General features: G+C 46.3%; 4 non-coding genes across 4 annotated transcripts; all 4 read right to left on the bottom strand.

Moving 5' to 3' along the window:
* Positions 1 to 869: 869 nt before the first annotated feature.
* trnak-cuu (transfer RNA lysine (anticodon CUU)) lies at positions 870 to 942 on the bottom strand. Its single transcript has one exon. It is a non-coding gene; the product is annotated as a tRNA-Lys (tRNA).
* A 13670-nt stretch (positions 943 to 14612) lies between these two features.
* On the bottom strand, positions 14613 to 14685 carry trnav-uac (transfer RNA valine (anticodon UAC)). Its single transcript has one exon. It is a non-coding gene; the product is annotated as a tRNA-Val (tRNA).
* A 24555-nt stretch (positions 14686 to 39240) lies between these two features.
* On the bottom strand, positions 39241 to 39313 carry trnak-cuu (transfer RNA lysine (anticodon CUU)). The gene has a single exon. It is a non-coding gene; the product is annotated as a tRNA-Lys (tRNA).
* A 9568-nt stretch (positions 39314 to 48881) lies between these two features.
* trnav-aac (transfer RNA valine (anticodon AAC)) lies at positions 48882 to 48954 on the bottom strand. Its single transcript has one exon. It is a non-coding gene; the product is annotated as a tRNA-Val (tRNA).
* Between the last annotated feature and the right edge of the window lie 23135 nt (positions 48955 to 72089).

Here is a 72089-nt window from a genome sequence, read left to right as displayed (position 1 = left end):
GCTAGTGAGGGACAGTGGAAACTTCAATAACTGAACTTTAATTATTTAAGGATTTTGAATAATTGATGAAGTTTTCTCCCCTATCTTATTTTACTCACTCTGTATGTTGGAGACTGGTTTAAAATGTTCAGTGCTCATGCGACAAGGAACCTGGGGCGACTTTTGTTCAATTTATTTCACAGCAAAAACAGTCTCCAAAATAATGTTTCCACCCGTGCTCGAACCAGAGACCTTTCGCGTGTAAGGCTAACGTGATAACCACTACACTGCAGTTAAAGTAATCTAAAGTATAAAACGAGAGCTTTAACCTACAGAGCTGGCCGATACTTCAGGAGCTGGTTTAACGAGAATAGAATGATGGTGCTATATTTCGGAAGGCTGTGAGTTTGGCAGGAATTGATCTCGTGTTTCACAGACTTTACATATCGGAACAGGAGATGACCATTTAGCAGCGAGTGGTGAGGATCTGGAATGCACGGCTTGAAAGGGCGGTGGAGGCAGACTCAATTTTATCTTTCAGACGGGAGTTGGATATGGGTCTGAAGGAAAAACAATTGCAGAGCTACAGAGAAAGAGCGGGTGAGTGGGACTCGCTGAGAGTCGGCACGGGCTCGATTGGCCGAATGGCCTTCCGTGCTGTAACCATTCCATGATTCGATAAGTTAGTGGCACATTTCATAGTGTGGGTGGGAGCACAGCATTGCAAAGGGACATGGATTGAGTCGGCAAAACTACAGGCATCTGATTCAGGAGATTCATGGCGCGGTGAAATTTCGGAGTTCAATGACTTTGAAAGGAACATTTTTCTTTTGTGCCGTTTCGGTCAGAGGTTTTCCATGAAAGCAACATTAAATGAAAAAAAATACAATCGCCCAACGTGGGGCTCGAACCCACGACCATGAGATTAAGAGTCTCATGCTCTACCGACTGAGCTAGCCAGGCTTCTGTCCAACGCAGGTTTTTATCACTCATTGCAGCCAGGCGCCTGTTGGCTGCGCCCCAGATGTTGAATCTTGCTGTTGAAGAACTGCCAGGGTCTTCTTGAATGGTGGACCAGGCTCGAGGGGACGAATAGCCAACTCCGGCCCCGAATCCTTACGTGTTTATGATTAGCTCCTTCAGGGTAAACGAGCCAAAGAAGTACAGCGGAAACGTTACAAGGACACCCCCAAAGTCTCCCTGGTAAAGTGCGACATCACCACTGACACCTGGGAGACCCTGGCCGCAGACCGCGCGAGGTGGAGAAAGTCCATCCGGTAGGGCGTTGAGCTCTTTAAGTCTCGACGCAAGGAGCATGAAGAGACCAAGCGCAGGCAGCGGAAGGAGCACGCGGCAAACCAGTCCCACCGACCCCTTCCCTCGACGTATGTCTGTCCCACCTGTAACAGGATCTGTGGCTCTCGTATCGGACTGTTCAGCCATCAAAGGACTCACTTTTGGATGGAAGCAAGTCCTCCTCGATCCCGAGAGACTTCCTCTGATGGTGTCTGTGATTTGCGGTACACTGCGGAAACATCTCCACTTTCAGCACCAGATTACCAGAATTAAAGCCAATGGCATCGGCACAAAAGCTCTTCATCTGCTCAGAGCAAAATATATCATATGACAATAGAATTTTATGAATTAATTAATGATGTTTAAATCAATGGTTCTTTTTTTTTGCATAGGAGATGCATAAAGATGTGTAAAATAGATGAACTATTTTTTTATAAGGTTTTGAATTAAAAGTACAATTTCCCTGACCGCGAATCGAACCGGGGCAGCGGCGGTGAGAGCGCTAAATCCTAACCACTAGACCATCAGGAAACCCAGTTTGGACACAGAAGCAGTGGTTTTGTCGAGGTTCACATCGCGCAGCTCCGTAACACACGACTCTGTGCTCGACGGGCTGTTACGAGGGACAAACACATCACCTGTTGCTGGAGGGCTATCAACTCAATCAAAGTGACCACGACGTGATTTGAACAAGTAACCTTCGGATTTGAAGTCAGACACACTACCGTTGCTCCATCAGACCTACACAGTGAGCTGGAGATGTTTGTCTATATGAAGGTTCTGTAATACAAGGGGCTTTAAAATCTCCGCCCATTCCCACCAGGTATCACAAGCAGCGCTGACCTGACAGGCACTGTATAGTTTCTTCTTAAACTTTTCTTTTGCTTTCACGGGAAACCATCATAAATTAACCCCTCGCCTTCTTTTGCACAATCAAACAAATGCTAACTCAGGAACAGTCCATACTTCAATCATTTGTCTTGTGCTTTGCATCTTAACTCGAAAACCATATCCCATTTTACTCACTGTATTGCAGCTTTCTGGTTCAAAATCTTTATTGCTGATGACACCACGAATCTGGGGCAACTTTTATCAAATTTAACAGCACCGGTTATTCCCACCGTGCACACAAAATATAATCAGTAGTGAAGATAAAATCCCACCGTGCGTATTTTCAGATTCAACGCAGCAGCATTTCAAATAAATTTTACACTGAAAAGATTTGCAAGTGTTGCTTCTATTTGTGTCTTTAATTAAACTTTGTGGCGTCTGACTCCCATTCATGCCACTGCTGAATAAGAAAGGAGTGTTTACATTGACTAGACTGCACTGCCCCTGATATTTGTGAGCTCATCCTTTATATTCAGTGCTTTCTCACCCTTTGATGGGCTGCAGTGTAGCAGATATCACGTTGGCCTCACATCGAGTACTGTTGAGGGGGATGACTCATCAGGGGAGAGCAGCACCAGCCAAGTTCATGGCACCATGGCTGGCTCTGCTGCACAGAAGGGCAGGAAAAAGAGTGGGACAGCGATAGCGATAGGGGATTCGATTGTAAGGGGAATAGATATGCGTTTCTGCGGCCGCAACCGAGACTCCAGGATGGTGTGTTGCCTCCCTGGTGCAAGGGTCAATGATGTCTTGGAGCGGGTGCAGGACATTCTGAAAAGGGAGGGTGAACAGCCAGTTGTAGTGGTGCACATTGGTACCAAAGATTTAGGTAAAAAAAAGGGATGAGGTCCTACGAGTTGAATTTAAAGAGCTAGAAGCTAAATTAAAAAGTAGGACCTCAAAAGTAGTAATCTCGTGATTGCTACCAATGCCACGTGCTAGTCAGAGGAGAAATCGCAGGTTAGCTCAGATGAATACTTGGCTTGAGCAGTGGTGCAGCAGGGAGGGATTCAAATTCCTGGGGCATTGGAACCGGTTCTGGGGGAGGTGGGACCAGTACAAACCAAACGGTCTGCACCTGGGAAGGTCCGGAACCAAAGTCCTAGGGGGGAGTGTTTGCCAGTGCTGTTGGGGAGGAGTTAAACTAATATGGCAGGGGGATGAGAACCAATGCAGGGAGACAGAGGGAAACAAAATGAAGACAGATTCAAAAGACAGAAAGGAGATGAGTAAAAGTGGATGACAGAGAAACTCAAGGCAAAAACCAAAAATAGCCACTGTACATCCAAATTCTAAAGGGTCAAAGTGCAATAAAAAGGCAAGCCTGAAAGCTCGGTGCCTCAATGCGAGGAGTATTCGAAACGCAGGAGAGGGCTCTGAGCTAGAGTGGTTGAGAGCGCAGATAAACAGGACCCCAAGAAAGAATGCAAAAGGCAGGAGGCAACAGAGCAGAGTAGCACTGGGGTCAGTGTTAACCACAAGGTGATAGGAAGGGACAATATGTATGAATATAAAGGGGCTGCAGGAGGGGTCAAAACTAAAAATCATGGATTAAAAACTAGTATTAAATACTTTTCCTAAATGCACGCAGCATTCAAAATAAAGTAAATGCGTTGACGGCACAAATCATGACAAATAGGTATGATTTGGTGGCCATTACAGAAACGTGGTTGCAGGGTGGCGAAGACTGGGAATTAAACATACAGGGGTAGCTGACAATTCGGAAAGATAGACAAGAAAGGAAAGGAGGTAGGGTAGCTCTGTTAATAAAGGATGATATCAGGGCAGTTGTGAGAGATGATATTGGCTCTAATGAACAAAATGTTGAATCATTGTGGGTGGAGATTAGAGACAGTAAGGGGAAAAAGTCACTGGTGGGCGTAGTTTATCGGCGCCGAAATAATAACTTGACGGTGGGGCGGGCAATAATCAAGTGAATAATGGAGGCATGTGAAAAATGAACGGCAGTAATCATGGGGGATTTTAACCTACATTGGTCAATTCAAATCGCACGGGGTAGCCTGGAGGAGGAATTCATAGAATGCATACTGGATTGTTTCTGAGAACAATATGTTACAGAACCGACAAGGGAGCAAGCTATCTTAGATTTGGTCCTGTGCAATGAGACAGGAATAATAAACGATCTACTAGTAAAAGATCCTCTCGGAATGAGTGATCACAGTTTGGTTGAATTTGTAATATAGATTGAGGGTGAGGAAGTAATGTCTCAAACGAGCATACAATGCGAAAACAAAGGGGACTACAGTGGGATGAGGGCAGAGTTGGCTAAAGTAGACTGGGAACACAGACTAAACGGTGGCACAATTGAGGTACAGCAGAGGACTTTGAAGGAGCTCTTTCATAGTGCACAACAAAAATATATTCCAGTGAAAAAGAAGGGCAGTAAGAGAAGGGATAACCTGCCGTGGATAACCAAGGAAATAAAGGAGGGTATCAAATTAAAAACCAATGCGTATAAGGTGGCCAAGGTTAGTGGAAAACTAGAAGATTGGGAAAATGTTAAACGACAGCAAACAATGACTAAGAAAGCAATAAAGAAAGGAAAGATAGATTACGAAATTATACTTGCGCAAAACATAAAAACAGATATTAAAAGGTTTTACCGATATATAAAATGGCAAAGAGTGACTAAAGTAAATGTTGGTCCCTCAGAAGATGAGAAGGTGGATTTAATAATGGGAAATGTGGAAATGGCTGAGATCTTAAACAATTATTTTGCTTCTGTCTTCACAGTGGAAATTACAAAAACCATGCCAGAAATTGCTGGTCACAGGAATGTGGGAAGGGAGGACCTTGAGACAATCACTATCACTAGGCGGGTAGTGCTGGACAGGTTAATGGGACTCCAGGTAGACAAGTTCCCTGGTCCTGATGAAATGCATCCCAGGGTATTAAAAGAGATGGCGGAAGTTATAGCAGATGCATTCGTAATAATCTTCCAAAATTATCTGGACTCTGGAGAGGTTCCAGCGGATTGTAAAGCAGCTAATGTTACGCCTCTGTTTAAAAAAGGGGGCAGCCAAAAGGCAGGATACAATAGGCCGGGTAGTTTAACATCTGTCGTGGGGAAAATGTTTGAAACTATCATTAAGGAAGAAATAGCGGGACATCGAGATAGGCTTAGTGCACTCAAGCAGACACAGCATGGATTCATGAAGGGGAAATCATGTTTAACTAATTTACTGGAATTCTTTGAGGATATAACGAGCATGGTGGATAGAGGTGTACCGATGGATGTGGTGTATTTATATTTCCAAAAGGCTTTCGATAAGGTACCACACAAAAGGTTACGTCCGAATATAGAGGTACGCGGAGTCAGAGGATATGTATTAGCATGGATCGAGATTTGGCTGGCGAACAGAAAGCAGAGAGTGGGGATAAATGGGTGCTTTTCAGGTTGGAAATCGGTGGTTAGTGGTGTGCCACAGGGATCGGTGCTGGGACCACAACTGTATGCAATATACATAGATGACCTGGAAGAGGGGACAGAGTGTAGTGTAAAAGAATTTGCAGATGACACAAATATTAGTGGGAAAGCGAGTTGTGTTGAGGACACAGAAAGGCTGAAAAGATATTTGGATAGGTTAAGCGAATGGGCTAAGGTTTGGCAGATGGAATACAATGTCGGAAAGTGTGAGGTCATCCACCTTGGGAAAAAAAACAGTAAAAGGGAATATTATTTGAATAGGGAGAAATTACAACATGCTGCGGTGCAGAGGGACCTGGGGGTTCTTGTGCATGAATCCCCAAAAGTTAGTTTGCAGGTGCAGCAGGTAATCAGGAAAGTGAATGGTATGTTCGCCTTCATTGCGAGAGGGATGGAGTACAAAAGCAGGGAGGTCCTGCTGCAACTGTATAGGGTATTGGTGAGGCCGCACCTGGAGTACTGCGTGCAGTTTTGGTTACCTTACTTCAGGAAGGATATACTGGCATTGGAGGGGTTACAGAGACGATTCACTCGTTGATTCCGCAGATGAGGGGGTTATCTTATGATGATAGATTGAGGAAACTGGGTATTTACTTGGTGGAGTTCAGAAGGATGAGGAGTGATCTCATAGAAACATTTAAAATAATGAAAGGGATAGACAAAATAGAGGCAGAGAGGTTGTTTCCACTGGTAGGGGAGACTAGAACTAGGAGGCACAGCCTCAAAATACGGGGGAGCCAATTTAATACCGAGTTGAGAAGGAATTTCTTCTCCCAGTGGTTTTTCAATCTGTGGAATTATCTGCCCAAGGAAGCAGTTGAGGCTAGCTCATTGAATGTATTCAAGTCACAGATAGATAGATGTTTAACCACTAAGGGAATTAAGGGTTACGGGAACGGGCGGGTAAGTGGAGCTGAGTCCACGGCCAGATCAGCCATGATCTTGTTGAATGGCGGAGCATGCTCGAGGGGGAAGATGGCCTACTCCTCTTCCTAATTCTTGTGTTTCTTATGTTTCTTATGGAGTAGGCGTCGACTACAACCAAAAACATTTTTGAAAGGATCTGCGTAGTCCTCATGTATGCGTGCCCAAGGCTTGGTGGGCCAGGACCAGGGGCTAAGGTGGGCTTCCCTTGGCGCATTAGTCAGCTGGGCAAACGTGTTGCACATGCGAACACAAAGTTCCAGATCTGCATCTATCCCTGGACACCAAATGTGTGACTTGGCAATTGCCTTCCTCATGACAATGCCCGGGTGCTGATTGTGGAGTTCTCTGATGAACACCTCTCTGCACATCTGGTTTCTACGCAGTTTCCCCACAGTAGGCAATCGGCCTGAATCGAGAGTTCATCCCTGCGCCGGAGAAATAGTTTAACTTCCTCAGGACATGCCCTGTACGTGGCAGCCCAGTCCCCATTCAGGACACATTTCTTGACGAGAGACAATAGCGGGTCTCTATTTGTCCAGACTTTAATCTGCCGGGCTGTCACGGGTGAGCCTTCACTTCCGAATGCTTCAACAGCCATGACCATCTCAGCACCATGCTCGGTAGCCCCCTCAGTGGTGGCGAGTGGGAGCCTGCTGAGTGCATCGGCGCAATTTTTGGTGCACGGTCTGTGCCGAATTGTGCAGTCATAGGCGGCTAACGTTAGTGCCCACCTCTGTATGCGGGCCGATGCGTTTACATTTATGGCCTTGTTGTCGGCCAAAAGGGATGTCAGGGGTTTGTGCTCTGTCTCCAGCTCAAATTTCCAGCCAAACAGGTATTGGTGCATTTTCTTTACTGCATATACACATGCGAGCGCTTCCTTTTCTACCATCCCGTATCCCCTTTCTGCCTGGGACAGACTTCCGGAGGCCTAAGCTACCGGCTGTAACTGACCCTTGGCATTCACATGCTGCAACACATCCGACACCATCGGACGACGCATCGTTACACAAGCTCCTTACATGGGTCATATAGCGTTAACAGAGTGTTGGAACATAACAAATTGCGTGCTCTATTAAAAGTCCTTTCCTGGCTGTCCCCCCAGACACATTCGCGACCTTTGCGTAGGAGCACGTGTAGCAGCTCTAGCAGTTTGCTCAATTTGGGAAGAAAGTTACCAAAATAGTTCAGGAGCCCCAGGAACGAAAGCAGCTCCGTCGTGTTACGGGGTCTGGGTGCTCTCTGGATCGCTTCCGTTTTGGAGGCAGTAGGGCTGATCCTGTCTGCTGCTACCCTCCTCCCCAGGAATTATCCCTCTGGAGCTGTGAAGATGCACTTCGCCTTTTTCAGTCGCAGACCTATCCGGTCCAGTATGCGTAGCACCTCCTCCAGGTTGTGGAGGTGTTCTTCAGTATCGTAACCCGTGATGAGGATGTCGTCCTAAAAAACCACCGTCCCTGGAATCGACTTGAGGAGGCTTTCCATATTTCATTGTAAGATCGCAGCAACCTAGCGAATCCCAAACCGACATCTGTTGTACTCAAACAATCCCTTGTGTGTCGTGATGGTGGTCAGCTTCTTCGGCTCACTCGCCAGCTCCTGGGTCATGTCAGCTGAGGTCAGGTCTAATTTTGAAAAATGTTTGCCACCGGATAGCGTCGCAAAGAGATCCTCCGCTTTCAGTAGCGGATACTGGTCTTGGGGTGACACCCGATTGATGCTGGCCTTGTAATCACCACATATCCTGACCGACCCATCCGCCTTGAGCACCGGCACAATCTGGCTCGCCCAGTCACTGAATTCGACTGGGGAGATGATGCCTTCCCTTAGCAAACGGTCCAATTCGCCTTCTGTCGTTTCCCGCATCACATACGGTTCTGCCCTGGCCTTGTGGTGTACTGGCCTGGCGTCCGGGTTTATGTGAATCACTACCTTGGCCCCAATGAAAGTGCCGGGTTGAAATAATGAGTCAAATTTGTCCAGGATCTGTGAGCATGATACTCGCTCCACAGAGGAAATTGCATTGACATCGCCAAATTTCCAGTTCATGACAGCAAGCGAACTTTGTGGGTCACGACTACTGTGGCGCTGCCTAGCACCAGAATGATCTCCTTTGTGTATGTTCTTAGCTGTGCGTCAATCGGCGATAATTTTGGCCTCCTGGACTTGGACGCCCACCACTTTTCGAACTATTTGATACCCATCAGGGACTGGCTGGCCCACGTGTCTAGCTCCACTGATACTGGGATGCCATTGAGGACCACGTTCATCATTATCGGTGGCGTCCTGGTGTATGAACTGTATCCGTGCTCCACATGAACTCGCTGAACTTCAGCTTCCAGCGATTTCCCCCAGTGTTCATTTCTGCAATTTCTGCAGGTATTTTGCTCAGCTCTGCAAAGTCCGGCTGAGTGCATGCCTCCACGCCTCCAACATGAGCTGCTGTTGGAAACAAAAGGTCTCTTGCCAGTCGATCGTCACTGACTGCCCCGTGATTGTCTATGAGTGCACCATATACAGGTGTTGATGGACCCATTACTGGCCGCATTGTCCCTTGCAATGACGTGAATCGCCGTTCAGCTTGCCATTGTCTCTGTCGAACTTCCCCTCTGGGTATGGCTACATATTGGGGCATGCCTGACTGCCCTTGGCTGCCTGGAGAAGTGTGTGATGCTTTAACAATGTTGAATCTCTGTCCCAACCATTGCTTAATACAGTACCTCTTGTCGGTTCAGCTAGTGGCCATGCTCGTGTGGTTTAAATCCCAGTTTCTCATCGCCATTGATACGTCCTCACTATACAGTGTAAATGCACACGAGGCTCATGCTTCAGAGAAGGTCAGTCTTTGACCTGTCCTTTATTTCTTAGCACTCAAGTGATGGAAGTGAGTGGAGATTCCCCTTTTATACCTGAAGGTCCAGGTTAGGAGTGTCTCCCACAAGTTCACCACATAGTGGTCATTGTTCTCACAGTGTACAACTTAGGACAGATTATACATGGGTTATAATGCTGATTGAATACATGACAGTCCCGGCCTCACTCACGCTGGAGCTGGGGACGAGCGATCAGTCGATGGGTTGTTTGCGGCTTCGATCTGCTGTTGTGAAGCGAGGCGGAGATGCAGGATCCTTTAATAATCTCTCACAACTCAACTGAAAGCAGCCGGAACGTGCAGCTTTGAGAGGGACTTTCTGCACCGTCAGGGCTGGAAATGGGAGGGAGTGAGCGACACTGTGTAGAGTTTGAGTGTGTACAGAACTGTACAGAGAAACCAGCCAATGTATCAGGGCTGTGAGACACTGTTGATAGTATAGTATTAGGCAGTCCCTCGTATCGAGGGTGATTTGTTTCCACTCTAAAAAGGGATGAGTTCACAGGTGTTTCGATGAGCAACCTGACAATCTAGGTCCCGAACTACATCCTGAAGGGTGGAAGATGCCTGTGGGTGGATTTTTTTAACGTGGAGTGACCGTTGCACACCAGCCACCACACGGGCTTGACAGAGCTTGGTCTTGGTCCAGAGGCAAGGATTACCCAAGACGACCATTGACCAAGCTCTTCTGCATGGACCAATTGTGTACACATGCGCCGACTATCCATCGAACGCAGAATGGGCTGGCCCGTGCTGTCCCTGGGCCCTCGTCTCTATTGAGCCCCGATCACGACGCTCCTGGGCCCCGATCTCTCACCACTCCTCCGCCCAGATCAAAAATGGAGCAGTCAGAAACAGGACATCAATTAGTCTCTCTTATCTTGGAGACATCAAATATCAACAATGTTATTTGAAATATCAAAATATGAAACTCCAGCCTAGTTGAAGGGTTATTAACATCAGCAGAAACAAAGATCAACTTTGTTAATATTGAACCATTAATGTCAATTATACCATTTTTTCTAATATTTAATTGAACAATGTTGAAAATGATTCCACCCGGTTTCGATCTGGGGATTTTTCGCGTGTTCGGCGAACATGATAACCACTACACTACAGAAACACTGCGATCGACGCACTGCTAGGAACATAACCAGAGCTTTAACCTACACAGCTGGCCAATAGTTCAGGAGCTGGTTTTACGAGAATAGAATGACGGTGCTATATTTAGGAAGGCTGTGTGTGTGGCAGGAACTGATCTCGTGTTTCCCAGACTTTACACATAGGAACAGGATCGATTGGTTAGGATCTGGGTTGCACGGCTTGAAAGGGCGGTGGAGACAGATGCAATCTTATCTTTCTGATGGGAGTTGGATAAGTGTCTGAAGGAAAAACAATTGCAGGGCTCCGGGGAAAGGGCGGGGGCGTATGACTCGCTTAGAGTCGGTACGGTCTCGACGGGCCTAATGGCCTTCCGTGCTGTAACCATTCCATGATTCGATAAGTTAGTAGCGCATTTCATAGTGTGGGTGGAAGCAGAACATTGCAAAGGGACATGGATTGAGTCGGCAAAACTAGAGGCATCTAATTCAGGAGATTCAGGGGGCACGGAAATTCGGGAGTTTAATGACTTTGAAAGGAACATTTTTGTTTTGTGCCGTTTCGGTCACAGAAATGTTTGTGAAAGGAATTTTTTGCAGAAAGGGATGCAGCATTTAACCTTCTGCCTCAACACTTCTTTCTGGGTGTCAGGTCACATTTCGTTTTAATGTTAATCAATTGCTATAAGAACATAAGAATTAGGAACAGGAGTGGGCCATCTAGCCCCTCGAGCCTGCTCCAACTTCCCCAGCATCGGGAACAATCTACCCACATCTAACCAGTCCTGTCCCATCAGAATCTGATATGTTTCGATGAGATCCCCTCTCATCCTTCTAAACTCCAATGTATAAAGGCCCAGTTGATCCAGCCTCTCCTCATATGTCAGTCCAGGCATCCCGGGAATCAGTCTGGTGAACCTTCGCTCCACTCCCTCAATAGCAAGAACGTCCTTCCTCAGATTAGGAGACCAAAATTGAAAACGATATTCCAGTTGAGGCCTCACCAAGGCCCTGTACAACTGCAATAAGAAATCCTTGCTCCTATACTCAAATCACCTAGCTATAAAGGCCAACATACGATTTACCTTTTTCCTGCCTGCTGTACCTGAATGCCAACTTTCAGTGACTGATGAACCATGACACCCAGGTCTCATTGCACCTCCCCTTTTCCTAATCTGCCACCATTCAGATAATATTCTGTCTTCACGTTTTTGCCCTCAAAGTGGATAACCTCACATTTATCCATATTATACTGCATCTACCATGAATTTGCCCACTCACCTAACCTGTCTAAGTCACCCTGCAGTCTCTTAGCGTCCCCCTCACAGCTCACACCGCCACCGAGTTTTGTTTCATCTGCAAATCTACACTCAATTCCTTCATCCAAATCATTGATGTATATTGTAAAGAGCTGGGGACCCAGCACTTAGCCCTGCGGCACTCCACTAGTCACTGCCTGCAATTCTGAAAAGGACCCTTTTATCCCGACTCTCTGCTTTCTGTCTGCCAACCAGTTCTCTATCCACGTCAGTATATTACCCCCAATACCATGTGCTTTGATTTTGCACAGCAATCTCTTGTGTGGACCCTTGTCAACAACCTTTTGAAAGTCAAAATATACCACATCCACTGGTTCTCCCTTGTCCACTCTACTCGTTACAGCCTCAAAAATTCCAGAAGATTTGTCAAGCATGATTTCCCTTTCATAAATCCATGCTGACTTGGACCGATCCTGTCACTGCTTTCCAAATGCGTTGCTATTTCATCCTGAATAATTGATTCCAACATTTTCCCCACGACTGATTCAGGCTAACCGGTGTATAATTACCCGCTTTCTCTCTCCCTCCCTTCTTAAAAAGTATTTTTACATTAGCTACCCTCTTGTCCATAGGAACTGATCCCGAGTCAATAGACTGTTGGAAAACGATCACCAATGCATCCACTATTTCTAGGGCGACTTCCTTAAGTACTCTTGGATGCAGACTATCAGACCCCGGGGATTTATCATCCTTCAATCCCATCAATGTCCCACCTCATAAGGATATCCTTCAGTTACTCCTTCTCACTCGACCCTCGGTCCCCGAGTACATTTGGAAGGTTATTCGTGTCTTCCTTCGTGAAGACGGAACTGAAGTATTTGGTCAATTGGTCTGCCATTTCTTTGTTCCCCAATATAAATTCACCTGCATCCGACTGCAAGGGACCTACAGTTGTCTTCACTAATCTTTTTCTCTTCACGTGTATACAGAAGCTTTTGCAGTCAGTTGTTATGTTCCAAGCAAGTTTCCTCTCAAAATCCATTTCCCCCTCCTCATGAAACCCTTAGTCCTCCTCTGTTGAATTCAACATTTCTCCCAGTTCACAGGTTTGTTCCTTTTTCTGGCCAATTTATTTTCCTCTTCCTTGGTTTTAACACTATCCTTAATTTCCCTTGTTAGCCACGGTTGAGCAACGTTCTCCGTTCTATTTTTACTCCAGACAGGGATGTGCAATTGCTGAAGTCACCCGTGTGATCTTTAAATGTTTGCCATTGCCTATCCACCATCAACCCTTTAAGTATCCTTGGCCAGTCTACTCTAGCCAATTTACACCTCATACCGTCAAAGTTACCTTTCCTTAAATTCAGGACCCAAGTTTCTGAAATAACTGTGACACTCTCCATCTTAATGAAGAATTCTACCATATTATATTACTCGTCCCCAAGGGGCCTCGCACAACAAGATTGATAATTAGTCCCTTCTCATTACACATCACCCAGTCAAGGATGGCCAGATCTCTTCTGGGTTGAGAAAACCATCCATAATACACTCCATGAAATCCTCCTCCAACACATCACTACCATGTGTTTAGCTCAATCACGATGTAGGTAAAATTACCCATGATAACTGCTGTACCACCACTGCACACATCCCTTCTTTCTTCTTTGATGCTGTCCACAACCCGACCACTACAAACCAGTGAGACAGACATTGCAGCAAGTGACTGGTTATTGTGAAGCAGCAATTGCTAAAAGAACAATGACCACGACATGATTTAAACACTCAACTCGTTGATCTAGAGTCAGGCGCACTACCGTTGCACCACAAGGTCTACACAGTCGTTAAGGGATGTTCGTCTATATGAGGGTTCTGCAATACAAGGGACTTTAAAATCCCAGCCCATTCCCACCAGGTATCACAAGCAGCGCTCACCTGACAGTCACCGGATGGCTTGTTCGAAAACTTTTATCCTGCTTTCACAGGAAAGCATCATTAATTAACCCTTCACCTTCTTTTGCACAATCAAACAAATGCTAACTCAGGGACACTCCATACTTCAATCATTTGGCCTATGCTTTGGGGAGCGGCCCGGGAAGTGGAACTGAGTCCATGATCACATCAGCCATGATCGTATCAAATGGCGGAGCAGGATCGAGGGGCCGTATGGCCCACTCCTGCTCCTATTTCATATGTTCTTATATATGTTAACCCATTTTACTCACTGTATTTTAGCTTTCTGGTTCAAAGTGTTCATTGCCGATGACACCAGGAATCCGGCGCAAATTTTATTAAATTTATCAGCACCGATTATTCCTACCGTGCACACAAAATACAATCAGTAGTGAAGATAAAATCCCACCGTGTGTATTTTCAGATTTAAAGCAGTAGCATTTCAAATAAAGTGAAAGAATTTTATACTAAAAAATTTGCAAGTGTTACTTGTATTTGTGTCTTTAATTAAACTTTGTGGCGTCTGACTCCCGTTCATGCCACTGCTGAATAAGAGAGGAGGGTTTGACATTGACAAGACTGCCCTGCCCCTGATATTTGTCAGCTCATCCTTTATATTCAGTGGTTTCTCGCACTTTGATGGGCTGCAGTGTAGCGGATATCACTTTGGCCTCACACGCAAAAGGTCCCCGTGGATCCGTTTTCTCTCACTCAAAGTTATCTATTTAATGGTGAAATACAGAGCAATTAATGAATAAGGGAGCCCTTTTGCCAGGAGAATAAATAGCAAATAAAAACAGCAAATGCTGGAAATCTCAGCAGGTCAGGCAGCATTTGCAGGGAGACTCAACTCGCCTCCGATTGTTCATCCACAGCAATTTAAAAAAAAATGTTTCTGCCTGGGATTGAACTTGGGACCTATTGCGTGTAAAGCAAACGTGATAACCACTACACTACAGAAACCTCTGGCACAACAGCCCCCTCAGCGAGGAGCTGACCAGTGAGCTCCCTCTGTGCTGATCGGGAATGTGTTGGCTCTCCTGAAACAAATTCTGTCCCACACTGAGAATTCTCAATCCTTCTCCTCCGCTGCCCTTCACAGAAATGTCACGGATCACCCAGCAACCGTGTTCATTTCCACATCCTCACAGTCGGGCCACAGAGGCTCCTTCTGTCTCCCCGCGATCAGCGAACTCACCCAGGTTACAAATTTAAACCCCAAACACGTGCCCGGCAAAGTGCAGGAGAAGCCAGATAGTCTGTAATCTCGGTCTATCACAGGGAGTATTGGTATTCATGGTGATTACAGCAATTATTAAGCGTCTCACAAACCGCAATTATTTTTCTTCGATGAATTGATCGAGGATTGAAACCAGGTTAGTGCGCCGGGTCTTAACATCTCGCCCACCAGGGAACAGTCACGATGCATGTCGATATATTTATATATATTTATATATGAACCTGAATGTCAATGGCTACCTACCTAGACCTCGTGGCGCCCACGGTAGTGCGTCTAACTTTGAGTGAGAGAAACGCTTCCACAGTGACACCTGTCATGTGTTCGACATGGTTACTGCTTGTTCTATTACAAGGTGTGCCACCAGAGGGCACTGCAGTGGGAGACTTGTAGCTTACCTGCACAGGTGTGCCTGGCCTTGTATAAAAGGCAGGCCACCAGGTGTGATCCTCACTCTGTGGTTATCAATAAAGGACTCAGGTCACTACAGTTAAAGAACGACACATTGTCTCGTGGAGTCATTATCAGAGCATTTGAAGGTATAACAAGGGAGCCAAAAGCCTCAGAAACTGGAAATTCTACCAAAGCGTCGAAGTCATGCTGTAGGTGCCTGGGACAACACATTGCTCAAAGTTCTCCACACGTGAAGGCAGAGTGTTTCTTCGACAGAAAGACTGGGCATCTTGCGAAGTCATGCCGACTGAAGGGTAAACCTATTTTTAAAGCTATGACTCCAGCGTTCAAAGCTATGAGTAGAAATCCCAAGAGACTACATAGTATGGAAGACCAACAACAGGACGATGCGATGTTAGAGTTACACATCATCAGGAGCACTAGTTTAACGGACAGTGATTCGGAAAGCATCAAAATCCACATAGATGCGTGATTTCCAACTGGAGAAACCCAAGATGGAGCAGCGAGGCTACTCGGGAGAGTAAATTCCTGTGGTTGGTCATATCACTGTACCGATCGGTGAAATATAAAGATTAATTTTAGAACTTGCCTCGAATAGTAGTGAAAAGAGACAAGTCTGCCTTACAAGGAAGAAATTGATTAAGCTCACTGAAGCTGGATTGTAGTCAGATTTTCTGTGTGGAAGCGATATTTTCATCAACGGATGAGGTTATCAAGAAGTATCCAAAGGTGTTCTGCGAAACGGACAGTCCGATCCAGGGCTTCAAGGAGAGTGTCAGGGTAGAGAAGGACGCTAGATTGGTTTACTCCAAGTCCCTTTCCGTACCATATGCACTCAAGGAGAAAGTAGAGCATGAACTCAAAAAACTAGAAGGTGTTAACCGTTGCACTGCGGAAACATCTCCACTTTCAGCACAAGATTAACAAAATTAAACCCAATGAGATCGGGAGAAAAGTTCCTCACATGCTCAGGGCAAAATAATTAATTGTCGTTCTACAAAAGAATGAACAAATTTCAGCACCAGGTCAGACGGAAATGTTAAGCGAGCAGGTGGACTGCTGAATCGCACTTTTAAGGAGTTGGTGGTGACAAAGCAAATGGGTTCTGCCTCATGATTCAATATAAGAAATGTCTGCAATAGGATTCGAACACTATCTTTCGTGACCAGAACACATCACCTTAGACCCCTCGGCCATCATTACTATTCAGGGCTGTGTGTGGCCACCTGCAGGTTGATTTTGAACTTTTGTGTCCTGTCACATGAAATAAATCAGGGCAGCAGGCAGATCTCTGCCTGACACCGGGGAAAGAGTGAGACAGACCTTGGAGCAAGGGTCTGGTTGTTGTCAAACAGCAAATGAAATATTAATTCTGGAAGAATAACATTGAAACGAAATATGATCCTGACACCCAGAAACAAGTGCTAAGGCAAAAGGATAAATGCTGCATCCCTTCCTACAAAAAATTACTTTCACAAATATTTCTCTGAACAAAAGGTCACAAAACAAAAATGTTCCTTTCAAAGTCATTAAACTCCCGAATTTCCACGCCCCGCGACTCTCCTGAATCAGATGCCTCAAGTTTTGCCGACTCCATCCATATCCCTTTGCTCCAAGGTCTGTCTCCCTGTTTCCCCGGTGTCAGGCAGAGATCCGCCTGCGGCCCTCATATATTTCACACTCTAAGAATCTCTCTAATATTCCAACAGCAGCCATGGTTGTGTGAAGGTTTGTATTCTGTTAATCGTCGCCAATTGTTGTGAAAAGTAGAACACCAGGAGGCTGAGTACTGTGAGTTAATCTATGTGTGATCTTAGTCTTCTTTATTACAACTCCAGAGTGCCTGAGCAACATGGCTGCCAACCTTTTATACTGGCCCTGCAGGTGTGGGCAGGTGACCATTAGGACTCCAACATTCACGCCCTCTGGTGGCAAGCATGACATAGTTACATACTTCACATAATTGTTTTCGTTAAGAAGTTAGGATTCCAATGAATGCCTGAGTCATCAGAAAGGACCCTGGTTTGTAGGACAAGGCTACATATCAGGAAGGAGCGTAGTTAGATGACAAGGGAAGTGATACTCTGATGATAAGTTTGGAGAATAAAAAGAGTAAATACTGGAAACACTGAGCAGGCCAGGCAGCATCTGTGGAGAGAGAAACAGAGTTAACGTTTCAGGTTAATGACCTTCCATCAGAAGTTGGGCAGTTGTATTAGGTAATACTATTAAAAGTTCCAATTGTCTCGAAGCAGGGGTAAGGAAACGATATAAAATGTGGCATTTGGAACAGATAGTTTAAATCCGATTAATGTTTGATCAATTTGTACACCGAGATGAAAACTGCAACGTGTTTGAGTTCTTCGGCTAACATTCGCAAAGTTTGGGTGTAAGTACTATTAAGTGTATGTTTCATTATTGTCTGCTTAATAACTCTGACATTTAATGTTGCGGACCCTATTCCTGCACTGCGTGTGTTCCAGCTCTGTTTGGAGCACCGATCCCTTCAATCCGTCGCTTACAGGGACAGTTGGATTCACCGTTTCTTTGTTTGGTGAAATTTAAAAGATTGAATGCGGCGCACATCTATCTGGTCACCTACTCACTAACCGCTACACGCTGCTCCCGTGAGATGGAAGCACAGTTACTGTTACAAGCTTGAACGCAGGTACAAGCAGAACTCATTCATAGAAAGTCCAAGTCCCTGAGGCACCTGATTTTTTGCACCAAACTCCTTCGCAACGAGTTGCGGTTCGTGTTTGGTGATTTGGGCACATCTTTCCCCACACGACAACACTTCAAACACAACTCAACGGATGCAAAGCGCTTTGGTGCGTCATGAGTTCCTGAAAGGTGTTGTAGAAATGCAAGTCCTGCTTTGCAAAAGTTTGATGCAATTTCAAAATATTTGGGTAAACTGAGGGCTCGTCGGGGATTTGAACCCGGGACCTCTCGCAAATTTCAAGCAATAACCCCGAAGCGAGAATCATACCCGTAGACCAACGAGCCAACTGCTCGATAAACGTGGAGATAAGGTGTAACCATTATTGAAACATTTTTAGTGTGTTGCTATTCTTGATCGGAGGAGCACATGAGATGGAATCAGTGACTTTGCTTTTTCGACCTGTCTTCTGAAGCACCGCACGGTCCAACTCTGACAGTCAATGAGCTGTTGGGACGTTAGTGTATCCAGGCTGTGTGTGATCACAGCAAGGGGTTTCTGCATTAGTACTGGGTGGGGACAGTATCTTTCCCCTTCTCTCTTCCTCTTGTCTATAACCCTGTGCTTTGGTTTCTGTATTTATTCCCCTGTCTCAGTTTCTAGTGTTTAAAAGGGAACAAAAGATGAAATGGGTCTCACTGTGGAACAATTTCTCTCACTCAAAGTTAGACACACTACCGTGGGCAGCACGAGGTCTAGGTAGGTAGCTGTTGATATTCAGGGTCATATATAAATATATATAAATATATGGACATGCATCACAACAGTTCCCTGGTGGTCGAGAGATTAAGACCCGGCGGACTAACCTGGTTTCAATCCTCGATCAATTCATCGCATAAAAATAATTGAGGTCTGTGAGACGATTAATAATTGCTGTAACCACCATGAATACCAATACTTTCTGTGATAGACCGAGCTTACAGACTATCTGACTTTTCCGGGCATGTATTCCGGGTTGAATTTTGTAAACTGTGTGAGTTCGCTGATCACGGAGAGAAAGGTAGGAGCCTCTGTGGCCCCACTGCGAGGATGTGGAAGTGAACACGGTGGCTGGGTGATCCCTGACATTTCTGTAAAGGGCAGCGGAGGAGAAGGATTGAGAACATTCAGTGCAGGACAGAAGTTGTTTTAGGTGAGCCAACACACAATGCCGATCAGCACAGACGGAGCTTACTGGTCACCTCCCCTCTGTTGGGGTTATTGTACCAGAGGTTTCTGTAGTTTAGTGGTTATCACGTTTGCTTTACACGGGGAAAGTCCCTGGTTTAATCCCGAGTTTAGTCTCCTGGCAAATGCTGCCTGACCTGCTGAGATTTCCAGCATTTGCAATGTTTTCTCCTGGTAAAAGGGCTCCCTTATTCCTTAATTGCTCTTTATTTCACTTCAACAAATAGATAACTTTGACTGAGAGAAAACGGATCCACCGGGGACCTTTTGCGTGTGAGGCCAACGTGATATCCGCTGCACTGCAGCCCATCAAAGGGTGAGAAACCACTGAATATAAAGGATGAGCTGGTCAACGTCAAACCCTCCTTTCTTATTTACCAGTGGCATGAACGGGAGTCAGACGCCACAAAGTTTAATTAAAGACACAAATACAAGTAACACTTGCAAATCTTTTCACTATAAAATTCTTTGACTTTATTTGAAATCCGACAGCATTGAATCTGAAAATACGCACGGTGGGATTTTATCTTCACGAGTTATTTTATTTTTTGTGCACGATAGGAAAAACCGGTGCTGCTAAATTTGATAAAAGTTGCCCCAGATCCCTGAAGACTTTGAACCAGAAAGCTAAAATACAGTGAGTAAAATGGGATATGGCTTTCGAGTTAAGATGTAAAGCACAGGCCAAATGATTTGAATTATGGAATGTCCCTGAGTTAGCATTTGTTTGATTGTGCAAAAGAAGGTGAGGGGTTAATTAATGATGGTTTCCCGTGAAAGCAAGAGAAAAGTTTTCGAGCAAACCATTCGGTGACTGTCCGGTGAGCGCTGTTTGTGATACCTGGTGGGAATGGGCGGGGATTTTAAAGCCCCTTGTCTTGCAGAACCTTCATATAGACGAACATCTCCAGCTCACTGTGTCGGTCTCATGCTGTAACGGTAGTGTGTTTGATTCCAAATGAGAAGGTTGCGTGTTCAAATCACGTTAGGGTCAGTGTTTTTTTGGATATTTTTCTTCCAGAATTAATATTTCATTTGCTGTTTGACAACAACCAGACCCTTGCTGCAATGTCTGTCTCACTGTTTCCCCGGTGTCAGGCAGAGATACGCCTGCTGCCCTTATTTATTTCATGTGACAGGACACAAAAGTTCAAAATCAACCTGCAGGTGGCCACATAAAGCACTGCATAGTCAGGATGGCCGCGCGGTCTAAGGTGGTGTGTTCAAATTGCAGTATTCTCTGAAGGAGAGGGTTCGAATCCCACTTGTGACTTTTCTGATCTTCAAGCGGAACCCATTTGTTTTGTCATCACCAACTCCTCAAAAGTGCAATTCAGCAGTCCACGTGCTCGCTTAACATTTCCGTCTGACCTCGTGCTGAAGTTTGTTCATTCTTTTGTGGACCATCAATCAGATATTTTGCCCTGAGCATGTGAGGAACTTTTATCCCGATCTCATTGGGTTTAATTTTGGTAATCTGGTGCTGAAAGTGGAGATGTTTCCGCAGTGTAACGGTTAACACGTTCGCCTCACACGCGAAAGCACCTCGGACGGAAATTATTTCTGAAGCTTTCTCATGCATGTTTAGAGGAGAGTTTGTTCTCCTGTGAAAGGTCAAGAGATCAAAAGAACGTAAGAGTTAGGAACAGGAGTCAGCCATTCGGCCCATTTTCAAGTTTTCAAGATCTTTCCGCCCGGTTTCGGACCGGGGACCTTTCGTGTGTGAGGCGAATGTGATAACTACTACACTTCAGAAACACTATGATAGAATCTATCACAGGATAAAACCACAGCTCTAACCTACACAGCTAGCCTATAATTCAGGAACTTGTTTCAAGAGAATAGAATGAGGGTGCTATATTTAAGAAGGCTGTAAGTGTGGCCTTCGACAGCGTGGACCATTTACCACGCCTCGGGAACCTACTATCAGCAAGGGCAGACATCGAAGACGAGGTCCAACACCGCCTCCAGTGTGCCAGCACAGCCTTCGATCACCTGAGGAGGAGAGTGTTTGAAGACCAGGACCTCAAATCTGGCACCAAGCTTATGGTGTGCAGGGCGGTGGTGATAACTGCCCCGCGGTATGGATCCGAGACATGGACTATATACAGCAGACATCTCAAATCACTGGAGAAATACGTCCAGGGCTGTCTCCGCAAGATCCTGCAAATGTCCTGGGAGGACAGACGCACCAACATTAGTTTTCTCGATCAGGCCAACATCCCCAGCATTGAAGCACTGACCACACTAGGCCAGCTCCGTTGGGCTTGCCACATTGTCCACATGCCCAACACGAGACTCTCTGAGCAAACGCTCCACTCAGAACTCCGACACGGTAAGCGAGCCCCAGGTCGGCAGAAGAAACGTTTCGGCCACACCCTCAAAGCCTCCATGATAAAATGCAACATCCCCACCGGCACCTGGGAGTCCTGGTTCCTCAGGTAGAGTTGCCTGTGCTGCATAATCCGTGCCGGATCGTTCATCCTCTGCCACGTGTTATGTCACAGCACGTTTGCACATTCACTGAAGGTACCCCATCGTTGTGCAGCCTTTGCACACGTAGTGCTTGAATCGATATTGATGGGCCCGAGGATTATCCCCTCAGCACCAACACGGTGCTAATAGATTCACATCGATCCCCGATGGCGGACTCTGAATCATTACAGGTCTTGCAGCCCCTGACGTTTAGACCCTGCCATATGCATTTCGGCCTGCTAGCGACATTATTTTATGCACAGTACTTGCCGATGAGCTTCGATGTTGAAAAGATATCTGTTTGGTGTTATCGTCCGTGGCCATGCATGCCTGGGCGATCGCGATGGCCCTGCTCTGGTCTCGGGTTTCAGCAGGCAGCAGCTTTCGAAGAATGACCTCGTGGCTGATGCCCAGCACGTAAAAGTCCCACAGCATTTGCCCCAACGCAGCTCCAAAATAGCAAAGTCCCGCGAGGTGTCTCAGGTCAGTGACATAATCCGCCAGGTCCTGGTCCCCGGAGCGATGGTGCGTGTTAAAACGATATCTGGCCATGAGGATACTCTCCTTCGGCTTCAGGTAGTCCTAAACCAGTGTGCACAACGCTGAATATTCCTTCTCCTTTGGTTTTGTCGGTGTGAGCAGATTCTTGATGAGGCTGTATATTTTAGGCCCACATATGGTGAGGAGAACCGCCCTGTGCTCGGCCACGTTAGTGTCTCCTTCCAGCTCGTTGGCCACAAAGTACAGGTCAAGCTGCTCGACGAAGGCTTCCCAATCATCATCCTCTTTGGATCTCTCTAATATTCCAACAGCAGCCATGGTTGCGTGAAAATTCGAATTCTGTTACTCGTCGCCAATTGTTGTGCATAGAAGGACTCCCCGAGGCTGAGTTCTGTGAGCTAAATTTAGTGTGATCTTAGTCTTCTTTATTACAACTGCAGTGTGCCTGAACTACATGGCAGCCAACCTTTTATACTGGCCCTGTTCGTGTGGGCAGGTGACCATTAGGACTCCAACAGTCGCGCGCTCTGGTGGCAAGTATTACATCGTTACATACTTCACATAATTGTTATCATTAAGAAGTTATAATTCCAATGAATGCCTGAATCATCCGAAAGGAGCCCGGTTTGTAGGACAAGGCTACATATCAGGAAGGAGTGTAGTTAGATGACAAGGGAAGTGATATTCTGATTATAAGTTTGGAGAATAAAAAGAGTAAATGCTGGAAACTCTGAGCAGGTCAGGCAGCATCTGTGGAGAGAGAAACAGAGTTAACGTTTCAGGTTAATGACCTTCCATCAGAAGTTGGGCACTTGTGTTCTGTAATACTATTAAAAGTTTAAATTGTCACGTAGCAGTGCTAAGGAAAAGATATAAAATGTGCCATTTGGAACAGATAGTTTAGAATCCGATTAATGTTTGATCAATTTGTACACCGAGCTGGGAACTGTAACGTGTTTGAGTTCTTCGGCTAAAATTCGCATGGTTTGGCTGTAAGTACTGTTAAGTGTATGTTTAATTATTGTCTGCTTAATATCTTTGACATTTAATGTTGCGGACCCTATTCCTGCACTGTGCGTGTTCCAGCTCTGTTTGGAGCAGCGATCCCTTCAATCCGTCGCTTACAGTGACAGTTGGATTCACCGTTTCTTTGTTTGGTGAAATTTCAAAGATTGAAAGCGGCGCACATCAACCTGGTCACCTACTCACTAACCGCTAATCACTGCTCCCGTGAGATGGAAGCCCAGTTACTGTTTCAAGCTTGAACGCAGGTACAAGCAAAACTCATTCACAGAAAATCCAAGTCCCTGAGGCACCTGATTATTTGCACCGAACTCCTTCGCAAAGAGTTGCGGTTCGTGTGGGGTGATTTGGGCACATCTTTCCCCACAATACAACACTTTAACACTTCAAACATAACTCAATGGCTATAAAGCGCTTTGGGGCGTCATGAGTTCCTGAAAAGTGTTGAAGAAAAGCAAAACCTCTTTGCAAAAGTTCGATGCAATTTCAAAATTCTTGGGTAAATTGAGGGCTCGTCCAGGATTTGGACCCGGGACTTCTCGCAAATTTCAAGTATCAACCCCGAAAAAATGAATCATACCCCTAGACCAACGAGCCAACTGTTTAACAATTCTGAAGATAAGTTGTAACCATTATTGGAGCATTTTTACTGTGTTGCTCTTCTTGTTTGGAGGAGCACATGATACTGAATCAGTGACTTTGCTTTTTCGAACTGTCCTCTGAAGCACCGCACAGTCCCACTCCGACAGTCAATGAGCTGTTGGGACGTTAGTGTATCCAGGCTGTGGGTGGTCACCCCGAGCGCAGCAGAGGGGTTTCTGCATTCGTTCTGGGTGGGGACAGTATTTTTCCCCTTCTCTCTTCCTCTTGTCTATAACCCTGTGCTTTGGTTTCTCTATTTATTCCCCTGTCTCAGTTTCTCGTGTTTAAAAGTGAACAAAAGATGAGATGGGTGCCACTGTGGAACAATTTCTCTCACTCAAAGTTAGACACACTACCGTTGCAACACGAGGTCTAGGTAGGTCGCCGTTGATATTCAGGATCATATATAAATATATATAAGTATATCGACATGTATCGTAACTGTTCCCTGGTGGTCGAGGGGTTAAGATCTGGCGCGCTAACCTGGTTTCAATCCTCGATCAAGTCATCGCATAAAAATAATTGAGGTCTGTGAGACGATTAATAATTGGTGTAATCACCATAAATACCAATACTGTCATGTATCTCACACTACTGTACATAACTGTACCTTACCATGCCATACGTGACTGTAACCAGAGATGACCTGTAACCACAAACTTACCTTACCACCAGGGGTGCATTTGCAGCAGACACTGGATACGTTTCCCAGACAGGTATATAAGGATAGGTCTCAGGCAAGTGTGGCATTCGAGAGCTGTGTAATAAAGCTGCAGGTCCAGAGTGAACTTGACTTCAGTATGTGCCTCGTGTGAGTCTGTATTACAGGGTCAGGACTTTTCAGTGGCGACGAGTTACGGGATTGCAGAATCCACAGAATGGCGACCAACGGCTCAGATGAAAAATACAATGCTGGAGATAATTGGGAGGACTTTATAGAAGACTGGTTAGGCGACAATAAGGCAGACAAGAGAAGAGCCCATCTCTTGACCAGCTGCGGCGCGAAAACATACGCTTCAATGAAGGACCTGCTGGCACACGAGAGACCAGCAAGCAAGCCGTTTGAAGAATTGATCACACTGGAAAGAGACCACCTGAAGCCAGCAAGCAGCCTACACATGTAAGCTACCTCGGACCCGTGCCAAAGCTCCCCGTACATCGAGCACAGGCTCAGGAAAACCCCGGGGGAGAGGATATCCCGGTAACTGGGCCTTCCAGCTACACTGAACAAGTGCCCGTTTTGAAACTTTCCAGTGTAATAACTTGCAACTGGCGCATCCAACAGTCAGGATGGCCGAGCGGTCTAAGGCGTTGTTTCAGGTCACTGTCTCCTCTGGAGGCGTGGGTTCAAATCCCAATCCTGACATTCAGTGTTTTTAATTACAAACTCATTTGTTTGGACACCACTCTGAAGTGCTTTGCGACATCCATCGAACTTAATAAAATGACGCCATTTCAATTACAAACAGTGATATCAAAGTTGCTTCTCAAACCGGGAATCGATCCTGGGTGGTTGTAGCGAAAGGAATGGTTTTGTGAAGCATTGAAATGTGCCCTCTAAATATCTCGCACGGCTCATTTAAAAACACAGTTAAAATTTGTTTCAGTGCATAAGAACGCAGGCTCGAAGGGCCAAATGGCCGACTCCTGCTCCTGGTTTTTGTGTTCTTATACAGAGCACAGAATAAATGATTAAATGATCAACTCTCCCTCAGTTCGCATTTCTTTCATTGTGCAAAAGAAGATTATGGGTTCATTAATGATGTTTTCCTGTGAAAGCACCAAAAAAGTATAAGGAAAATAATTAGTCCAACGTGGGGTTTGAACTCACAACCCTGAGATTAACAGTCTCATACTCTACCGACTGAGCTCGTCAGGATTGCTTAAGTTGCATCTTCCTGTCACTGATCGCTGCCAGGGATCTCGAAATTCAAACCTCGAAACTGGTTCTGCTGATTTCCAAGCCCATTGTATTGCAGAACCTTCATTTCGATGAACATCTTCACCGCACTGTGTAGGCCTCGTGGCGCAACGGTAGTGTGTCTGACGGTAGATCCGAAGGTCTTGTGTTCCAATCAGGTTGGGGTCACTGTTCTTTCAGACATTTGTTTTCCAGAATTAATACTTACATTGCTTTTTGGCAATAACCAGACGCTTGTTCCAAGGTCTGTCTCACTATTTTCCCGGTGTCAGTCAGAGATACGCCTGCTGCCCTCATTTATTTCACATAACAGGACACAAAAGTTCAAAATCAACCTGCAGGTGGCCACACACAGCACTGAATAGTCAGGATGGCCTGACTATTATCCGTACCACAGTGGATAACCTCAGTTTTCCAACATTATACTCACTCTGACAAACTACTGCCCAGTCACTGAGCCTATCGATATCGCTTTGCAGATTGTTTGTGTCTTCCTCATATCTCGCTTTCCCACCGATCTTTGGATCATCTTGGCTAAATTACCAACATGCAGAGCACAGAACCAATTATTGACCGATTGACTTTCCGTCAGTTAGCATTTCTTTCATTGTGCAAAAGAAGATTATCGATTCCTTAACGATGTTATACAATGAAAGCAAAATAAAAGTTAAACGAAAATAATTTGCACACTTGAAAGGAATATTTTTGTTTGGTGCAGTTCCGGTCAGAGAGAAGTTGTGAAAGGAACTTTTTGCAGAGAGTGATTGAGTATTTCAGCTTGTTGCTGAACATTTCTCTCTGGGCAAAGAGTTAGGCACAGTTTCTGTAGTGTGGCGGTTAGCACATTCGCCTCACACACGAAAAGTTCCCGGTTCAAGCCCGAGTGGAAACATTATTTCTGAAACAAAAACTGGTTTAAAATGTTCATTGTTCATGTGACAATGGCCTCCTTCCGTGCTGTAAACTTCTCTGATTCCATGATGAGCATTGAACATTTAAAACCAGTCTCCTAAAATACAGAGTGTGTAAAATCAGAAAAGGAATAAAAAAATTCCTCAATGATTCAAGTTTCACAAATTATTAAAATTGAGTTGTTGAAGTTTCGACTGTCCCTCAGTGATCATGTTAGCATTTCTTTCATTCTGCTAAACAATGCTATCGGTTAATACCAGCAGATAAAAGCCGGATTTCAAACCCGGAAACAACTCATTCATTATTCACCCTTCCCAGTTCCAGTGCACAGAGGGTTTTTCATCCTCCATCCCAGAAACTCAAATCCGACTTCTGACATTCCTTATTTCTAATTACCAACTCATTTGTTTTGACACCACTCTGAAGTGCTTTGGGTCATCTGTGTAATTTAATTAAGTTACTTCACTTTAATTAAAAACGGTGGTAGCAAAATTACTTCTCTAACTGGGAATCGAACCCCGGTAGCTGTCGTGATCAGAATGTTTTTGTGAAGCATTTAAATATGCTCTCTAAAAATCTCGCATTCCTAATTTACAAATAGGGTTACCATTTGTTTCAGTATGAAAGAAGGAGATTGAAAATGACAACAAAAACACCAGGCAGCGACTACATTAAGACAAATTCAAACTTTTCACAAAGTTGGTTTTCCGAAGTAACGGCTGGGCTAATGTTGGCACTAACCAGTCCCATCAGAATTTTAAATGCTTCTCTGAGATCGCCGCTCATCCTTCTAAATTTCAATGTATAAAGACCCAGTTGATCCAGTCTCTCCTCATATGTCAGTCCGGCTTAACCCTTATCCTTAGACTGTGTCCCCAGGTTCTGGACTTCCCCAACATCGGGAACATTCTTCCTGCATCGAACCTGTCCCGTCCCATCCAAATTTTAAATGTTTCTATGAGTGCCCCTTTAATCCTTCTAAACTCCAGTGAATACAGGCCGAGTTGATCCAGTCTCTCCTCATATGTCAGTCCTTCCATCCCGGCAATCAGTCTGGTGAACCTTTGTTGCACTCCCTCAATAGCAAGAACGTCCTTCCTCAGATTAGGAGACCAAACTGAACACAATATTCCAGGTGGGGCCTCACCAAGGCCCTTCACAACTGCAGTAAGACCTCCCTGCTCCTATACTCAAATCCCCTCGCTATGAATGCCAACATACCATTTGCCTTCTTCATCGCCTGCTGTACCTGCATGCCAACTTTCAATGACTGATGAACCATGACAACCAGGTCTCGTTGCACTGCCCGTTTTCCTAATCTGCCTCCATTCAGATAATATTCTGCCCTAGTGTTTTTGCCCCCAAACTGTATACCTCACATTTATCCACATTTTACTGCATCTGCCATGCATTTGCCCACTCGCCTAACCTGTCCAAGTCCCCCTTCAGCCTCTTAGCGTCCCCCTCACAGCTCACACCGCCACCCAGATTAGTGACATCTGCCAACTTGGAGATATTACACTGTTACATGTTACAATGAACATTCTGAATCAGACACCTCAAGTCAAGTGCGTGCAATGGGCAATGGTTCAACAATTTACATAAGTACGTAAGGAGCAGGAGTCGGCCATTCGGCCCCTCGAGACTGCTCCACCATCCAATAATAACGTGGCTGTTCTGATCCTGCACCCCTGCTCTTTTTATACTCCTCTCGAGTTTCTGCAGTGTCGAGTTCTCGCTATCTGTCCTCAGCTTACCTTTTTCCTTTATCTTACCCTGTGTGTCCCTTGAGGGATTTTTATCCCCTATCTGACTTTACTCACTCTGTGTTTTAGGAGACTGGTTTAAAATGTTAATTGCTCGTCATGGAATCAGAGAAATTTACAGCACGGAAGGAGGCCATTCGGTCCATCGTGTCCGTGCCAGCCGACAAACAGCTCCCCAGCCCAGTCCCACTTTCCAGCTCTCGGTCCGTAGCCCTGTAGGTTACGGCACTTCAGGTGCACATCCAAGTACTTTTTAAATGTGCTGAGTGTTTCTGCCTCGATCACCCTTTCAGGCAGTGAGTTCCAGTGATTTCCCCTCAAATTCCCTCTAAACCTTCGACCAATTACTTTAAATCTGTGCCCCCTGGTTGTTGACCCCTCTTCTAAGGGAAACAGGTCCTTCCTGTCCACTCTATCCAGGCCCTTCATAATTTTATAAAACTCAATCCTCTCCCCTCAGCATCTCCTGTTCCAAGGAAAACAAACCCAGCCTATCCAATCTCTGCTCAGAGCTAAAATTCTCCAGTCCAGGCAACATCCTCATAAACCTACTCTGTAACCTCTCCAGTGCAATCACGTCCTTGCTGTAATGTGGTGATCAGAACTGCATGCAGTACTCTAGCTGTGGCCTAACAGTTCAAGAATAACCTCCCTGCTCTTGTATTCCAAGCCTCTGTATAATCGATCTGGACAGCAGCCTGTCCTGTCGAGAGGTGATCGTGGGAGGGTGAGCCTTAGTGGAATCGGAGAGGAGGAAGTTCTCTGCTGATCAACATGCAGTCACCCACAATTCCTCATTCTTTGGGCGGGACTGTGTTACTGTAAGTTGGGGTGGATTACTGAAAGAGTCCATGTCATTACTGGCTTGCAACAAAAGCTATTTACCCAATGTGGGGCTCAAACGCCCAACCCTGAGATTCAGAGTTTTATGTTTGACCAAGTGAGCTGGCTGGTCTTGGCAAAGCTATGGATGCTTGTTGTATCTCAAATCTTGTGGGTAGATTAATTATTGAAATAATGGTTGAGTATCTCACAGACTTTAATTATTTTTGCCAACTTGTCATCGGGAACGTTCTTCCTGCATCCTCGTGAACCTTGTCTGAACTGACTACAATGTAAGTATAGCGCTCCTTAAATAAGGAGACCAAAACAGTTAGCATTTCTTTCATTGTTCAAAAGAAGATTAATTCCCGTGAAAGCAACATAAAAGTTTAAGGAACATAATTCACCCGATGTGGGGCTCGAACCCAGGACCCTGAGATTAATAGCCTCATGTTCTACGGACTGAGCTAGCCGGGCTTCTCAACATTGCTCCTGTCAATCACCTTCAGTTACTGGTCAATGGTGATCCCAGGCTGTTGATGGCGGGGGATTCGGCGATGGTCATGCCGGTGAGAGCCGGGCCTGCTTCAGTTGCATCTTCCTGTCGCTGATTGCTGCCAGGCGCCTGATGGATACGCCCCGTGGGTTTATCTCGAACTTCAAACCACGAAACAGGTTCTCCTGAATTCCAAGCTGTGTACGGAGATCAACCATCAAAAGCTCTGTTATTAACCACAGGGGGTCCGGCAATTTTCTGATCGCAATGCGCTTTCAGTCCTTGTCCTTAAAATTGCGGACGTGTAAATTGGGGAGTTGAATGACTTTGAAAGGAACATTGTTGTTTGGTGCAGTTCCAGTCAGAGAAATGTATGTGAAAGGAACGTGTTGCAGAGAAGGGATTGAGCGCCTGTTGGCGGAAACATTTTTGAAATGAAAACTTGTGGACGATAAAATGGAACAAGAGCAGTCCGGGGTACATTGTCACATGATACAAGCTATCTCGGATCCGGACCAAAGCTCCCCGTACACCGAGAACAGGCTCAGGAAAACCCCGGGTAGAGGATATCCCGGTCACTGGGCCTTCCAGCAACACTGAACAAGTGCCCGGTCTGAAACTTTCCAGAGTAATAACTTGTAACGAGAGCATCCAACAATCTCTTGGGATCCCTTGGAACTTCAGGTGATGCGCTCCCTGGTGGTGAAACATGGGAGTGCATGCTTTACAGAGACACAACATCACTCCCCCGCCAAATTCAAAGTGAAAACTATTTACAAGGTGAGGCGGTCGGTAGCCTTTCTTTCCCTGGTGGACCGCCTCGGTACAAATGTCTGTTCTGGTGTGTTGGCTGTGCCCTCGCTGAGCTGGCGTGTTGTTGGCCCGACAGGGCTGCTGGTTGAGTCTGGCCTTGCTGGTCTGTTGGGTGTGATGGGTTCGATTTCCGATCCGTGGTGGTGTCGTTGATCCTTTGGGTGTGTGTTGCGGGTTCGAAAAAGGTGGTGTCTGCTGTAGGTTGTTCAGCGCAGTCTCTGAACCGCAGCCTCGTTTGGTCCAGGTGCTTTCTGCAACTTTGTCCATTGTCTAGTTTGACGACAAACACCCGACTCACTTCTTTAGCTATCACCATGCCCGCGATCCACTTGGGACCATTTCCATAGTTTAGCACATACACAGGGTTATTCAGATCAATTTCCCGTGACACAGTGGCGCAACCATCATTTACATTTTGTTGCTGACGCCTTCTCTCTACCTGATCATGCAGGTTGGGGTGGACCAGCGAGAGTCTGCTTTTAAGTGTCCTTTTCATGAGTAGCTCAGCCGGGGGCACCCCTGTGAGAGAGTGGGGTCTCGTGCTATAGCTGAGCAGTACTCGAGACAGGCGGGTTAGGAGTGAGCCTTCTGTGACTCGTTTGAGGCTCTGTTTGATTGTTTGTACTGCCCGCTCTGCCTGCCCATTGGAGGCTGGTTTAAACGGGGTCGAGGTGATATGTTTGATCCCATTGCGGGTCATGAATTCTTTAAATTTGGCACTGGTGAAACAAGGCCCGTTGTCACTGACCAGTATGTCAGGCAGGCCGTGGGTGGCAAACATGGCCCTCAGGCTTTCAATGGTGGCGGTGGCGGTGCTTACCGACATTATTTCTCATTCAATCAATTTTGAAAAAGCATCCGCCACCACCAGGAACATTTTACCAAGAAATGGGCCTGCAAAGTTGACATGGATCCTCGACCCTGGTCTGGAGGGCCAGGACCACAAACTTAGTGGTGCCTCTTTGGACGCGTTGCTCAACTGAGCACATACACTGCATTGCCGTACACAGGACTCGAAGTCAGAGTCGATACTGGGCCAGCACATGTGGTATCTCGCTAACGCTTTCATCATTACTATACCCGGGTGTGTGCTGTGGAGATCCGAGATGAACGTCTCCCTGCCTTTTTTTCGCAGAACTACGCGGTTACCCCACAACAGGCAGTCTGCCTGACTGGACAGCTCCTCCTTTCGCCGCTGGAACGGCTTGATTGTCTCTTGTATTTCAACGGGGATGCTGGCCCAGCTTCCATGCAATACACAGTTTGTTATTAGGGACAGCAGAGGATCTTGGCTGGTCCATGTCCTAATCTGGCGGGCCGTGACAGGTGATTTATCATTTTCAAATGCTTCCATGAACATCAACAAGTCAGAGGGCTGCGCCACCATCAACAAGTTTGCAGGTTGCGCCATTTCCACCCCCGTTGTGGGCAATGGTAGCCGACAGAGCATCCGCACAGTTCTCAGTGCCTGGCCTGTGGCGGATGGTCTAGTTATACGCTGAGAACGTGAGTGCCCACCTTTGTATGCGGACTGAGGCATTAGTATTTATCCCCTTGTTTTCAGCGATCAGGCATGTGAGGGGCATGTGATCGGTTTCCAGCTCAAATTTGAGGCCAAACAAGAACTGATGCATTTTCTTTACCCCGAACACACACGCTAATGCCTCTTTCTCAATCATGCTGTAGGCCCTCTCGGCCTTAGACAAGCTCCTGGAAGCATAGGCTACAGGTTGCAACTTCCCTACAATGTTAGCTTGTTGTAATACACACCCGACTCCGTACGACGACGCGTCACATGCTAGCACAAGTCTTTTACACGGGTTATACAATACAAGCAGCTTGTTGGAGCACAAAAGGTTGCTGGCTTTGTCAAAAGCAATTACTTGTTTTTTTTCCCCATACCCAGTTCTCACCTTTGTGCAATTACACATGTAGGGGCTCTAAAATGTGCTTAACTCCGGTAGGAAGTTACCAAAATAGTTGAGGAGTCCCAGGAATGACCGCAGCTCCGTGACGTTCTGTGGCCTGGGCGCGTACATCATAGCCTCTGTAGTGGCGTCTGTGGCCGAATGCCGTCCGCCGTGATCTTTCTCCCGAAAATCTCCACTTCTGTTTCCTTGAAGACGCATTTCGACCTCTTCAGCCGCAGCCCTACGCGATCCAGTCGCTGGAGGACCTCCTCCAGGTTTTGTATGTGTTCGACGGTGTCCAGACCCATAACCAATATGTCATCCTGAAAGACCATCGTGTGTGGTATCGACTTGAGTAGGCTCTCCATGTTTCTCTGGAAGATCGCTGCAGACGACCGAATTCCAAACGGGCATCTGTTGTCGCTGAACAGTCACTTTTGCACGTTGATGCAGGTTAGGCCCTTCAAAGACTCCTCCAGCTCCCGCGTCATGTAGGCCGAAGTCAGCTCAAGCTTGGTGAACGCCTTGCCTCCTGCCAGCGCGCCAAATAGGTCGTCTGTCTTAGGTAGCGGGTATTGGTCCTGTAGCGAGAAACGATTAATAGTTACTTTATAATCGCCGCAAACCCTGACCGTGCCATCACTTTTGAGTACTGGAACAATCGGGCTGGCCCACTCACTGAATTCCACTGGGGAGATGATGTCCTCGCGTTTCAGCCTGTCCAGCTCGATTTCCACTCTCTCCTCATCATATGACGTACCGCTCGCGCCTTGTGGTGAAAGGGTCGTGCCTCTGGGACCAAGTGGATCCGCACCTTCGCACCGGAAAGGTTTCCAATGCCTGGCTCAGAAAGTGAATGAAATTTGTTCAGAACCTGGGTACATAATGCCTCATCGACATGTGATAGCGTTCGGATGGTATCCCAGTTCCAGCGGATTTTGCCCAGCCAGCTCCTTCCAAGCAGTGTTGGGCCATCTCCCGGGACAATCCAGAGTGGCAGTTCGTGCACCGTGCCCTCGTAGGTGACCTTGACCATGGCGCTGCCCAGGACAGTGATAAGCTCTTTGGTGTACACTCTTAGTTTCGTGTGGATGGGGCTTCGGGCTGGTCTGAATGCGTTGTTGCACCACAGTCTCTCAAACATCTTTTTACTCAAGATGGACTGGCTAGCGCCAGTGTCCAGTTCCATGGTTACGGGTAAGCCATTCAATTTTACAGTTAGCATTATAGGTGGACATTTCGTCGAAAATGTGTGCACCCCGTGTACTTCAGCATCTGCCTCCTCTCTCTGAGGCTCGAAATTGCTTTGATCCACCATGGACCGATCTTCCTCTGCCACATGGTGGTTAGCAGGTTTTGCAGAGCTTTCAGCTCATTCGCAAGCTCGTTGGAGATGCCCCATTGTTCCACAGCTCTTGCAAACATACCCTTTGAAGCGGCATGAATAGGCTGAATGGAAGTCTGCACAACACCAACAAGGTGTGAATTGCCTTGCACTCATCCTTTGTTGGAGACTCTGAGTCATCTGGGTCACCTGAGGCCTGCTCGCAGTTGCAGATTCGTGGGTTCTGCCCTGTACATTTCTTCTCACAAACACAGTTCCAGTTAATTTATGAACATTGCTAGCACTTGTGTGCTGAGAGATTTGTTTGGTGTTTTCACTTGTGGACATAAATACCTTTGTTATCGCAATGGCCTTACTGACGATCGGTGTCTCTACAGCCAAAAGTTTTCGTAGGATGGTCTCGTGGCCAATGCCCAGTACAAAAAATTCTCTGAGCATTTGCTCCAGGTAGCCATCAAACTCACATTATCCTGCAAGTCGCCTTAGCTCGGCGAGGTAGCTCGCCACTTCCAGATCTTCAGTTCGCTGGCACGTACAGAACCGATACCTCGCCATAGCACACTCTCTCTCGGGTAAAGATGGTCCCGAACCAGTGTACTCACCTCCTCATACGACTTACCTGTGGGTTTCACCAGAGCCAGAACATTCTTCATGAGGCTGTAGGTCTGAGCCCCAAAGACTGTGAGGAGGACCACTCTCCTTTTTTGCAGCACTGCCTTCTCCGTCCAGCTCGTTCGACATAGACTTCCCAGTCCTCACCGTCCGAGAACTTCTCCAGGTTGCCCAAAGTTTGCTGCATCTTTGTGTTGGATTCGTATTCTCGACGCCAGTTATTGTGTTCCTAACACAGATGAGGCTGCACACAGGGACGTTAAAGTAACAGTGACCTGAGTCTTTAATAAGACACTCTAGAGTGAGAAACTGGCCTTAGGGGCCGGCTTAAATACAGTGCTCCCAAGGGGTGTTGGGATCCCTTGGGACTTCAGGGGATGAGCTCCCTGATGGTGGAACATGGGAGTGCATGCTTTACAGATACACAACACATTCTTTGCCTCAACTTTGCTTTCTGCCAACATCCCTTGTATTTAACCTTCGCCGCACCTCCGCCACAATCTCTCCCCGCTCCTCCACCACGATCTCTCACAGTTCGTCCACCACGATCTCTTGTCACTCCTCCGCCACGATCTCTCACCGTTCCTCCACCACGATCTCTCGCCGTTCCTCCACCACGACCTCTCACCGTTCCTCCACCACGATCTCTCACCGCTCCTCCACCACGACCTCTCACCGTTCCTCCACACTGACCTTCCCGCTCCTCCGCTGTACCTGGGTCCCGCCGATGTTCCTGCCTACCCACGCACAAAACAGCGACCTATGTTTTGATGACGTGCAGCAGAGCAGGACTCCAGCTGTCCTGGTTAACCCTTGCCACTGGACCAAGACCTCGCTCTGTCAAGCCCGTGTGGTGGCTGGTGTCCAACGGTCACACCACGTTAATACAAACCACCCACAGCATCTTCCACCCTCTATTTCTTGAACATCGGGTCCTTCATTGAAACACCTGCGAACCCATGTGGAAGTCAGCCTTCCTCGTTCGAGGACCCGCCTATGATGATGATGATGATGATGTGTGGGACCTTAGCAAATGCCTGCTGGAAACCATCAGATTAAATCTAGTAAGACCCATCCCTTGATTCAGTTTTCACTGGCCTTGCCTTAGGAAGGATATATTGGCGTTGGAGGAAGCATTGTTTCGGTTTCCCAGAATGATACCTGGATTCCAAGGTTTAAATTAAGATATGAGATTACACCCACTGGAAATTAGAGGGTCGAGCATTGATTTGATCAAAATTTTCAAAGATAATAAGGGAAGAGATATAGTAGATAGAGAGAAATGATTCCCGCTGGTTGGGGAGTCCCAGACTAGGGGCCATAGTCTAAATATTAGAGACAGACGTTTCAGGAGTGAAATTCGGAAACATTCCAACACACAGATGGTGGGAGAGGTTTGGAATTCCCTTCTGCAAAGGGCAGTTCGTGCTAGGTCAGTTGTTCATTTTACATCGCATTTTGATCAAAGGTATTAAGGAAGATTGTCCAAAGGCGGGCATATGGAGTTTGCTCACAGATCAGCAATGATCTCATTGAATGGCGGAACCGGCACGAGGGGCTGAATGGCCTCCTCCTGTTCCTGTGTAACAGGCTTGAGCGGCTGAATGGCCTCCTCCTGTTCCTGTGTAACAGGCTCGAGGGCCTGAATGGACCTCCTCCTGTTCCTCTGTAACAGGCTCGAGAGGCTGTATGGGCCTCCTCCTGTTCCTCTGTAATAGGCACGAGCGGCTGAATAGCATCCTCCTGTTCCTGTGTTACAGGCTCGAGGGGCTAAATGGGCCTCCTCCTTTTCCTGTGTATCAGGCTCGAGGGGCTGAATGGGCCTCCTCCTGTTCCTGTGCAACAGGCTCGAGGGGCTGAATGGGCCTCCTCCTGTTCCTGTGTGTAAGGTCTCTGAAACAAAGGGAGGTGATATGAGAAAACATAAACTAAATGGTATTGTGTTAAAAGAGAAGCAGCAGGATTGAGTGATTTACACACAGAAATCTTTGAAGCTGGGTAGATAAGTTACTAAGTTGTTTAAAAAGAATACAGGGCCCTTGGCTTTATATGAAGTGAAATAGAGGACACCAGCGAAGAAGTTGTACCATACCTTTTCAATCCCGGTTTCGGCCTCAGTTGGAGAACTGTTTACAGTTCTGAGCACCACAATTTAGGAAGGATATCAAGGCATTGGAGAGAACGTAAGAAATATATAAGAAACATTTTCTATCGTTGTAGAAGACACAAACACAGGCATTCATCGAGAATCAACATGCAGGTGACCACACACAGATTAAAGAGCCAGAGAGACCGACAGAATCGGGTAACACCGGCAAATAGACAATAGATATTGACAAGGACTGAAAGCACTTTGCGATCAGAAATTTGACGGCCCAGCTGTGGTTAATGACACGGCTTTTGATGATTGATCTCCGTACAAGCCTTGAAATTCAGGAGAACCGGTATCGTGGTTTGAAGCTCGAGATAAAGCTCGAGATAAAGCCACGGGGCGATACCAACAGGCGCCTGGCAGCAATCAGCGACAGGAAGATGCACCTTCAGCAGACCCGGCTAGTTCAGTCGGTGGAGTATTAGGCTTTTAATCTCCGGGTCGTGGGTTTGAGCCCCATGTTGGGTGAATTATTGTCCTTAAACTTTTATGGTGCTTTCACTGGAAAACATCATTAATGAACCCATAATCTTCTTTTGCACAATGAACAAAATGCGAACTGAGGGAGAGTTGATCATTTGATCATATTTTCTGTGCTCTGTATGAGAACTCAAGAACCAGGAGCAGGAGTCCGCCATTTCGCCCTTCGAGCCTGCCTTCTTTTGCAATGAAACAAATTATAACCGTGTTTTTAAATGAGCAGTGCGAGATATTTAGAGGGCACATTTCAATGCTTCACAAAACCATTCCTTTCGTTACAGCCACCCAGGATCGATTCCCGGTTTGAGAAGGAACTTTGATATCATTGTTTGCAACTGAAGTGGGGTCATTTTATGAAGTTCCATGGATGTCCCAAAGCACTTGCGAGTGGTGTCCAAACAAATGAGTTTGCAATTAAAAACACTGAATGTCAGGAGTGGGATTTGACCCCACACTTCCAGAGGACACGGTGACCTGAACACAGCACCTTAGACCGCTTGGCCATCCGGACTGTTAGAAGCTCCAGTTACAAGTTATTACTCTGGAAAGTTTCAGACCGGGCATTTGTTCAGTGTTGCTGGAAGGCCCAGCGGCCGGGATATCCTCTCCCCCGTTGTTTTCCTGAGCTTGTGCACGGTGTCCGGGGAGCTTTGTTCCGGGTCCGAGGTAGCTTGCATCATGTGACAATGCACACCGGAATGCTCTTGTTCCCTTTTATCGCACATTAGTTTTTGGTGCAAAAATAATATCTCCAGTGGAGACAGTGATCTAAACACAGCACCGCATACTGCTCGGCCATCCTGACTATTCACTGCTGTGTGTGGCCACCTGCAGGTTGATTTTGAACTTTTGTGTCCTGTCACATGCAATAAATGAGGGCAGCAGGCGTATCTCTGCCTGACACCGGGGAAACAGTGAGACAGACATTGCATTTTGTTCAGGTTTCATCACAGCAATATCCGCAGTCAGGAGCTGAAAAGGACGAAGAGCTGAAAAAACACAAGAAAAAAGCAAAGAAATGTCAGCAATTGTGGTAAACTTATTAATGTGTTTCCTGCTCGTTTCGTGATGCGGCGCTCACAGAGGGAGTACGAATTCAGAAAATAATTCTTCCATTCAAAATCTTTAAAATAATGACATGCAACTAATTAAACTGTGTGCCGGGGGATGGGGATGGGTGAAGATTATTTGTTTTATGCCCCATTCATTAACCGACAGCGTTGTTTTGTAGAATTGTTACTGAGGGACAGTGGAAACTTCAATAACTGAACTTTAATTATTTAAGGATTTTTAATCATTGATGAAGTTTTTTCCCCTATCTGACTTTACTCACTCTGTATGTTGGAGACTGGTTTAAAATGTTCAGTGCTCATGCGACAAGGAACCTGGGGCGACTTTTGTTCAATTTATTTCACAGCAAAAGTATTCTCCAAAATACAATTTCCACCGGGGCTCGAACCGGGGACCTTTCACGTGTGAGGTGAATATGATAACCACTACACTACAGAAACACTGTATCTCAAGCAACCTTAGGTATATAACCAGAGCTTTAACCTACACAGCTGGCCGATTCTTCAGGAGCTGGATTTCCGAGAAGAGAATGACGGTGCTATATTTCGGAAGGCAGTGAGCGTGGCAGGAATTGATCTCGTGTTTCCCAGACTTCATACATAGGAACAGGAGATGGCCAGTTAGCAGCGAGTGGTTAGGATCTGGAATGCACGGCTTGAAAAGGCGGTGGTGGCAGACTCAATCTTATCTTTCAGACGGGAGTTTGATAAGTGTCTGAAGGAAAAACAATTGCAGGGCTACGGGGAAAGGGCGGGAGTGGGATTCGCTGAGGGTCGGCACGGGCTCGATGGGGCGAATGGTCTTCCGTGCTGTAACCATTCCATGATTCGATCAGTTAGTGGCACATTTTATAGTGTGGCTGGGAGCACAACATTGCAAAGGGACATGGATTGAGTCGCCAAAAGTAGAGGCATCTGATTTAGGAGATTCGCGGGGCGTGGGAATTTCGGAGTTCAATGACTTTGAAAGCAACATTTTTGTTTTGTGCCGTTTCGGTCAGAAGTTTTCCATCAAAGCAACATTAAATGAAAATAAATCGCCCAACGTTGGTATCGAACCCACGACCCTGCGATTAAGAGTCTCATGCTTTACCGACTGAGCTAGCCAGGCTTCCATTCAAAGCAGGTGTTTATCACTCATTGCAGCCAGGCGCCTGTTGGCTCCGCCCCAGATGTTCAAACTTGCTGTTGAAGAACTGCCAGGATCTTCTTGAATGGTGGACCAGGTTGGAGGGGCCGATTGGCCAACTCCGGCCCCTCATCCTGACGTGTTTATGTTTACGTCTTTATGCGGAGCTCCTTTCAGGGTAAACGAGCCAAAGGAGGACAGGCTAAACGTTATAAGGACACCCTCAAAGCCTCCCTGGTAAAGTGTGACATCACCACTGACACCTGGGAGGCCCTGGCCGCAGACCGCCCGATGTGGAGAAAGTCCTTCTGGGAGGGCGTTGAGCTCTTTTACTCTAGACGCAAGGAGCATGAAGAGACCAAGTGCAGGCAGCGGAAGGAGCACACGGCAAACCAGTCCCACCGACCCCTTCCCTCGACGAATGTCTGTCCCACCTGTAACAGGGTCTGTGGCTCTCGTATCGGAATGTTCAGCCATCAAAGGACTCACTTTGGGATGGAAGCAAGTCCTCCTCGATCCCGAGAGACTGCCTCTGAAGGTGTCTATGATTTGCGGTACACTGCGGAAACATCTCCACTTTCAGCACCAGATTACCAGAATTAAACCCAATGGGATCGGGAGAAAAGTTCCTCATATGCTCAGAGCAAAATATATCATATGACAATAGAATTTTATGCATTAATTAATGATGTTTAAATCAATGCTTCATTTTTTTTTACACAGGAGATGCATAAAGATGTGTAAAATAGATGAACTATTTTTTTTATAAGGTTTTGAATTAAAAGTACAATTTCCCTGACCGGGAATCGAACCCGAGCCGTGGCGTTGAAAGCACTAAATCCTAACCACTAGACCATTAGGGAACCTGGTTTGGATAAAGTATTTTTTTAAATAATAATAATTATCTGCCTGACACCTTGGAAACAATGAGACAGCCCTTGGAGCAAGGGTCTGGTTATTGCCAAACAGCAAAGGAAATATTAATTCTGGAAGAACATTATCCGAAAGAACAGTGACCAAGACGTGATTTGAACACGCAACTTTCGGATCTGGAGTCAGACACGCTACCATTGCACCATGAGACCTACACAGTGAGTTGGAGATGTTCGTCTCTATGAAGGTTCTGTAATACAATGGGCTTTAAAATCTCCGCCCATTCCCACCAAGCATCACAAGTAGCGCTCACCTGACAGGCACCGCATGGTTTCTTCTTGAACTTTTCTCTTGCTTTCACGGGAAACCATCATTAATTAACCCCTCACCTTCTTTTGCACAATCAAACACATGCTAACTCAGGAACAGTCCATACTTCAATCATTTGTCCTGTGCTTTGCATCTTAACTCGAAAACCATATCCCATTTTACTCACTGTATTATAGCTTTCTGGTTCAAAATCCTCATTGCCGATGACACCACGAATCTGGGGCAACTTTTATCAAATTTAACAGCACCGGTTATTCCTACCGTGCACACAACATACAATCAGTAGTAAAGATAAAATCCCAACATGCGTATTTTCAGATTCAACGCTGTAGCATTTCAAATAAAGTGAAAGAATTTTGCACTGAAAAGATTTGCAAGTGTTGCTTGTATTTGTGTCTTTAATCAAATTTTGTGGCGTCTGACTCCCATTCATGCCACTGCTGAATAAGAAAGGAGGGTTTGACATTGACCAGTCTGCACTGCCCCTGATATTTGTGAGCTCATCCTTTGCATTCAGTGGTTTCTCGCCCTTTGATGGGCTGCAGTGTAGCAGATATCACGTTGGCCTCACATTGAGTGCTGTTGAGGGGGATGACTCATCAGGGGAGTGCAGCGGCAGCCAAGTTCATGGCACCGTGGCTGGCTCTGCTGCACAGAAGGGCAGGAAAAACAGTGGGACAGCGATAGTGATAGGGGATTCGATTTAAAGGGGAATAGATAGGCGTTTCTTCGGCCGCAACCGAGACTCCAGTTTGGTATGTTGCCTCCCTGGTGCAAGGGTCAAGGATGTCTCGGAGCGGGTGCAGGACATTCTGAAAAGGGAGGGAGAACAGCCAGTTGTCGTGATGCACATTGGTACCAAAGATTTCGGTAAAAAAATGGATGACGTCCTACGAGATGAATTTAAGGAGCTAGAAGCTGAATTAAAAAGTAGGACCTCAAAAGCAGCAATCTCGGGATTGCTACGAATGCCACGTGCTAGTCAGTGTCGGAATCGCAGGATAGCTCAGATGAATCCGTGGCTTGAGCAGTGGTGCAGCAGGGAGGGATTCAAATTCCTGGGGCATTGGAACCGGTTCTGTGGGAGGTCGGACCAGTACAAACCAGACGGTCTGTACCTAGGCAGGTCCTGAACCAAAGTCCTCAGTGGGGAGTGTTTGCTAGTGCTGTTGGGGAGGAGTTAAACTAATATGGCAGTGGGATGGGAACCAATGCAGGGAGACAGAGGGAAACAAAATGGAGACAGATACAAAAGACAGAAAGGAGATGAGTATAAATGGAGGGCAGAGAAACTCAAGGCAAAAACCAAAAATGGCCACTGTACAGCAATATTCTAAAGGGTCAAAGTGGAATAAAAAGGCAAGCCTGAAAGCTCGGTGCCTCAATGCGAGGAGTATTCAGAACGCCGGAGAGTGCTCTGAGCTAGTTAGAGTGGGTGAGAGCGCAGATAAAAAGGAGCCCAAGAAAGAATGCAAAAGGCAGGAGGCAACAGAGCAGAGTAGTACTGGGGTAACTGTAAACCACAAGGTAATAGGAAGGGACAATATGTATGAATATAAAGGGGCTGCAGGAGGGGTCAAAACTAATAATCATAGATTAAAAACTAGTATTAAATACTTTACCTAAACGCACGCAGCATTCAAAATAAAGTAAATGAGTTGACGGCACAAATCATGACAAATGAGTATGATTTGGTGGCCATTACAGAAACGTGGTTGCAGGGTGGCGAAGATTGGGAATTAAACATACAGGGGAAGCTGACAATTTGGAAAGACAGACAAGAAGGGAAAGGAGGTGGCATAGCTCTGTTAATAAAGGATGACATCAGGGCAGTTGTGAGAGATGATATTGGCTCTAATGAACAAAATGTTGAATCATTGTGGGTGGAGATTAGAGAATGTAAGGGAAAAAGTCACTGGTGGGCGTAGTTTATAGGCGCCCAAATAATAACTTGACGGTGGGGTGGGCAATAATCAAGGGAATAATGGAGGCATGTGAAAAAGGAACGGCAGTAATCATGGTGGATTTTAACCTACATATTGATTGGTCAATTCAAATCGCACGGGGTAGCCTGGAGGAGGAATTCATCGAATGCATACAGGATTGTTTCTGAGAACAATATGTTACAGAACCTACAAGGGAGCAAGCTATCTTTGATCTGGTCCTGTGCAATGAGACAGGAATAATGAACGATCTCCTAGTAAAAGATCCTCTCAGAAGGAGTGATCACAGTATGGTTGAATTTGTAATATAGATTGAGGGTGAGGAAGTAGTGTCTCAAACGAGCATACAATGCTTAAACAAAGGGGACTACAGTGGGATGAGGGCAGAGTTGGTTAAAGTAGACTGGGAACATAGAATAAACGGTGGCACAATTGAGGTACAGCAGAGGACTTTTAAGGAGCTCTTTCATAGTGCACAACAAAAATATATTCCAATGAAAAAGAAGGGCAGTAAGAGAAGGGATAACTTGCTGTGGATAACCAAGGAAATAAAGGAGAGTATCAAATTAAAAACCAATGCGTATAAGGTGGCCAAGGTTAGTGGGAAACTAGAAGATTGGGAAAATTTTAAACGACAGCAAACAATGAATAAGAAAGCAATAAGGAAAGGAAAGATAGATTACGAAATTAAAATTGCGCAAAACATAAAAACAGATAGTAAAAGCTTTTACCGATATAGAAAACGGCAAAGAGTGACTAAAGTAAATGTTGGTCCCTCAGAAGATGAGAAGGGGGATTTAATAATGGGAAATGTGGAAATGGCTGAGAACTTAAACAATTATTTTGCTTCGGTCTTCACAGTGGAAGACACAAAAACTATGCCAGAAATTGCTGGTCACAGGAATGTGGGAAGGGAGGAACTTGAGACAATCACTATCACTAGGCGGGTAGTGCTGGACAGGCTAATGCGACTCAATGTAGACAAGTTCCCTGGTCCTGAGGAAATGCATCCCAGGGTATTAAAAGAGGTGGCGGAAGTTATAGCAGATTCATTCGTTATAATCTTCCAAAATTCTCTGGACTCTGGGGAGGTACCAGCGGATTGGAAAGCAGCTAATGTAACGCCTCTGTTTACAAAAGCGGGCAGACAAAATGCAGGTAACAATAGGCCGGTTAGTTTAACATCTGTAGGTGGGAAAATGTTTGAAACTATCATTAAGGAAGAAATAGCGGGACATCTAGATAGGCTTAGTGCAATCAAGCAGACACAGCATGGATTCATGAAGGGGAAATCATGTTTAACTAATATACTGGAATTCTTTGAGGATATAACGAGCATGGTGGATAGAGTTGTACCGATGGATGTGGTGTATTTAGATTTCCAAAAGGCATTCGATAAGGTACCACACAAAAGGTTACTTCTGAAGATAGAGCTACGCGGAGTCAGAGGATATGTATTAGCATGGATCGAGATTTGGCTGGAGACCAGAAAGCAGAGAGTCGGGATAAATGGGTGCTTTTCAGTTTGGAAATCCGTGGTTAGTGGTGTGCCACAGGGATCGGTGCTGGGACCACAACTGTTTGCAATATACATAGATGACCTGGAAGAGGGGACAGAGTGTAGTGTAAAATAATTTGCAGATGACACAAAGATTAGTGGGAAAGCGGGTTGTGTAGAGGACACAGAGAGGCTGCAAAGAGATTTGTATAGGTTAAGCGAATGGGCTAAGGTTTGGTAGATGAAATACGATGTCGGAAAGTGTGAGGTCATCCACCTTGGGAAAAAAAACAGTAAAAGGGAATATTATTTGAATAGAGAGAAATTACAACATGCTGCGGTGCAGAGGGACCTGGGGGCCCTTGTGCATGAATCCCCAAAAGTTAGTTTGCAGGTGCAGCAGGTAATCAGGAAGGTGAATGGAATGTTCGCCTTCATTGCGAGAGGGATGGAGTACAAAAGCAGGGAGGTCCTGCTGCAACTGTATACGGTATTGGTGAGGTCGCACCTGGAGTACTGCGTGCAGTTTTTGTCACCTTACTTAAGGAAGGATATACTGGCTTTGGAGGGGATACAGAGACGATTCACTCGGCTGATTCCGCAGAGGAGGGGGTTACCTTATGATGATATATTGAGGAGACTGTGTCTTTACTCGGTGGAGTTCAGAAGGATGAGGGGTGATCTCATAGAAACATTTAAAATAATGAAAGGGATAGACAAGATAGAGGCAGGGATGTTGTTTCCACTGGTAGGGGAGACTAGAACTAGGGGGGCACAGCCTCAAAATACGGGGGAGCCAATTTAAAACCGAGTTGAGAAGCAATTTCTTCTCCCAGAGGTTTGTGAATCTGTGGGACTATCTGCCCAAGGAAGAAGTTGAGGCGGGATCATTGAATGTATTCAAGTCACAGATAGATAGATGCTAAACCACTAAGCGAAATAAGGGTTACGGGGTGCGGGTGTGTAAGTGGAGCTGAGTCCACGGCCAGATCAGCCATGATCTTGTTGAATGGCGGAGCAGGCTCGAGGGGGTAGATGGTCTACTCCGGTTCCTAATTCTTATGTTTCTTATGTTTCTTATGTAGCAGGCGTCTACTACAACCAAAAAAACATTTTTTAAAGGACCTGCGTAGTCCTCATGGATGCGTGCCCAAGGCTTGGTGGGCCAGGACCATGGGCTAGTGGGGGCTTCCCTGGGCGCATTACCCAGCTGGGCAAAGGTGCTGCACCTGCGAACGCAAAGTTCCAGATCTGCGTCTTTCCCTGTACACCAAATGTGTGACTTGGCAATTGCCTTCCACATGACAATGCCCGTGTGCTCATTGTGGAGTTCTCTGATGAACACCTCTCTGCCCATCTCGTTTCTACGCGGTTTCCCCACAGTAGGCAATCGGCCTGAATCGAGAGTTCATCCCTGCGCCGGTGAAATAGTTTAACTTCCTCACGACATGCCCTGTACGTGGCTGCCCAGTCCCCATTCAGGACACATTTCTTGACTGGAGACAATAGCGGGTCTCTATTTGTCCAGACTTTAATCTGACGGGCTGTCACGGGTGAGCCTTCACTTCCGAAAGCTTCAACAGCCATGACCATCTCAGCACCATGCTCGGTAGCCCCCTCAGTGATGGCGAATGGGAGCCTGCTGAATGCATCGCCGCAGTTTTCGGTGCCCGGTCTGTGCCGAATTGTGTAGTCATAGGCGGCTAAAGTGAGTCCCCACCTCTGTATGCGGGCCGATGCATTTGCATTTATGGCCTTGTTGTCTGCCAAAAGGGACGTTAGGGGTTTGTGATCTGTCTCCAGCTCAAATTTCCTTTCAAACAGGTATTGGTGCATTTTCTTTACTGCATATACACATGCGAACGTCTCCTTTTCTACCATCCCGTAGCCCCTTTCTGCCTGGGACAGACTTCTGGAGGCCAAAGCTACCGGCTGTAACTGACACTTGGCATTGACATGCTGCAACACACACCCGACACAATCGGACGACGCATCGCACGTTAACACAAGTTTCTTACATGGGTCATATAGCGTTAACAGATTGTTGGAACATAACAAATTGCGAGCTCTATTAAAAGTCCTTTTCTGGCTGTCCCCCCAGACACATTCGTGACCTTTGCGTAGGAGCACGTGTGGCGGCTCTAGCAGCTTGCTCAATTTGGGAAGAAAGTTACCAAAATAGTTCAGGAGCCCCAGGAACGAATCAGCTCCGTCGTGTTACGTGGTCTGGGTGCTCTCTGGATCTCTTCCGTTTTGGAGGCAGCAGAGCTGATCCCGTCTGCTGCTACCCTTCTCCCCAGGAATTCTATCTCTGGAGCTATGAAGACGCACTTCGCCTTTTTCAGTCGCAGCCCTATCCGGTCCAGTCTGCGTGGCACCTCCTCCAGGTTGTGGAGGTGTTCTTCAGTATCGTAACCCGTGATGAGGATGTCGTCTTGAAAAACCACCGTCCCTCGAATCGACTTGAGGAGGCTTTCCATATTTCATTGTAAGATCGCGGCAACCGAAGAATCCCGAACGGGCATCTGTTGTACTCAAACAACCCCTTGTGTGTCGTGATGGTGGTCAGCTTTTTCGACTCACTCGCCAGCTCCTGGGTCATGTAAGCTGAGTTCAGGTCTAATTTTGAAAAAAGCTTGCCACCGGATAGCATCACAAAGAGGTCCTCCGCTCTCAGTAGCGGGTACTGGTCTTGGAATGACACCCGATTGATGGTGGCCTTGTCATCACCACATATCCTGACCGACCTATCCGCCTTGAGCACCGGCACAATCGGGCTCGCCCAGTCACTGAATTCGTCTGGCGAAATGATGCCTTCCCTTAGCAGGCGGTCCAATTCGCCTTCTATCGTTTCCCGCATCACGCACGGCTCTGCCCTGACCTTGTGGTGTACTGGCCTGGCGTACGGGTTCATGTGAATCACTACCTTGGCCCCCATGAAAGTGCCAATGCCGGGTTGAAATAATGAGTCAAATTTGTTCAGGATCTGTGAGCATGATACTCGCTCCACAGAGGAAATTGCATTGACATCGCCCCATTTCCAGTTCATGACAGCAAGCGAACTTGTGGGTCACGACTACTGTGGCGCTGCCTAGCACCAGAATGATCTCCTTTGTGTACGTTCGTAGCTGTGCGTCAATCGGCAATAATTTTGGCCTCCTGGCCTTGGACGCCCACAACTTTTCGAACTATTTGATACCCATCAGGGACTGGCTGGCCCACGTGTCTAGCTCCACTGATACTGGGATGCCATTGAGGAGCACTTTCATCATTATCGGTGGCGTCCTGGTGTATGAACTTTATACGTGCACCACATGAACTCGCTGAACTTCAGCTTCCAGCGATTTCCCCCAGTGTTCATTTCTGCAATTTCTGCATGTATTTAGCTCATCTCTGCAAACTCTGGCTGAGTGTGTGCCTCCATGCCTCCAACATGAGCTGCTGTGGGAAACAAAAGGTCTCTTGCCAGTCGATCGTCATTGACTGCCCCGTGATTGTCCTTGAGTGCACCATTAACAGGTGTTGATGGCCCCATTACTGGCCGCATTGTCCCTTGCAATGACGTGAATCGCTATTCAGCTTGCCATTGTCTCTGTAGAACACCCCCTCTGGGTTTGGCTACATATTGGGGCATGCCTGACTGCCCTTGGCTGCCTGGAGAACTGTGTGATGCTTTAACAATGTTGAATCTCTGTCCCAACCATTGCTTGACACAGAACCTCTTGTCGGTTCTGCTCGTGGCCATGCTCGTGTGGTTTAAATCCCAGTTTCTCGTCGCCATTGATACGTCCTTACTATACAGTGTAAAGGCACACGAGGCCCATGCTTCAGGGAAGGTCAGTCTGTGACCTGTCTTTTATTTCTTAGCACTCAAGTGATGGAAGTGGGTGGAGCTTCCCCTTTTATACCTGAAGGTCCAGGTTAGGAATGTCTCGAACAAGTTCACCACCAAGTGGTCATTGTTCTCACAGTGTACAACTTAGGTCAGATTTTACATGGGTTACAATGCTGGTTGCATACATGACAGTCCTGGCCTCACTCACTGTGGAGCTGTGGACGAGCGATTAGTCGAGGGGTTGTTTGCGGCTTCGATCTGCTGTTGTGAAGCGCGGCGGAGATGCAGGATCCTTTAATAATCTCTCACAGCTCAACTGAAAGCAGCCGGAACGTGCAGCTTTGAGAGGGTCTTTCTGCACCGTCAGGGCTGGAAACGGGACGGAGTGAGAGACGCTGTGCAGAGTTTGAGTGTGTACAGAACTGTACAGAGAAACCAGCCAATGTAACAGGGCTGTGAGACACTGCATTTTGTTAATAGTATAGTATTAAGCAGTCCCTCGGATCGAGGATGATTTGTTTCCACACTAAAAAGGGATGAGTTCACAGGTGTTTCGATGAGGGACCTGACAATCTAGGTCCCGAACTACATCATGAAAGGTGGAATATGCCTGTGGGTGGATGGTTTTAAAGTGGGGTGACCGTTGCACACCTGCCACCACACGGGCTTGACAGAGCTAGGTCTTGGTCCAGAGGCAAGGATTACCCAAGGCGACCACAGACCAAGCTCTGCTGCATGGACCAAGTGTGTACACATGTGCCGACTATCCATAGATCGCAGTGTGCGCTGGCCCGTACTGTCCCTGGGCCTTCGCCTCTCCTGAGCCCCGATCTCACACCGCCCCTCCGCCCCGATCAAATATGGAGCAGTCAGAAACAGGACATCAATTAGTCCCTCTAATCTTGGAGACATCAAATATTAACACTGTTATTTGAAATATCATAATATTAAACTCCAGCCTAGTTGAAGTGTTATTAACATCAGCAGAAACAAACACCAACTTTGTTAATATTGAACATTTAATGTCAATTATTCCATTTTTTCTAATATTTAATTGAACAATGTCGAAAATGTTTCCACCCGGTTTCGAACCGGGGACCTTTCGCGTGTTAGGCGAACTTGATAACCACTACACTACAGAAACACTGCGATTGATATGTTGCTAGGAATCTAACCTAGCCTTAACCTACACAGCTGGCCGATACTTCAGGAGCTGGTTTTTCGAGAATAGAATGAATGTGCGATCTTTCGGAAGGCTGTGTGTGTGGCAGGAATTGATCTCGTGTTTCCCAGACTTTACACATAGGAACAGGAGCGAGTGGTTAGGATCTGGGATGCACGGCTTGAAAGGGCGGTGGAGAGAGACTCAATATTATCTTTCAGATGGGAGTTGGAAAAGTGTCTGATGGAAAAACAATTGCAGTACGATGGGGGAAGGGCGCGGGAGTGGGACTCGCTGAGAGTCGGCACGGGCTCGATGGGCCGAATGGCCTACCGTGCTGTAACCATTCCATGATTCGATAAGTTAGTGGCACATTTCAAAGTGTGGGTGGAAGCAGAACATTGCAAAGGTACATGGATTGAGTCGGCAAAACTAGAGGCATCTGATTCAGGAGATTCGCGGGGCACGGAAATTCGGGAGTTTAATGACTTTGAAAGGAACATTTTTGCTTTGTGCCGTTTCGGTCAGAGAAATGTTTGTGAAAGGAATTTTTTGCAGAAAGGGATGCAACATTTAGCCTTCTACCTGAACACTTGTTTCTGGGTGTCAGGTCACATTTCGTTTCAATGTTATTCTTCCAGAATTGCTGTAAGAACATAAGAACATAAGAATTAGGAACAGTAGTGGGCCATCTAGAACCTCGAGCCTGCTCCAACTTCCCCAACATCGGGAACAATCTCCCCGCATCTAACCTGACCAGTCCCATCAGAATATTGTATGTTTCGATGAGATCCCCTCTCATTCTTCTAAACTCCAATGTATAAAGGGCCAGTTGATCCAGTCTCTCCTCATATGTTAGTCCAGCCATCCCGGGAATCAGTCTGGTGAACCTTTGCTGCACTCCATCAATAGCAAGAACGTCCTTCCTCAGATTAGGAGACCAAAATAGAAAACAATGTTCCAGTTGAGGCCTCACCAAGGCCCTGTACAACTGCAATAAGAACTCCCTGCTCCTATACTCAAATCACCAAGCTATGAAGGCCAACATACGATTTACCTTTTTCCTGCCTACTGTAACTGTATGCCAACTTTCAGTGACTGATGAACCATGACACCCAGGTCTCATTGCAACTCCCCTTTTCCTAATCTGCCACCATTCAGATAATATTCTGTCTTCACGTTTTTGCCCTCAAAGTGGATAACCTCACATTTATCCACATTTTACTGCATCTGCCATCAATTTGTCCACTCACCTAACCTGTCTAAGTCACCCTGCAGTCCCTTAGCGTCCCCCTCACAGCTCACACCGCCACCCAGTTTGGTGTCATCTGCAAACATAGAGATATTGCACTCAATTCCTTCATCCAAATCATTGATGTATATTGAAAAGAGCTGGGGTCACAGCACTGAGCCCTGAGGCACTCCACTAGTCAATGCCTGCCATTCTGAAAAGGACCCTTTTATCCCAACTCTCTGCTTCCTGTCTGCCAACCAGTTCTCGATCCAGGTCAGTATATTACCCCCAATACCATGTGCTTTGATTTTGCACAGCAATCTCTTGTGTGGACCCTTGTCAACAACCTTTTGAAAGTCCAAATATACCACATCCACTGGTTCTCCCTTGTCCACTCTACTAGTTACATCCTCAAAAATTCCAGAAGAATTGTCAAGCATGAATTACCTTTCATAAATCCATGCTGACTTGGACCGATCCTGTCACTGTCCTGCGCTGCTATTTCATCCTTAATAATTGATTCCAACATTTTCCCCACTACTGATTCAGGCTAACCAGTGTATAATTACCCGCTTTCTCTCTCCCTCCCTTCTTAAAAAGTGGTTTTACATTAACTACCCTCTAGTCGATAGGAACTGATCCCGAGTCAATAGCCTGTTGGAAAATGATCACCAATGCATCCACTATTTCTAGGGCTACTTCCTTAAGTACTCTTAGATGCAGACTATCAATCCCCGGGGATTTATTATCATTCAATCCCATCAATTTCCCACCTCATAAGGATATCCTTCAGTTCCTCCTTCTCACTCGACCCTCGGTCCCCTAGTACTTTTGGAAGGTTATTCGTGCCTTCCTTCGTGAAGACGGAACTGAAGTATTTGTTCAATTGGTCTGCCATTACTTTGTTCCCCATTATAAATTCACCTCAATCCGACTGCAAGGGACCGAAAGTTGTCTTCACTAATCTTTTTCTCTTCACATATTTAAAGAAGCTTTTGCAGTCAGTTTTTATGTTCCAAGCAAGCTTCCTCTCATAATCCATTTTCCCCCTCCTAATGAAACCCTTCGTCCTCCTCTGTTGAATTCTAAATTTCTACCAGTCCTCAGGTTTGTACCTTTTTCAGGCCAATTTATCTGCCTCTTCCTTGGTTTTAGCACTATCTTTAATTTCCCTTGTTAGCCACGATTGAGCAACGTTCTCCGTTCTATTTTTATCCAGACAGGGATGTGCAATTGCTGAAGTCACCCATGTGATCTTTAAATGTTTGCCATTGTCGATCCACCGTCAACCCTTTAAGTATCCTTGGCCAGTCTATTCTAGCCAATTCACACCTCATACCGTCAAAGTTACCTTTCCTTAATTTCAGGACCCAAGTTTCTGAATTAACTGTGACACTCTCCATCTTAATGAAGAATTCTACCATATTATGTTACTCGTCCCCAAGGGGCCTCGCACAACAAGATTGCTAATTTGTCCCTTCTCATTACACATCACCCAGTCAAGGATGGCCAGCGCTCTTCTGGGTTGAGAAAACCATCCAAAATTCACTCCATTAAATCCTCCTCCACCACATTACTACCATGTGGTTAGCCCAATCACGATGTCGATTAAACTCACCCATGATAACTGCTGTCCCACCACTGCACACATCGCTTCTTTCTTGTTTGATGCTGTCCCCAACCTTACCACGACGAACCAGTCAGACAGACATTGCAGCAAGGGTCTGTTTTTGTGAAACAGCAATTGCTAAAAGAACAGTGAGCCTGACATGATTTGAATACGCAACCCTTTGGTCTAGAGTCAGACGCACTACCGTTGCACCACAAGCTCTACACAGTAGTTAAGCAATGTTCGTCTATATGAAGGTTCTGCAATACAAGGCGCTTTAAAATCCCCGCCCATTCCCACCAGTTTTCAAAAGCAGCGCTCACCTGACAGTCACCGGATGGTTTGTTCGAAAACTTTTCTCTAGCTTTCACAGGAAAGCATCATTAATTAACCCCTCACCTTCTTTTGCACAATCAAACAAATGCTAACTCAGGGACACTCCATACTTCAATCACTTGGCCTGTGCTTTGGGGAGCGGGCAGGGAAGTGGACCTGAGTCCATGATCAGATCAGCAATGATCGTATTAAATGGAGGAGCAGGATCGAGAGGCCGTATGGCCCATTCCTGCTCCTATTTCTTATGTTCTTATGTTCGTATGCATGTTAACCCATTTTACTCACTGTATTTTAGCTTTCTGATTCAAAGTGTTCATTGCCGATGACACCAGGTATCTGGGGCAACTTTTATCAAATTTATCAGCACCGATTATTCCTACCGTGCACACAAAATACAATCAGTAGTGAGGATAAAATGCCACAGTATGTATTTTCAGATTCAACGCAGTAGCATTTCAAATAAAGTGAAATAATTTTACACTGAAATGATTTGCAAGTGTTACTTGTATTTGGGTCTTTAATTAAAACTTGTGGCGTCTGACTCCCGTTCATGCCACTGCTGAATAAGAAAGGATGGTTTGACATTGACCAGACTGCACTGCACGTGATATTTGTGAGCTCATCCTTTATATTCAGTGGTTTCTCGCCCTTTGATGGGCTGCAGTGTAGCGGATATCACGTTGGCCTCACACGTAAAAGGTCCCCGGTGGATCCGTTTTCTCTCACTCAAAGTTATATATTTATTGATAAAATAAAGATCAATTAATGAATAAGGGAGCCCTTTTGCCAGGAAAATAAATAGCAAATAAAAACAGCAAATGCTGGAAATCTCAGCAGGTCAGGCAGCATTTGCAGGAAGACTGATCTCACCTCCGATTGTTCATTCACAGCAACTTTAAACATAATGTTTCTGCCTGCGATTGAATCAGGGATTTTACACGTGTAAAGCAAACGTGATAACCACTACACGACAGAAACCTCTTGTACAACAGCCCGCACAGCGAGGAGCTGACCAGTGAGCTTGCTCTGTGCTGATCGGTAATGTGTTGGCTCACCTCAAACAACTTCTGTCCCACACTGAAAGTTCTCAATCCTTCTCCTCCGCTGCCCTTTACAGAAATGTCACGGATCACCCAGCCACCGTGTTCACTTCCACATCCTCACAGTGGGGCCACAGAGGCTCCTACCGTCTCCCCGCGATCAGCGAACTCACCCAGTTTACAAAGTTAAACCCCAAACACGTGCCCGGCAAAGTGCAGGAGAAGCCACATATTCTGTAAGCTCGGTCTATCACAGAAAGTATTGGCATTCATGGTGATTACAGCAATTATTAATCGTCTCACAGACCTCAATTATTTTTATGCGATGAATTGATCGAGGATTGAAAGCAGGTTAGTGCGCCGGGTCTTAACCCCTCGACCACCAGGGAACAGTTACGATGCATGTCGAACCAGGTTAGTGCACCGGGTCTTAACCCCTCGACCACCAGGGAACAGTCACGATACATGTCGATATATTTATATATATTTATATATGAACCTGAATGTCAATGGCTACCTACCTAGACCTCGTGGCGCCCGCGGTAGTGCGTCTAACTTTCAGTGAGAGAAACGGTTCCACAGTGACACCTGTCATGTGTTCTGCATGGTGACTGCTTGCACTATTACAAGGTGTGCCACCAGAGGGCACTGCGGGGGGTTGAGACTTGTAGCTTACCTGCACAGGTGTGCCTGGCCTAGTATAAAAGTCAGGCCACCAATAAAGGTTATCAATAAAGGACTCAGGTCACGACAGTTAAAGAACGACACATTGTCTCGTGGAGTCATTATCAGAGCATTTGAAGGTCTAATAAGGGAGCCCAAAGCCTCAGAAACTGGAAATTCTACAAGAGCGTCGAAGTCATGCTGTAGGTGCCTGGGACAACACATTGCTCAAAGTTGTCCACATGTGAAGGCAGAGTGTTTCTTCGACAGAAAGACTGGGCATCTTGCGAAGGCATGCCGACTGAAGGGAAAAACCTGTTGTTAAAGCTCTGAGTCCAGCGTTCAAAGCTATGAGTAGAAATCCCAAGAGACTACATAGTATGGAAGACCAATAACAGGACGATGAGATGTTAGAGTTACACATCATCAGGAGCACGATTTTAACGGACAGTGATTCGGAAAAAATCAAAATCCACATCGATGTTGCTGGATTCAAGATACCAATGGAAATTGACACGGGTGCATCCGTGAGTGTAATACCGGAGTCACTGTACCGCGACAAATTGCGTGATTTCTAACTGGAGAAACCCATGATAGAGCTGCGAGGCTCTTCGGGAGAGTAAATTCCTGTCGTTGGTCATATCACTGTACCGATCGGTGAAATATAAAGATCAATTTCAGAACTTGCCTCTAATAGTAGTGAAAAGAGACAAGTCTGCCTTACAAGGATGAAATTCATTAAGCTCACTGAAGCTGGATTGTACTCAGATTTTCTGTGTGGAAGCGAGATTTTCATCAACGGATGAGGTTATCAAGAAGTATCCAAAGTTGTTCTGCGAAACGGACAGTCCGATCCAAGGCTTCAAGGCGAGTGTCAGGGTACAGAAGGACGCTAGATTGGTTTACTACAAGCCCCGTTCCGTACCATATGCACTGAAGGAGAAAGTTCAGCATGAACTCAAAAAACTAGAAGGTGTGAACCGTTACACTGCGGAAACATCTCCACTTTCAGCACCAGATTAACAAAATTCAACCCAATGAAATCGGGAGAAAAGTTCCTCACATGCTCAGGGCAAAATAAATAATTGTCGTTCTACAAAAGAATGAACAAATTTCAGCACCAGGTCAGACGGAAATGTTAAGCGAGCAGGTAGACTGCTGAATCGCACTTTTAAGGTGTTGGTGGTGACAAAGCAAATGGGTTCTGCCTCATGATTCAATCTAAAACATGTCTGAAATAGGATTCGAACACTATCTATAGTGACCAGCGCACCTCATCTTAGACCACGTGGCCATCATTACTATTCAGTGCTGTGTGTGGCCACCTGCAGGTTGATTTTGAACTTTTGTGTCCTGTCACATGAAATAAATCAGGGCAGCAGGCAGATCTCTGCCTGACACCGGGGAAAGAGTGAGACAGACCTTGGAGCAAGGGGCTGGTTATTGTCAAACAGCAAATGAAATATTAATTCTGGAAGAATAACATTGAAACGAAATGTAATCCTGACACCCAGAAACAAGTGTTAAGGCAGAAGGTTAAATGCTGCATCCCTTTTGCAAAAAATTCCTTTCACAAACATTTCTTTGAACAAAAAGTCACAAAACAAAAATGTTCCTTTCAAAGTCATTAAACTCCCGAATTTCCACGCCCCGCAACTCTCCTGAATCAGATGCCTCAAGTTTTGCCGACTCCATCCATATCCCTTTGCTCCAAGGTCTGTCTCCCTGTTTCCCCGGTGTCAGGCAGAGATCTGCCTGCTCCCCTCATTTATTTCACTCTCTGTGAATCTCTCTAATATTCCAACAGCAGCCATGGTTGTGTGAACGTTTGTATTCGGTTAATCGTCGCCAATTGCTATGAAAAGTAGAACACCAGGAAGCTGAGTCCTGTGAGCTAAACTTAGTGTGATCTTAGTCTTCTTTATTCCAACTCCAGAGTGCCTGAACAACATGGCAGCCAACCTTTTATACTGGCCCTGCACGTGTGGGCAGGTGACCATTAGGACTCCAACAGTCACGCCCTCTGGTGGCAAGTTTGACATAGTTACATACTTCACATAATTGTTATCGTTAAGAAGTTATAATTCCAATGAATGCCTGAATCATCCGAAAGGAGCATGGTTTGTAGGACAAGGCTACATATCAGGAAGGAGCGTAGTTAGATGACAAGGGAAGTGATACTCTGATTATAAGTTTGGAGAATAAAAAGAGTAAATGCTGGAAATACTGAGCAGGCCAGGCAGTATCTGTGGAGAGAGAAACAGAGTTAACGTTTCAGGTTAATGACCTTCCATCAGAAGTTGGGCAGTTGTGTTAGGTAATAGTATTAAAAGTTTCAATTGTCACGAAGCAGTTGTGAGGAAAAAATATAAAATGTGGCATTTAGCACTGATAGTTTTGAATCCAATTAATATTTGAAAATTTGTACACCGAGCTGGGAACTGTAACGTGTTTGAGTTCTTCAGCTAACATTCGCAAGGTTTGGGTGTAAGTACTGTTAAGTGTATGTTTAATTATTGTCTGCTTAATAACTCTGAGATTTAATGTTGCGGACCCTATTCCTGCACTACGTGTGTTCCAGCTCTGTTTGGAGCACCGATCCCTTCAATCCTTCGCTTAAAGGGACAGTTGGATTCACCGGATCTTTGTTTGGTGAAATTTCAAAGATTGAAAGCGGCGCACATCAACCTGGTCACCGACTCACTAACCGCTACACGCTGCTCCCGTGAGATGGAAGCCCAGTTACTGTTACAAGCTTGAACGCAGGTACAAGGATTACTCATTCATAGAAAGTCCAAGTCCCTGAGGCACCTGATTTTTTGCACCAAACTCCTTCGCAAAGAGTTGCGTATCGTGTGGGGTGATTTGGGCACATCTTTCCCCACACTACAACTCTTCAAACATAACTCAACGGCTGTAAAGCGCTTTAGGGCGTCATGAGTTCTTGAAAGGTGTTGTCGAAATGCAAGTCATTCTTTGCAAAAGCATGATGCAATTTCAAAATTCTTGAGTAAACTCAGGGCTCGTCCAGAATTTGAACCCGGGACCTCTCGCAAATTTCAAGCAACAACCCCCCAGCAAGAATCATACCCCTAGACCAACGAGCCAACTGCTTGATAAATGTGGAGATAAGGTGTAACCATTATTGAAACATTTTTAGTGTGTTGCTATTCTTGATCGGAGGAGCACATGAGATGGAATCAGTGACTTTGCTTTTTCGACCTGTCTTCTGAAGCACCGCACGGTCCCATTCCGACAGTCAATGAGCTTTTGGGACGTTAGAGTATGCAGGCTGTGGGTGGTCACCCCGAGCACAGCAGAGGTGTTTCTCCATTATTTCAGGGAGGGGACAGTATCTTTCCCCTTCTCTCTTCCTCTTGTCGATAACCTTGTGCTATGGTTTCTCTATTTATTCCCCTGAATCAGTTTCTAGTGTTTAAAAGGTAACTAAAGATGAAATGGGTGTCACTGTGGAACAATTTCTCTCACTCAAAGTTAAACGCACTACCGTGGGCAGCACGAGGTCTAGGTTGGTAGCTTTTGATATTCAGGTTCATATATAAATATATATAAATATATCGACATGTATCGTAACTGTTCCCTGGTGGTCGAGGGGTTAAGATCTGGCGCAATAACCTGGTTTCAATCCTCGATCAATTCATCGCATAAAAATAATTGAGGTCTGTGAGACGACTAATAATTGCTGTAATCACCATGAATACCAATACTGTCATGTATCTCACACTACTGTACATAACTGTACCTTACCATGCAATACATGACTATAACCAGAGAAGACTTGTAACCACAAACTTACCTTACCACCAGGGGTGCATTTGCAGGAGACACTGCATACCTTTCCCAGACAGGTATATAATGACAGGTCTCAGGCAAGTGTGGCATTCGAGAGCTGTGTAATAAAGGTGCAGCTCCAGAGTGACCTTGACTTCAGTATGTGCCTCGTGTGAGTCTGTACTACAGGGTCAGGACTTTACAGTGGCGACGAGTTGCGGGATTACAGAATCCAAAGAATGGTGACCAACGGCTCAGACGAAAAATACAATGCTGGAGATAAATGGGAGGAATTTATAGAAAGGCTCCAGCAAAGCTTTGTAACCAAATACTGGTTAGGCGACAATAATGCAGACAAGAGAAAAGCCCATCTCTTGACCAGCTGTGGCTCGAAAACATACGCTTCAATGAAGGACCTGCTGGCACACGAGAAACCAGCAAGCAAGTCGTTTGAAGAATTGATCACACTGGTAAGAGACCACCTGAAGCCAGCAAGTAGCCTACACATGTAAGCTACTTTGGACCCGTGTCAAAGCTCGCCGTACACCGAGCACAGGCTGAGGAAAACCCCGGGGGAGAGGATATCCCGGTCACTGGGCCTTCCAGCAACACTGAACAAGTGCCTGTTCTGAAAATTTCCAGTGTAATAACTTGCAACTGGAATATCCAACAGTCAGAATGGACGAGTGGTCGAAGGCGCTGCGTTCAGGTCACTGTCATTTCTGGAGGCGTGTGTTCCAATCTCAATCCTGACATTCAGTGTTTTTAATTACAAACTCATTTGTTTGGACACCACTCTGAAGTGCTTTGGGACATCCATCGAACTGAATAAAATGACCCCAATTCAATTGCAAACAATGATATCAAAGTTACTTCTCAAACCGGGAATCGATCCTGGGTGGCTGTCGCGAATGGAATGGTTTTGTGAAGCATTGAAATGTGCCCTCCAAATATCTTGCACTGCTCATTTAAAAACACGGTTATAATTTGTTTCAGTGCAAAAGAAGGCAGGCTCGAAGGGCCAAATGGCCGACTCCTGCTCCTGGTTCTTGTGTTCTTATACAGAGCACAGAATAAATGATTAAATTATCAACTCTCCCTCAGTTTGCATTTCTTTCATTGTGCAATAGAAGATTATGGGTTCATTAATGATGTTTTCCTTTGAAAGCACCACAAAGGTTTCAGGAAAATAATTCACCAACATGGGTGTCGAACCCACAACCTGGAGATTAAAAGTCTTATACTCTACCGACTGAGCTAGCCAGGCACTCTGGAGTTGTAATAAAAACGACTAAGGTCACACTAAGTTTAGCTCACAGTATTCAGCCTCAGGGAGTTCTTCCTTGCAGAACAATTGGCGACGAGTAACAGAATACGAACCTTCACACAACCATGGCTGCTGTTCGAATATTAGAGAGATCCGTAGAGGGTAATGATTGGGAAGCCTGAGTGCAGCAGCTCGATCAGTACTTTCTGGCAAAGAGCTGGAAGGAGACACGAACGTGGCCAAGCATTGGGCGGTTCTCATCACCATCTGTGGGCCTAAAATATACAGCCTCATCAAGTATGTGCTCACACCGACAAAACCAACAGAGAGGGAATATTTTGAGTTGTGCACACTGGTTTGGGACTACCTCAAGCCGAAGGAGAGTATCCTCATGGCCAGATATCGTTTTTACACGCACCATCGCTCCGGGGACCAGGACCTGGCGGATTAGGTTACCGACCTGAGACACCTCGCGGGACCTTGCGATTTTGGAGCTGCGTTGGGGCAAATGCTGTGGGACTTTTACGTGCTGGGCATCAGCCACGAGGTCATTCTTCGAAAGCTGCTGGCTGCTGAAACGCTAGACCTGAGCAGAGCCATCGCGATCGCCCAGGCATGCATGGCCACGGACGAGAACCCCAAACAGATACCTTCTCAACATCGAAGCTCACCGGCAAGTACTGTGCATAAAATGATGTCGCTAGCAGGCCGAACTGCTTATGGCAGGGCCTATACGTCTGTGGCTGAAATACCTGTGATGACTCAGAGTGCGCCATCGGGGATGAATGTGAATCTATCAGCACCGTGTTAGTGCTGCGGGGGTGATCATCGGGCCCATCAATGTCGTTTCAAGCACGACGTGTGCAAAGGCTGCACAACGATGAGGTACCTCCAGTGAATGTGCAAACGTGCTGTGACATACCAAGTGGCAGAGGATGATCGATCCGGCATGGATCATGCAGCACATGCAACTCAACCCGAGGAACAAGGACTCCCAGGTGCCGGTGGGGATGTTGCATTTTATCAGGGAGGCTTTGAGGGTGTGCCCGAAACGTTTCCTCTGCCTGTAAAATCCTGACCCTTGCAGTACAGACTTACACGAGTCACATGCTGAAGTCAAGGTCACTCTGGACCTGCACCTTTATTTCACAGCTCTCAAGTGCCACACTTGCCTGAGACCTGCCTTTATATACCTGTGTGGAACAGATATGCAGTGTCTCCTGCAAGTGCACCCCTGGTGGTAAAGTACGCTGTGGTTACAGGTCATATCTAGTTACAGTCATGTATAGCATGGTAATGTACAGTTATATACAGTAGTGTGAGATACATGACATAGCCCTCCCCCAAGGTCTTATTTTCTTTATAGGTTCAGTCTCTCAGGTGGTCTACGCTGTCGCGTGGAGCGTCTTAGTTGTGGTTCAGTTGTTTGCCTTGGTGCCTGTTTTTCTTTCGGTGTGATTGCTGGTATCTCGCCTGGGCTGTCTGTTGAGACTGCCCTTTTTTCAGGTTGTTCCCTCTGTCTGTCCACCAGGTGTGGTGTGAGTTCCACATTGTAGTCTGCCTCTGGTTCTGCAGTGCCATCAGTGAATCTACATTTTACTTGGTTTACATGCTTCCGGCACGCTTGGCCATTGTCCATTTGTACCACAGTGGCCTGTTCCTTCCTTATCTATTACTGTCCCTGCAAACCATTTGGGAACCCGGCCATTGTTTAGCACAAACACTTTGTCCCCTATCTCATTCCACCTCCCCCTCGAATTTCGATCATGGTACTCAGTTAGCTTCCGGCGCTTTGCCTCAATAATTTCATGCATGTCTGGGAGGATTAAAGGGAGTCTCGTCTTTAAGGTTCGTTTCATCAATAGTTGCGCGGGGGAACCGCAGTCAACGAATGCGGACGAGGTCTGTATGTCTCAGAAGTCGCGACAGGCGGCTCTGCAGCATGGGAATTTGGATTTTTAGCATCCTTTGTTTCACGATTTGCACTGCTCGCTCCGCCTGTCTATTGGAGGCCGGCTTGAACGGTGCCGGACAAACCCCTCTCTACCTCGCAAGGGCATAACTACTCGGCTGCCCCACATCAGGCAGTCTGCCTGTAGTGATAGTTCATGCATGCGCCTATGGAAAGGTTTGATCTCCTCGGAGCAGGCATCACGAGCCTCTGCCCAGTCACCAGTTAAAACACATCTTTTGACTAAGGATAACGTGGGGTCGCTGCTCGTCCAAGCTCTGATTTGGTGAGCCGTCATCGGTGAACCTGTGGATTCAAAGGCATTGATTGCCATGACCATCTCACAGTCTTGTTCGTCGGACCCTTCCGTGGTCGCCAGGGCTAGCCTGCTAAGCGTGTTGGCACAGTTGTCTGTGCCTGGCCTTTGACTTATTGTATAGTCGTAAGACGCTAACATGAGTGCCCACCGCTGAATGCGTGCCGAGGCATTGGCGTTTATTGCCTTGCACTCGGATAGCAGGGATGCGAGGGGTTTGTGGTCAGTTTCTCACGCGAAACTGGCCCCGAAAAGGTCTTGGTGCATCTTTTTGACACCGTAAACGCACACGAGCGCCTCCTTCTCAACCATACAGTACCCGCGCTCCGCCCGCGAAAGTGAACTGGAGGCATAAGCTATGGGTTGTAATTTACGCGCATCATTGACATGTTATAAAACGCACCCGACCCCATACACTGACGCATCACATGTGAGAACTAGCTTTTTCCCTGGATCAAAGAAAACCAAAACACTGTTGGAACATAGAAGGTTGCATGCCTTATTGAAGGCGCGTTCCTGGGTGTCCCCCCAAAACCAATCGCACCCCTTCCTGAGTATCACATGGTGAGGCGTGGTTAAGTTCTGCATATAGTTCCCAAAGTAATTGAGTAGCCCGAGAAAGGCGCACAGTTCTGAGAATTCCGGGGCCTGGGTGCCAGGCGAATTGCTTTTGTTTTGGATTCTGTTGGGCGGATTCCATCAGCGGCAATCCTTCTGCCCAAAATTTCAACCTCGGGCGCGAGAAACAGACACTTGGATGTCTTAACTCTTAGGCCTATCCGTACCAATCGACTTAGTACTTCCTCCAAATTGCAGAGATGGGAGTCGGTGTCCCTGCCCGTGATAAGTATGTCGTCTTGAAATAGAACCGTCCCCGGGATGGACTTGAGCAGACTCTCCATGTTGCGCTGGAATATAGCAGCTGCCGACCTGATGCCGAATGGGCATTGATTGTACGTGAAAAGGCTTCGATGTATGTTGATGGTGGTGAGCAGCTTAGTCTCCTTGGTCAGTTCTTGCGTCATATACGCAGATGTGAGATCTAGTTTCAAGAAAAGTTTTCCTCCAGCCAATGTGGCAAATAGATCCTCCGCTCTGGGCAGCGGGTACTGGTCCTGTCGGGAGACTCTGTTTATGGTAGACTTATAATCCCCACAGACTCGTACTGATCCATCAGGCTTCATGACGGGGACGATGGGACTTGCCCAGTCGCTAAATTCCACGGGTGAGATAATGCCTTCCCGAAAAAGCCGGTCCAGTTCGTGTTCAATCTTTTCCCTTATCACATTAGGCACAGCTCTAGCCTTGTGATGGACAGGTCTGGCATCCTGTGTGACGCAGATTTTAACTTTCGCCCCTTTGAAGGCTGAAGGAGATGTTCAAAACGATTTGGAACTGTTGAGCAGGAGGTCCGTTCCTCTGACGGCAAGCTGTGCACATCATCCCATTTCCATTTTAGTTTTGCCAGACAGCTTCTTCCCAACAATGCTGGGAGATCTCCGGGGACATTCCACACGGAAATCGGTTCACTGTATCTTTGTGTGTCGTAGAGAGCATGGCGCTGCCAAGGACTGGGACGATTTCTTTGGTGCAGGTCCTTAGTTTGGTGTCGACCCTTGTGAGTTTTGGTCTGTCGCTTTTGTGCGGCCACAGCTGTTCAAATTTTGGATGCTCATGAGGGATTGACTTGCTCCCGTGTCCAGTTCCATGTTGACGGGTATCCCGTTGACTAGGACCCTTATCATTATTGGAGGCGTCTTGTTGTAAGAACAGTGGACATTGATCGTGTTGACCGCTGTACCTCGGTGTCCCGGGCACTGTCCCCACCTTCTTCTGGTCCGCTTTCCGACCCTTCTGATTCGTATACCAGCCGAGCTGCTGTTTTTTTGCACGTGAGCCAGATGTCCTGTATCGTTGCAGTTTCTGCAAACAGCATGCTGAAATCGACACCCCCTTGTTGAGTGCCTTCCCCCACATTTCTAACACAGACCGCTTCCATTGTTTACGAAGGATGAGCTGCGTCTGGCTGATCTCTGTTGAGCTTCTCACAGTCTGTAGTTGATTGCTCGCATTGTGGGTTGATGAGGTGTGAAAGGTCGTCCATGTGGCCCTTGATGGCTTCTGGCGCCACTGCCACTTTTGAAGGCCTGCTCTCCTGCCTTTGTCTGTGTGTGGGGGTAGCGGCTTGTTTCACGCTGTGAACCCCTTGTTCCGATGTTTCGTTAGTTGTCGTATCCGCAGTGTAGATCAACCTTATTTCTTCTTCTCCTTCCAAGAATGTCTGTGCGATCAGTGCTGCTGCCTTTAGGTTCAAGTTCTTGGTCTCTATAAGCTTTCGGAATATGCCTGCGTGGCCTAATCCTTCAATAAAAAAGTCTCGCAGTACTTCTCTCCTTAGTTCATTGGAGAACTCACGTAAACTCGCCAACGTCCGAAGTTCCGCCACGAAGTCGGGTATGCTCTGGCCCATACAGCGTCTGTAGTTGTAGAACCTGTGTCTGGCCATGTGTCGGCTGCTCGCTGGCTTCAGGTGGTCTCTCACCAGTGTGCTCAACTCCTCAAACGACTTGCTTGCTGGTTTCTCGGGTGCCAGCAGGTCATTCGTAAGGCGTATGTTTTCGAGACACAGCTGGTCAAGAGATTGGCTCTTCTCTTGTCTGCCTTATTGTCGCCCAACCAGTCTTTGGTTACAAAGCTTTGCTGGAGCCTTTCTTCAAAGTCCTCCCAATTGTCTCCGGCATTATATTTCTCATCTGAGCCGTTGGTAGCTATTCTATGGATTCCGTGATCCCGTAACTCGTCGCCACTGTAAAGTCCTCACCCTGCAGTACAGACTTACACGAGGCACATGCTGAAGTCAAGGTCACTCTGGACCTGCACCTTTATTTCATAGCTCTTGAGTGCCACACTTGCCTGAGACATGCCTTTATATACCTGTGTGGAACAGGTATGCAGTGTCTCCTGGTGGTAAAGTATGCTTGTGGTTACAGGTCATATCTATTTACAGTCATGTATCGCATGGTAAGGTACAGTTATATAGAGTAGTGTGAAATAAATGACACTGCTCACCGGGGGCTCGCTTACCGTGTCGGAGTTCTGTGTAGAGGGCGTGCTTAGTGAGTCTCGTGTCGGGCATGTGGACAATGTGGCCCGCCCAGCGGAGCTGGTCGAGTGTGGTCAGTGCTTCAATGCTGGGGATGTTGGCCTGAGCGAGAACACTGATGTTGGCGCGTCTGTCCACCCAGGGGATTTGCAGGATCTTGCGGAGACAGCCCTGGTGGTATTTCTCCAGTGATTTGAGATGTCTGCTGTATATAGTCCAGGTCTCGGAGCCATACTGCGGAGCAGGTATCACCACCGCCCTGCAGACCATAAGCCTGGTGCCAGATTTGAGGTCCTGGTCTTCAAACACTCTCCTCCTCAGGTGATCGAATGATGTGCTGGCACACTGGAGGCGGTGTTAGACCTCGTCATCGATGTCTGCCCTTGTTGATAGTATGTTCCCGAGCCGTGGAAAATGATCCACGCTGTCGAAGGCCACACTTACAGCCTTCATAAATGTAGCAACCTCATTCTATTCTCTGAAAACAAGTTCCTGAATTCTCGGCTATCTGTGTAGGTTTAGAGCTGTTGTTTTATCCTAAGATAGATTCTAAACAGTGTTTCCGTAGTGTAGTCGTTATCACATTCCCCTCACACACGAAAGGTCCCCGGTCTGAAACCGGGCGGAAAGATCTTGAAAACTTGAAAATGGGACGAATGGCTGACTCCTGTTCCTAACTCTTACGTTCTTCTGATCTCTTGACCTTTCACAGGAGAACAATCTCTCCTCTGAACATGCATGAGAAAGCTCCAGAAAATATTTCCCCCCGAGGTGCTTTCGCGTGTGAGGCGAACGTGTTAACCGTTACACTGCGGAAACATCTCCACTTTCAGCACCAGATTACCAAAATTAAACCCAATGAGATCGGGATAAAAGTTCCTCACATGCTCAGGGCAAAATATCTGATTGCCGGTCTACAAAAGAATGAACAAACTTCATCACCATGTCAGACGGAAATGTTAAGCGAGCAGGTGGACTGCTGAATCGTACTTTTAAGGAGTTGGTTGGTGACAAAACAAATGGGTTCCGCTTAATGATTAAACATAAGAAATGTCAGAAGCGTGACCTAAACCGACATTTCCAGAGGAGATAGTGACCTGAACACAGCAGCTGAGACCGCACGGCCATCCTGACTATTCAGTGCTGCATGTGACCATTTGCAGGTTGATTTTGAACTTTTGTGTCCTGTCACATGAAATAAATGAGGGGTGCATGCGGATGTCTGCCTGACACCGGCGAAACAGTGAGACAGAGCTTGGAGCAAGGGTCTGGTTATTGCCAAACAGCAAAGGAAATATTAATTTTGGAATAAAAATATCCAAGCGAACAGTGACCCCGAAGTGATTTGAACACACAACACTTTAAACTGGAGTCAGACACGCTACCGTTGCACCATGAGACATACACAGTGACTTGGAGATGTTCGTCTATATGAAGATTCTGCAGTACAAGGGTCTTTAAAATCCCCGCCCATTCCCACCAGGTGTCACAAGCAGCGCTCACCTGACAGGCACCGTATGATTTCATCTTAAACTTTTCTCTTGCTTTCACGGGAAACCATCATTAATTAACCCCTCACCTTCTGTTGCACAATCAAACAAATGCTAACTCAGGAACAGTCCATACTTCAATCATTTTTCCTGTGCTTTGCTTCTTACCTCGAAAACCATATCCCATTTTACACACTGTATTTTAGCTTTCTGGTTCAAAGTCTTCAGGGACCTGGGGCAACATTTATCAAATTTAACAGCACCGGTTCTTCCTATCGTGCACACAAAATGTAATCATTTGTGAAGATACAATCCCACTGTGCATATTTGCAGATTCAACCCAATAGGATTTCAAATAAAGTGAAAGAATTTTACACTGAAAAGATTTGCAAGTGTTACTTGTATTTGTGTCTTCAATTAAAATTTGTGGCGTCTGACCGCCGTTCATGCCACTGCTGAATAAGAAAGGAGGGTTTGACGTTGACCAGACTACACTGCCCCTGATATCTGTCAAGTCATCCTTTGTTTTCAGTGGTTTCTCGTCCTTTGATGAGCTGCAGTATAACGGATATTACGTTGGCCTCACACGCAAAAGGTCCCCGTTGGATCCGTTTTCTCTCAGTCAAAGTTATCCATTTATTGAAGTGAAATAAGGAGCAATTAATAAATAAGGGAGCCCTTTTGCCAGGAGAATAAATAGCAAATAAAAACAGCAAATGCTGGAAATCTCAGCAGGTCAGGCAGCATTTGCCGGGAGACGAAAGTCGCCTCCGATTGTTCATCCACAGAAAGGTTAAGCATAATGTTTCTGCCTGGGATTGAAACAGGCACATTTTGCGTGCAAAGCAAACGTGATAAACACAGCACAAGTTTCAACAGCAAGTTTCAACATCTGGGGCGGAGCCAACAGGCGCCTGGCTGCAATGAGCGATAAAAATCTGTGTTGGGCAGAATCCCATCGATCTCAGTCGGTAGAATTTGAGACTTTTAATCTCAGGTTCGTGGGTCCGAGCCCCACTTTGGGTGATTACATTTCTTTTAATTTAATGCAGCTTTCATGGAAACACATCATTAATTAACCCACAATCTTCTCTTGCACAATTAAATAAATGCTAACTGAAGGAACTACAAAATTCAAGTCTGTGAGATACTCATTCATGATTTCAATCATCACTAATCCACCCACAACATTTGACATACGTCAAGGATTCCACATTTGCCAAACCCGGCTTGCTCAGTCGATAGAGCATGACACTCTTAATCTCAGAGTCGTGGGTTCCATCCCCACGTTGCGCGAATAAGTTCTGTTAAATTAAATTTTTATGTTGCTTTCACGGGAAAGCATCATTAATTAACTGATGAATTGGAGAGGCTGGGTCCGTTTCCTTTGGAACAGAGTATTTGTCCTCCAGGATCGATAGTTTCCTTGCTGAATCACAATAACTAGACCCAATATCTCCCTCTGGATGTTCGGGGGTCTCTCGTACACTCCCAGTCGTGTGATCGCCCCTTTTCTGTTCTCCAATTGAATCCATATGGCCTCGTTCAAAAATCTGTCTATCTCCACCTAAAATATATTCAATGACCCAGCCTCCACAGCTCTCTAGGGCAGAGAGCTCCAAAGATTCACCACCCTCTGAGAGAAGAAATTCCACCTCATCTCCGTTTTAAATGGGCGACCCTTAAACGGTCAGGGAATAAGGGGTTATGGGGATCAGCCATGATCGTATTGAATGGTAGAGCATCTCGAGGGACCATGTGGCCTACTCCTACTCCGACTTCTTATGTTCTTATGACCGCTTATTCGGAAACTGTGCCCCCAAGTTCTAGGTTCCCCCACAAGGGGAAACATAGAAACATAGAAAATAGGTGCAGTAGTAGGCCCTTCGGCCCTTCGAGCCTGCACTGCCATTCACTATGATCAGAGCTGATCATTCCCTCAGTACCCCTTTCCTGCTTTCTCTCCATACCCCTTGATCCTTTTAGCCACAAGGGACATATCTAACTCCTTTTTGAATGTGCGGGTTAATTCCCGTGAAAGTAACATAAAAGTTTAAGGAAAATAATTCATGCAAGGTGGGGCTCGAACGCATGACCTTAAAATTAAAAATCTCATGCTCCATAGACTGAACTAGCCAGACTTGCCCACATCTACTTCGTCAATGATAACCTCCAGGATGTTGATGTGTATTAGTCAAAGGAACATAAGAAATAGGAGCAGGAGTCGGCCATGCAGCCCCTCGAGCCTGCTCCACAATTTAATAAGATCATGGCTGATCCGATCATGGACTCAGCTCCACTTCCCCGCCCGCTGCCCATAACCCCTTAACCCCTTATTGTTTAAGAAACTGTCTATTTCTGTCCTAAATATATTCAATTTCCCAGCTTCCACAGCTCTCTGGGACAGTGAATTCCACAGATTTCCAACCCTCTGAGAGAAGAAATTCTTCCTCATCTCAGTTTTAAATGGGCGGCCCCTTATTCTAAGATCATGCCACAATTCTAGTCTCCCCCATCGGTGGAAACATCCTCTCTGCATCCACTGTTAGTGAAAATAAATTCACATAGACTCTGGTAAGGTAACAGAGACAACTTTATTGCTAACAGAGCTCTGGGAGAAGAGTTGAGATCCAGCGATCTCCCCGAGTGCCTTGTGCCGCGGGGTTATAAGCAGTTTAGAAGGGGGCAGAATACAATCATTTAAATTCATTTACATACAACCAATCGATCCATATGGCAACGCAATTCATTTACATTCAACTTTTTAGTGTTAGTGAAACCTGATAGCATGGTGCGAGTTTGGAACTCTTCCTCTTTATCTTATTTTGTGTTTCGTTATTCTGTTGCAAAGCTTTCGATGAAACAGTGGTCTGCACCTGGCCAGGAGTCACTTGTTGCTGCAGAGTTCATATCAGGGACAGCAGATAGGCTTCTTGGTACAAAGTTCATTTCGTGGTGGCTTACCCCATCATGCTTTGCTATGTCTGAAAATCCACTCCAACACCTTCGTTCTATTCTCGTAAAACCAGCTCCTTATGTATCGGCCAGCTGTGTAGGTTAAATCTCTAGATATATTACGAAGATTACTTTAACGACAACGTTTCTGTAGTGTAGCGGTTATCACATTCACCTCACATGCGAAAAGTTCCTGGTTCAAGCCCAGGAGGAAACATTATTTTGGAGGCTATTTTTGCTGCAAATATATTGAACAAAAGTCGCCCAAGGTTTCTTGTCGCATGAGCAGTGAATATTTTAAACCCGTCTCCTAAACACAGAGTGTATAAAGTCAGATCGGGAAGAAAACTTCATCAATGATTCAAGCTCATTAAATGATTAACATAAGAACACACGAAATAGGGACAGTAGTCGGCCATTCGGCCTCTCGCTCTTGCTCTTCCATTCAATAAGATCATGGCTGATCTGACCATGGACTCTGAGTTAAGGGACTCGGGGGCCTGTTCTCTCTCCCCTGAGATGGTTCACGTTCTACAGTCCAGCCTGCAAAAGGCACCACTCTATGTACAGTACTTGCCGGGTTTGAGACCTGAGGAGGAGTCATCCGCCGAGAGCCACAGGTCGAGGTCATGAATGTTTGGCTCACGGAGATGGCCTTCTGCATCCGCTGTGGTATCCGCTGACGGTAGCTTAAGAAGGAGGCCCTCGTGCCGATTCCGATGTCAAATATATCCCGCAGTGATTCGGTGAGGTGTTCACCAAAATCCCACGGTGCTTCCAGCCTCCTGAGGTCTGCAGCATATTTCGTGATCTTCTGGCCTTCGTGCAGTCGGTGTGTATAAAACCGGTGTCTGACTGTGAGGATGCTCTCTTTGGGCTTGAGTTGCTCTTGGATCAGTGTTACAAGCTCCTCGTACGTTTTGGTCATTATCATCGCTGGTGCCAGCAAGTCCCTGACGAGGCCATAGACGGTGGGCCCACAACTGGTTATCTGGATAGCTCTGCAATTATCAGCCAGTGTGGCCGGGTTGTCACCTGCCAGATCGTTTGCTGTGAATTAATGGTCGAGCCTCTCCACAAAGGCTTCCCAATCATCACCATCGGCGAACTGCTGCAACGTACCAAGGTTAGCCATTTTCGTGTGAAGGTCCGTAATCTCATCGCCAATTGTTATACCTTCAGATGCTCTGATGATGACTCCACGAGACAATGTGTCATGCTTCAACTGTAGTGACCTTAGTCCTTTATTGATAACCATAGAGTGAGGGTCACACCTGGTGGTCTGCCTTTTGTACTTGGCCAGGCACACCTGGACAGGTAAGCTACAAGTCTCCCACTGAAGTGCCCTCTGGTGCACAACTTCTAATAGTACAAGCAATAACCATGTAGGACACATGACAGGTGTCACTGTGGAACCGTTTCTCTCACTCAAATTTAGACACACGACCGTGGGCACCACGAGGTCTAGGTAGGTAGCCATTGACATTCAGGTTCATATATAAATATATATAAATATATCGACATGTATCGTAACTGTTCCCTGGTGGTCAAGGAGTTAAGATCCAGCGCACTAAACTGGTTTCAATCCTCGATTAGTTCATCGCATAAAAATAATTGAGGTCTGTGAGACGATTAATAATTGCTGTAATCACCATGATTACCAATACTTTCTATGATAGACCGAGCTTACAGACTATCTTGCTTTTCCTACCCTTTGCCAGGCACGTGTTCGGGGTTTAATTTTGTAAACTGAGTGAGTTCGCTGATCGCAGGGAGATGGTCGGAGCCTCTGTGGCCCCACTGTGAGGAATTGAACACGGTGGCTGGGTTATTGGTGACATTTCTGTAAAGGCGAGCGGAGGAGAAGGATTGAGAACTTTCAGTGTGGGACAGAAGTTGTTTAAGTTGAGCCAACACATTCCCGATCAGCACAGAGGGAGCTCACTGGTCATTGTTCTTTTGGATATTGTTCTTCCAGAATTAATATTTCCTTTCCTGTGTCGAAATAACCAAACCCTTGCTCCAAGGCCGGTCTCACTGTTTCCCGGTGTCAGGCAGAGATACGCCTGCTGCCCTCATTTATTTCATGTGACAGGACACAAAAGTTCAAAATCAACCTGCAGGTGGCCACACATAGCACTGAATAGTCAGGATGGCCGAGCGGTCTAAAGTGCTGTGTTCAAGTCACTGTCTTCTCTGGAGATGTGGGTTTATGACCCATTTCTAACATTTAATCATGAAGCGAAACCCATTTGTTTTGTCACCACCAACTCCTTAAAAGTGCCATTCAGCAGTCCACCTGCTCGCTGAACATTTCCGTCTGACCTGGTGCTGAAGTTTGTTCATTCTTTTGTAGACCATCAATCATATATTTTGCTCTGAGCATGTGAGGAACTTTTATCCCGATCTCATTGGTTTTAATTTTGGTAATCTGCTGCTGAAAGTGAAGATGTTTACGCAGTGTAACGGTTAACACGTTCGCCTCACACGCGACAGCACCTCGGGGGAAAATATTTTCTGGAGCTTTCTTATGCATGTTCAGAGGAGAGTTTGTTCTTCTGTGAAAGGACAAGAGATCATAAGAATGTAATAATTCGGAACAGGAGTCAGGTATTCGGACCATTTTCAAGTTTTCAAGATCTTTCCGCCCGGTTTCGGACCGGGGACCTTTCGTGTGTGAAGCGAATGTGATAACTACTACACTACGGAAACACTGTGTTCGAATCTATCTGAGGATAAAACCACAGTTCGAAAGTACACAGCTAGCCGAGAATTCAGAAATTTGTTTTAAGAGAATGGAATAAGGGTGCTATATTTAGGAAGGTTGTAAGTGCCTTTTCCACGCCTCGGGAACCTTTTCCACGCCTCGCGAACCTACTATCAGCAAGGGCAGACATCGATGACGAGGTCCAACACCGCCTCCAGTGTGCCAGCACAGCCATCGATCCCGTGAGGAGGAGAGTGTTTGAAGACCAGGACCTCAAATCTGGCACCATGCTTATGGTCTGCAGGGCGGTGGTGATACCTGCCCCGCGGTATGGCTCCGAGACATGGGCTACATGCAGCAGACATCTCAAATCACTGGAGAAATACCACCAGGGCTGTCACCGCAAGATCATGCAAATCCCCTGGGACGACAGACGCACCAACATCAGTGTTCTCGCTCAGGCCAACATCCCCAGCATTGAAGCACTGATCAAACTTGTCAAGCTCCGCTGGGCGGGCCACATTGTCCACATGCCCAACATGAGACTCCCTAAACAAGCGCTCTACTCAGAACTACGACAGGTAAGCGAGCCACAGGTGGGCAGAGGAAACGTTTCGGGCACACCCTCAAATCCTCCCTGATAAAATGCAACAG

The sequence above is a fragment of the Pristiophorus japonicus genome, unplaced genomic scaffold, assembly GCF_044704955.1.
Source record: "Pristiophorus japonicus isolate sPriJap1 unplaced genomic scaffold, sPriJap1.hap1 HAP1_SCAFFOLD_109, whole genome shotgun sequence".
Taxonomy (NCBI): Eukaryota; Metazoa; Chordata; class Chondrichthyes; family Pristiophoridae; genus Pristiophorus; species Pristiophorus japonicus.
Note: the sequence above shows the minus strand (reverse complement) of the source record. Positions and strands in the feature narration are given on the sequence as shown.